Source organism: Mauremys reevesii, linkage group 12 (genome assembly GCF_016161935.1).
Source record: "Mauremys reevesii isolate NIE-2019 linkage group 12, ASM1616193v1, whole genome shotgun sequence".
NCBI lineage: Eukaryota > Metazoa > Chordata > Testudines > Geoemydidae > Mauremys > Mauremys reevesii.
This window is the reverse complement of record NC_052634.1, coordinates 20673188-20744300: the sequence shown is the minus strand read 5'-3', so window position 1 is coordinate 20744300 and position 71113 is coordinate 20673188. Positions and strand designations below refer to the sequence as shown.

At 49.2% G+C, this 71113-nt stretch overlaps 1 protein-coding gene and 5 non-coding genes across 6 annotated transcripts; all 6 read right to left on the bottom strand.

Annotated features, from left to right (window-relative positions):
- Window positions 1–14048: 14048 nt before the first annotated feature.
- TRNAK-CUU lies at window positions 14049–14121 on the bottom strand. Its single transcript has one exon. It is a non-coding gene; the product is annotated as a tRNA-Lys (tRNA).
- Window positions 14122–18003: 3882 nt separating this feature from the next.
- Window positions 18004–18085, bottom strand: TRNAS-UGA. Its single transcript has one exon. It is a non-coding gene; the product is annotated as a tRNA-Ser (tRNA).
- Window positions 18086–37631: 19546 nt separating this feature from the next.
- TRNAN-AUU lies at window positions 37632–37705 on the bottom strand. Its single transcript has one exon. It is a non-coding gene; the product is annotated as a tRNA-Asn (tRNA).
- Window positions 37706–38449: 744 nt separating this feature from the next.
- TRNAT-CGU lies at window positions 38450–38523 on the bottom strand. The gene has a single exon. It is a non-coding gene; the product is annotated as a tRNA-Thr (tRNA).
- Window positions 38524–45154: 6631 nt separating this feature from the next.
- Window positions 45155–45228, bottom strand: TRNAT-AGU. The gene has a single exon. It is a non-coding gene; the product is annotated as a tRNA-Thr (tRNA).
- Window positions 45229–59313: 14085 nt separating this feature from the next.
- LOC120375920 (zinc finger protein 271-like) lies at window positions 59314–61712 on the bottom strand. Its single transcript, XM_039496943.1, has 2 exons — window positions 61695–61712; window positions 59314–61015 (listed from the first exon to the last, which is right to left on the bottom strand). The coding sequence occupies exons 1-2, from the start codon at window positions 61710–61712 to the stop codon at window positions 59825–59827; spliced, it is 1209 nt and encodes a 402-aa protein (XP_039352877.1). The 3' UTR covers window positions 59314–59824.
- Window positions 61713–71113: the final 9401 nt, after the last annotated feature.

Sequence of the window (71113 nt, the reverse complement as noted above, 5' to 3'; positions counted from 1 at the left end):
GATCCTGCTTTCCCTCTCCCTCCACTTCTGCGCTTTTTGATTCTCTGTGAGAGGTTGGTGCATTACTTCGTGCAGCATGTCGTCTTTGCTTTTTCGCTGTCTCTGCCAGAGGTTTTGCAGTCTCTCAGCCAGTGATAACACAGAGAGCTGAGATCTCAAGGTTGCATCTGTAAAGGCAAAATGCAACACTTAACAGAGGCAGCATTGTTTATACCAGACAGAGTAATTCCCCTGCACTTAAGGAGGGCACATACAGTCTTCACAATAACGTAATTTTCCCATCCCAAAGAGAGCGCACATAACCCACGGGAGCCCCGAAAGGGTGAGTAAGGGGGACTAATTGTTTCAGGGCTGTACTGTCCTCTGGGTTTCTGTGCCTTGGGGAGAGCCAACAACTTCAGGGGGCACCTACACTGAACACTATCCCAACATTTTCCACAGGAGTGTATCCTGGAAGATATCTCGCTGCTGCGGGTCACCTGGGAAGAGTGGGAGGGTCTTCTACTGCAATGTGGATTCCGTCCTGGCCCCTATGCAGCTTGCCTGTGTGCAGCAATGGTCCCCCCACCCCTTGCGGACGCGTTAGCCTGACTGGGACAAGGACCACAGTGGCTCTCCTAATAAACGTGCACAAGCGCATTGCCCACGCTCTGGATGAGACTTTTGATGAGATTACTGAGGCCGATTACCGCGACGTGATAGACCACATCAGTGCGCTATTCTGCATCTAGGCATGCATGCATGCAGCCCTAACCCCCCTCCTCTCCCGAAAAATTTCCATCCTGAAAATAAAAGCCACTTACTGGGAACCTGCTCCTCTGTTTGTCCTCCACCAAGTACCGGGTGCTGCGACTGGCTACTTTCCTCTTGGCTTGAGAAGAACTCCTGGCTGCATGCCTCCTGGGACTCCGGGGTGTCTCCCCCCACCCCATTACCCTCACTCTGGCTTTCCCCCTCCTCCCCCTGCTCTGAAGTGTCCATCGTGGTTGTCGGATTGGCGGTGGGGTCACCCCCAAGTATTGTGTCCAGCTCCTTGTAAAATCGGCAGGTCGTGGGGGCAGCACCAGAGCGGCAGTTTCCATTGCAGGCTTTGCAGTAGGCACTCCGCAGCTCCTTCACTTTAACCCTGCACTGCAGCGCGTCCCGGTCATGGCCCCTTTCCAGCATGGCCCTTGATATCTGCCCAAAGGTATCGTAATTCCTACGGCTGGAGCACAGCTGGGACTGCACAGCTTCCTCCCCACAAACACTGATGAGGTCCAGCAACTCGCCATTCTCCATGCTGGGGCTCATTTGCCACGTGGATTCATGGTCATCTGGAAAGATTCACTGATTGCACTCCACACCTGGCTGAGCAAACAGGAAGGGGATTTTTTTAAATTTCCGGGGCATTAAAGAGCGGGTCTGACAGCTGGTCACCTGAGGCCAGGGCAGTAGAGTTCGAACTGGTGAGCAGAGTAGCTAGAACAGGCACTCTGGGATAGTGCTGAATACTTCTGAAGGCCAATAACAGCGCTTTTGGTGGCCACACTGGTGGGGCAGCACTGCATCAGCAGCGCTATAGTCTTTATTCCTCTTGTAGAAGTGGAGTACAACCAGTGCTGTAGCCAGGGAGATACAGCGCTGTATGCGCCTTGCCAGTGTGGATGGTGAGTGAGTTACAGCGCTGTAAAGCCACCACCAGCGCTGCAACTCCCAAGCTAGACAAGCCCGAAGACTAGATGCCTTTCTGGAATGTGTTTGCCCCAAAGTAGCGATTGTGTCATACAGGAGGCCTGTGATATAGAGGGGGTCAGATTAGATGCTCTAATGGTCTCTTCTGGCCATAAAGTCGACTAATTTCTGAAAAACTGAGTGTAGCATTGGGAGCAGCGTCTGTTGTTTCCCTGTCTAGCCGGCTTGCTTCCTAGAACGAACGCTCCTTGAGTGGGGTGATCCACAGGGAGTAGCTCAAACCTCCAAAGTGCCTGGCCAGGGGCAGGACATTAGCACAGCAAGGGAGGGGTGTGGCAGTGACATCACAAAGGCCTTTTGCAGGACCTCAGACTATTGGTCAAAGGTGGTGGGGAGGTGGTGACCTCACAGAGAGATGCTGACATCAGCCAGGCAGGACAGGGGCGAGGGGCCAGGGAAACCTCAGAGACCCCTGTGGCTTTGCTTCAGCAAGTCTCCTTCTCCAGGTCTCTCTTTGAGGACTGAGAGAGTATTTGGGTTCAGGTACGTGAGCGCCAGGAGGAACCTCTTTCGAGTTTTCCCCTTCCCTTTTCCTGATTTTACTAGAAAACAGCCGCCCCTGTTTGGAAGGTAAGAGCCTCCTCGAGGTTTGAAACCTGTTCAGTCTGATCCATCTGGTGATAGTTGAATTCTACGCATGGAAAACACGAGCTTAAGGAGGCCGAATTTTATTCTGCTCCTGGGATTTTGTCCCTTAGAATCACTGGGGACATTAGGGTTTGTCCTTTTTGTTTAATCTTTTCCTTCATCCCTCCCTCCCTCCTTTCTCTTTGTCTCTTGCTTCTTTTGTCCTTTCTCCTGTTCCCCTCCCAACACCAGGAGGTAGGTGTGTGTGTGTGTGTGTGTGTGTGTGTGTGTGTGTGTGTGTGTGTGTGTGTGTGTGTGTTGCGGGGGAGTGCTCGGCAGCTCCCACTGTGGGTGGTCCACCCAAAACTGTGGGGCTGAAATAGTGCTCGGGCAGTGATCCCCACCGGTGACCTGGGCCATCCTTTGGGCTCTCTGGTGAGAACCCACAGCCTCCCGTCCTCAGTCTCTACCCTGATTGGCTGAGCAGGAGGTTTTGACAGGGAGGAGACTCAGGTCCTTGTTCTTCTCTTTTAAAACAAAGTAAATAAGTCATAACCAGTTATATGTTTGACAAATTTTGCTGCTTCTCTGTATTAATTGTCTCTGAGCAGTTCATGATTCTCTCTAACATAGCATCAGAGGGGTAGCCGTGTTTGTCTGGTTCTGTAGAAGCAGCAAAGAATCCTGTGGCACCTTATAGACTAACAGAAGTTTTGCAGCATGAGCTTTCGTGGGTGAATACCCACTTCTTCGGATGCAAGCAGTGGAAATTTCCAGGGACAGGTGTGTATATATAAGCAAGCTTGCTTCTTGCTTGCTTATATATACACACCTGTCCCTGGAAATTTCCACTGCTTGCATCCGAAGAAGTGGGTATTCACCCACGAAAGCTCATGCTGCAAAACTTCTGTTAGTCTATAAGGTGCCACAGGATTCTTTGCTGCTTCTAACATAGCAGTTCTCGTCAAATACTTGCTGAATAATTACTGTGCACTGTTGTTGGTCTGGAGCTCATCTGAGAGCACTTTATTCAGGTCATTCAATGTCTGAAATTCAAGATCCGATGGTTAGTTTGAAAATCAGGGCTCTTGGGTCCTATTCCCAACTCTGCCACTGACTGGCTGTGTGACCTAAGACAAGTCAATTCTCCTTTCTCAGCCTTTGCTTCTCCCTCTTTCAAGTAGGGATAATAATGATCCGCTCCTACCTACGTCATGGTGGGTGGAGGACGGGGATCCATTGGAGAGTGTCAGTAGGAGTAGTGCATAATATAAGGTGTCCTATCACGTTTACTCAGAACAGATTATGACATAATAGAATAGCTGAAATAGTCTTTTTTGTTTGTATGTTTTTATTTTTAAATTAAGAGCAGCAACTACTTAGCTAAGACTGAAGCATCTTATATAATTTTTGAGATCTAAGTGTCTCCCCTTTGTGTGCGAAGAGACAATTTAACACACTGTGACAAACAGGAGATGCTTTTGTTTTTTTGTATTTTTTGTTTTTTGTATTTTTGCAAAGAACTTTCATCCCACTTCTTTTGATTTCGAGAAACAAACTGGTTTAGTCTGAAGGGGATTTTCTGACAGAAATGGTTTCAGTGAAATTTCCCCACCATCTCGATTCCTGGGCTCTATCCCTGCCTCTGGGGGGTTTTGCTGTTTGTTAGAACAGGAATCAAGACCGATGGCTTCTCTTTCTGGCTCTGCCACTGCCTTGCTGTGTAGGCCCTTGGGTAGGTCACTTCCCTTCTCTGGACCTCAGGCTCCTCCCCATCTGTCCAATGGTAATAGGGACAGTTCTCGAACTCTGGGCAGTTGTGAGACTGAGTGAGATAAGGGGCGTTAAAGCCCTCTGTGAAGGAGAAAGGGGAGTTTCTCAGTGTTTAGCACAAAGGAATTCTAAAGTTTGCTAAAATGTCTAGTCTATGGAAACAAGAAATAGTTGGGGCCAAACTTTTTAACCACTGCCTTTTTTAAAGCCCATTCAGGGATGTGAGTCCCTGTCTCTTAGGTACCTGGGGTTCTTTGCCAGCAGGAGAGAAGAGGTTCCTGCCTCTGTTTTTGTGGCCTTAACAAACCAGGTGTTGTGCCCCAGTTCTCGTCTGAGATCCCTGAAAAAGAACATCTTCCCATCCATGAACAAGACAGGACCTATCTTTAAGAGGGGAACAAAGAGACCCCTGGGACTTACAGACTAGCTAGCCTCACTTCCACAGCTGGAGAGATACTGGAATACATTCTTAAACACTCAGTTTGGCAGCAGCACCTACAGGACACTTTGGTTCTTAGGACTAGTGAGCATGGATTTGTCAAAAACAAATGATTTCAAACCAATCCTCTTGCCTTCTTTGGCAGGGTTCCGGGCCTAGTGGAGGTGGGTAAACAGTAGATGGGATCTATCTCGGTGTTACTGAGGCTTTTGACACAGTCCCGTAGGACATTCTCACAAGCAAACGAGGGAAATGTGGTCTAGATGCAATCAGTGACATGTGGGTGCAAAGCTGGTTGAAAGCCCAGACTCCAAGAGCCCGTCTCCATGTCTGGCTGTCCAAGGGAGAGGGTGCACCTAGTGGGTCCGGCAGGGATCAGTCCAGGGTCCGGTACTAGTCAATGTTTTCATGAATGATTTGGAAAATGGAGTAGAGAGCAGGCTTCTAAAATTTGCAGCTGACACAAGCACTTTGGAGCACAGGATTGGAATTCAAAACGCCCTTAACAAATTGGAGACTTGGTCTTCTTGAGCCAAACTCCATGGCTGGGCCCCTCTCTCTAGGCTGGGCTGAAGTGAAACCCCAGAGCCAAACACTCCTCCTCCTGGGCCGTGGGCTCCACCCTTGAATGGTCAGATGCTGCTTAGCACTGTCAGAGCAGCTGTGGCTGGGGGATTCTCCCAGCACTTTCCAATAGCGGGAAGGAGGAGAAGGAGGAAGGGTTGGGGGAAGGAGGAGGTCGGGGTCGGGGTGCTGAGGATGGGGGGGGAGGAGGAGGGCGGGGGGGCGAAGGGAAAGGCCATGCAGAGCAGACAGGATGGGGGAGGGGACACAGGGGGCGGTGCTGGCGGGAAGGTCACAACAGACGGGGGGGAACACTGCAGGGGTAGGTTGGGGGCGGGGTTGGAGGCCTCTGCCCTGTGCCCTCCCCCGGCCCAGATCCCACGTGGGATTCGAATCCCAACGGCCGCAGCGCACGCCCGGAGGGCGGGGGAGGGCAGCAAAGCCTTGGGGCGAGGGAACCGGGGCCTCCCCCCACGCGCCGAGTCTCTGTCCCGCGCTTTCTCCGCCAATCAGGGAGCGGGGAGCGGCACGGGGAAGTGACGACTACGGCCCCTCCTCCAATAGAGAGAGAGAACTACACTTCCCAGTGTGCACCGGGAGGGGGCGCGTTGTCTGAGGAAGTATCAGAGGGGTAGCCGTGTTAGTCTGGATCTGTAAAAGCAGCAAAGAGTCCTGTGGCATCTTATAGACTAACAGACGTATTGACATGCATCCGACGAAGTGGGTATTCACCCACGAAAGCTCATGCTACAAAACGTCTGTTAGTCTATAAGGTGCCACAGGATTCCTTGCTGCTTTTGTCTGAGGAACCGGCCCGTCACCTCCGCTCTGAGACGAGCCAGGAACTACAACTCCCAGCCTGCCCCGGGGCGCCTCCATCCTCTCCAGCCCAGGTGAGGGCGGGTCCCTGGGTCAACCTGACACCCCCCCCCCAAGGCAACTCCTCATCCCCACCCCGCCCCCCAGAGAGCCCCGGCCCCGCCTCCTCCCACTCATGACGCGAACTCGTGTGTCCCGGGGTCTCGGCCCGGCCCTGCCCCCCCCTTGCAGCGTCGCGCCCCCAGCGATTTCCCCCACCCCGCCTGCTTCTCCCTTGGCCTCGTCTCTCCCCACTCGTGCGGGGGGGGGGCTGTTGGATGGAGCCATATGGAAATGCCGGGGGCCAGGAGTCCTGGGTTCCCCCCAGCTCTGGGAGGGGAGTGGGGCTATGGGGTAGAGTGGGGGAGGGGCTGGGGTGCCTGCTGCCCTCGCGGTGACCAGCAGAGCCCCCCCTGCAGCTTGTCCCCCCCCCAACCACGCGCTGGGTGTGCTGGTGCCTGGAGCCGCCCCTGTTTCCAGCCCCTCTGCCCAGGCAGCTCCCCCAGCCTGACACAGACACACAGCCCCTGCACCCGCCCCACCCCAGGGCTCCTCAGCCCAGAGGAGAGCCCCCCGGCTGAGTGGGGAATCAGAACCCCCCGAAATTACCCTGGGACCAGCATGATCTGCCTCCGCCCTGCCCTGCTCTGCATGTATTCGGAGTGAGTCAGTTTCCCTGTCCCAACATGTGTCCTGCCCTGTGTCTCTTCTCCTCCCCAGCTCCCTCCAAACCAGCCCATTTCCCTGCACCCCGGGCTGGGTCTCTGCCAATCCCCCTTCTCCCCTCCTGCCCCCAATATCTGCCTGCCCCTACAGGTCTATAGGGCTGGATCCCTTCCTCCCCCCTTCTCCCCTCATTTCCTGCCTCTGGGGCTCTGTGGGGCTGAGGCTCTCTCCCTGCCCCTGTGCCCCCTCCTGCACAGCATGTCCTGGGAGTGACTAAGATTCCCTGGACCAACGTTTCACCCTCCCACCCCAAATGTCTCTTCTCTCCCCCAGCTCCCTCTACCCCACCCCATTTCGCCTGCACCCCAGGCTGGGTCTCTGCCAACCTCCTCTCCTCTCCTCCTGACCCCAATATCTCCCTGCCCCTATGGGGCTGGGTCTCTCCCTCTCCCCTTCTCCCCCCATCCCGTCATCCCTTCCCCCAATATCTCCCTGCCCCAGTCTGTCTATGGGGCTGGGTCTCTCCCTGAAGCCCCGCCCCCAGCGCGGGGCTCACAGACAATCCCCGCCCGGCGGCTGTGACGTCCGGTGACGTGCTCACTCCCCGCAGGCAACTCATTCCCCTGAGACCAAAACCACATGTCCATGGGCGGGGCTATGCAGATGAGCAGTGTCTGGCGGCAGGACGGAGAGCAGCGAGAGGAACCGAAGGAGCCCGGCGAAGAGAATTCTCTGCGTGTGGACAGAATCCGGTGTGGGGAGTTCGTGCTGTGGGTGCCTGCACCGGAGTCACTTCGGGGCAGTGATTGCCACTGAGCTACGTATTGACCAAAGGCGTGTGAATGGGGTGTGGTGCCTGGCCGGGAGCAGCTCATGGTGACAAGGAAAGAGGTGGGAGCAGCAGATCCTGTCCTAGCAGAGGGCAGTGTGGGGTTTCTTTGCAACCATGACTGGGCTTGTTGTGGGTGCAATTAGATCCCCCCCATCTTCTCTGGTGGGGCGGGGCTTCTACTGTCTGCCTTGGGGGGGGGTTCCATGATGTCACAACCCATGGCGGGAGGGGAGGTTGAATCATGTTTCTGAAGTGGGAGAGCAACTTCCCCCGCTCCCACTCACTCTGCACTAGGGGGCTGGGCTGGGCTGGGATCTCTAGGGAGGGAAGCACAGGAAAAAACAGTCTCCCCTATGGAACCCAGGAGACCTGGCTCCCAGTCCCCCTGCTCTAGACCCGTTCCACTCCCAGAGTCAGGGATAGAACCCAGGGGTCCGGGTGCACAGCGGTCTCCCTACTCTGACCACTAGACCCCACTCCTCTCCCAGGGTGGTGCAGGGGTCACTGGGTCTGTGTCCCAGCTCTGCTAAGGGCCGTGACTGATTTTCCCAAAGTGCTTCCTTCTGAATCCAGCACATCTGCCCCCCCTGCTCCGCCCGGTCGCTGCCCACCCCCGTGTGGGGGCACCAGCACTGTGCCGAGTCGTGATGGGAAATTGTCCAAGCTGGCCCAGGAGAGACGTGTGTGTCCCTGCTGCCCCCTGCTGGCGGGGCTGAGCCCCGCTCTGTGTGTGTGTGTGTGTGTGGTGGCGGTGGCTTTGCAGGATTTTGTATCCTGCAGCAAGTGACACACACACACACACACAGAGGGACTCACACAATCCTAAGAACACTCACACACAACACACCCAGAGGGGCATGCTAGCCCAACCCCCAAAGTGAGAAACAATCACACCCCCAGCCACACTCACAATCACACACACACACATCAGAATATTCACAATTGTGCTCAGAGACACAACCACACACAGTTCACTCCCACTACTCCCAACACAAGGACCTCCTGCCCCACACAGCGTGTGCCAAGGCCTGTGGAACTCACTGCCACTGGACAGCTACCAATGAGAATGGACCTTTCCAGGAGACCAATAGACATGGCTGTGGCGACAGAGGGGGCTGGGCTCCCAGGGTCTGACCCAGGCTGAGACTGGTTCTGACCTAGAGGGGTCTATCCAGCCGGGGGCAGCGTGACCCACACACAAACCCACCAGAAGCGCCTTTCTTAGCGGGTCTCCCAGGCCATCCCCCACCCTGCCCTGGGGTGAGTAACAAAGGGGCAGTATGAGACTCTGGGCCATGTCGCAACCCAGCCCCAGCCCCTCGCTCCCACATGCTGGTGAGTTGGGTAACTGCCGATGGTTTGCACAAGAGAGAGTCAGAGCCAGGGAGAGAACCCAGGAGTCCTGGCTCCCCCCCAACACACACTCTAACCACTGGACCCCACTCCCCTCCCAGGTCTGGAGATAGAACCCAGGAATTCTGACCACCAACCCCTCGCTCTGACCACTAGACCCCACACTCCCCTTTTAGATTTTAGTCTCTCTGCCTCTTCTATCCACCTACCACACCTGTCCATCCCTTTGCTGCAGGTTTCTGGGGTGTCACCCCTGCTCTGCACTCCCCCAGTACAGCCCAAGGCTTTTCCTCCCCCCAACCACACATCCTCTCCCCCTCGTGCTGGATCATCTGCTTGATCCCCTGCCCCCTCTCGGGGTGCGCTGTGCGGCGTGGCTGGGGATTGTGCAATGGCCCAGCACCAGGCAACACAGAACGGACACCACATGCCCTGCCCCACCTCACCTGAGCTGCTCTCCAGGTGCATCGGAGCCCAGTGCCCCACACCTGGGCCCTCCTGCCCCACAGGGGGTGAGCTGCTGCCCCCGCCACACTCCGCAGAGGGGAGAAGGGTCAGGCTAGCCAGCCCTTGTAAGATGGGGAAATCACCACTGGGGTCGACGGTATGGGGGCTGTGACATACAGAGAAATGGTTGTTGCGCCGAAAGAGGGCAGCAGAGCATGCACACACACACACTTGCTAATATACGCAAACACCCGCACAAATCCAGCCAACATCAACACAACTGCTAACAGATGCAAACACATGCACAAATCCAGCCACATGAACACACACACTTGCACAGCCACAAACACAACACCCACAGCTGTAATAACACCCGCCCCCCACACACAAAACCCTTACAGAAAACCACACATACACAAACACATGTAGAAATCAATCCATCCACCCACACACACACACACTCCATCCCCATTCTGTGCACACACCTTGGGTCACTGCAACACTGAATACTTCAACTGGATGGGGGGCCCAGCACCAGGGCTATTCCCTGCCCTCCAGGGCTCACAGGGGGTGGATTGGGGGGGCACTGGGGGCATGATCCAGTGCCAGCCAAGGGGGGGGGGTAGAGATGGGATGGGGGCCGTGGTTTCTGCACCACCTGGTTCCTGGCACAGGCTCCTTCCAGGATTTGCATTTCTTGGTAGTTTTCACCCCATCATCACTTCCTGCCCAGCCCCCTCCTGCTGTGCAAGATGGTTCGGGGGGGATGGGAAGAACCCAGGAGTCCTGGCTCCCAGCCCCACCTGTGCTAACGTACGAGACTGCACTCTAACCCCAGCGCTGGGACTGGAACCTAGGAGTCCTGACACCCATCTTCCTTTCCTCTAACCACTAGACTCCACTCCCACCCTTTTGGGGAGCCAGGACTCCTGGGTTCTGTCCCCAACTCTGGGAGCAGAGTGGGGTCTAGTGGTTAGAGCAGGAGGAGCCAGGACTCCTGGGTTCTACTCTCAGTGCTGCTGTGTGACACTGGGCCTCTGTTTCTCCTCCCACTTTTTGGGTGTGGAGCCTGTAAACTCTCTGGGGTGTGGCCTGTCTCTCGCTGTGTCTGGGCAGCGCCTGGCCCAGTGGGGTCTAATCTCAGCTGAGGCAGGGACTGTCTCTGTGTCTGTGCAGCCCCCGGCACAAGCAGGGTTTGATTCTGCCCCAGTCTCTGTAGGTGCTGCTGTTGTACAGATAAATAGTCGTGATACTCGACGCTGTGGCAGTGCGTGAGTGCACCACCATTGCCGTGCAAGGGCTAAATGTGATTCTTATCCTTGTGACACACACACCCCCGTGCACCCTTTCTACCCCCCGCCTCCCCCGGCTCCCTGATTCTCCACCCTGAGCCCGTTGTGCCGCTGCCCTTGTCAACAGCAGCTCAGAAAGCCCTAGTGCCAAAAGAAGATGAGGGGGGAAGCTTTGCAAAAATCGGTCACACCAATAGGAAACCAGCCCCAGCAGTTTGTGACTTCACTTCCCAAAATTAGATAGATACACACACACACACACACACACACACACACCTGTTCAAACCGCCCCCTTTGCCAATGCATCACCTCACCTCGTCCAGGGATGTCTAGGTGGGGAGCTCAGTGTGGGAGCGGCGATGGACGCACCATCAAGGTAGGTTCTGGAGATGGTCCTCCAGGTATGGGCGTCTCGGCTCCAACTGGCACTGGGCTCACACTGGGCTGTGTTCAGTTCCTCTCTCTGGTGTGCGCCCCGGCACCACAAATGCCCCCGCCCCCTGCTCTTTCCTTCTGGTACAAAAAATATCCTCTTCCTTCGCTCCAGAGAGAGACACCCACGGTGCTGCTCAGCACACGGCTTCTCCCCACCCTCCCCCCATTCCCAGGAGCGTGCAGGAAGGGAGTCATGATTGGGGAGAGCCCGTGTCCCGAGGGGAGGGTATGGGGGGGGGCTTGTCCCCTCCTCGGAGTATGGGGGTTCCAATAGGCACCTATGGATGGTCCCCCCAAGCAGGGCCAGGATGGAAATGGGAGGCCTGTGCCCCCAACATGGAGAATCTGGGGTGCAACCTTACTTAACGGGTCAGTCTGTCCTTTCTCTGACTCTCCCATTCCAGCTTCAACTAGCGCTTGTGGTTCATTCGTTCTTCTTCATTCCTTTCCTTCTCTATCTTGTATGTTCTTGCTTTCTTTTTTCCCCTCTGCCTTTTACGCTCTAGCTTTCTTTCCTTCTTTTTCTAATATTTTTTCTCTCCCTTTATTTCTTTGCCTTTCACGTTCTTTTCGCTTGTTCTCTCACAAGTTATTTTTTTCACCACTCTTTTTCCTCGCTCCTTCTGAGCCAAGTGTGTTCTCCTCGCACACAGGTTTTCCTCCTGATCAGCAAGTGGATTAAGCACTTCTTCAGTGGGGGTTTGGCATGGCAGGGATCAGGCTGGCCGGGTGTCTTTGTGGCCATCTGCTGTCCATGCATAGGCATGGTCCTGCCCTCCTCTGGCCCTGACCTCGGTTGCTCTGTAGCTTTTAAGCCTCCGCTTGGAGCTGTCAGCACCAGCCACCTCTGCTCTAGGTGCCCAGAGGAGGAGAGGTGTTTTGGGCTCCAGCCTGGGACTCTTCTTCCATCCTGGATGGCCCTGGCACTCCTTACTTCAAGTGCCATGTGGACAAGAGGTAACATGTAACTTGTGGGCATCAGGTGAAGCGGTGAAAATCCCAAGCATCTGGTCAAACCACAGGACTGCAGGCATCAGCAACCAGAGTAGCAAGTTTTAGAGCCTCAACCCATTGTGGCCATCATGACCTTGGTCCTAGTGGGCAAGTCACCCAGCAAGAGGAGGAAGATTTGCTCTTGCATAGCTGGAGACAGGGAAGTTGAGCACTGGGAGCTCCAGGGCTTTACCACAAGCCAACACAAGGTCTCACTGAGATTTGAACTCAGATTGCAGGACTCAGAGTCCTGAGTGCTGCCCATTACACCGTGGGACCAGCTCATGCTGCTGTTTCTGGACATCAGTGACCCTCATGGGGCCAGCTTGTGTAAGGGGGTTCTTGGCCCTTTACTAAAACTTAGTGGGGGGGGGGGTTGGTTGGCTAGTTCCCAGCACCAATAGAAGGGGGAAGGGCCACTGGGAAATCAGGCCCCTGAGACTGACAGTCCCCAGGGGCAATGGGGCGAGGCCAACGCTCCAAGTTAGCCGGACTGACAGGCCAGGCAGTGTAATGAGGGAGTCACCAGGCCAGGGGGTCCCATCCTCTGTGGGAGCTGGAACTGCCTGGGCCAGAGTGGGGCGGAGCTAAGGAGAGAGCAGGAGCCCGAGAAGAGCCGGGGAGCAGAGCTGCACCAGGCAGGGAGAACCAGAGCAGATCTGTGCTGGGAGCCGAGCCGCAGCAGCACGAGCCATAGAAGCTGCCCAGCGAGCAGATCTGTGCTGGGAGAAGAGCTGCAGCAAGCGGAGCCAGAGGAGCAGCCCAGGGAGCTGGAGGCAGAGCCGCAGCAGCACTGAGGCTGGAGGTGGGTGCAGTGAGCAGCGTGGGAGAGCGAGGGGGACCCTGGGCAGAAGGCCCAGCACAAGGAGATGCCACCAGTCAAGAGATCTTGCAGGCCAGACTTTTGGGGGTGGGGGGATCATATCCCCTACATGGGGGCTGACACTGGGAACAAGGGGCCTGTCACCTAGAGCATGTGGCCACTGAAAGAGCAAGTGTCCAGCCCGTGGTGTCCCTGCAGCACAGCCAGGGCCTGGGGAGGAGGCCTGGGACATGTGAGGGAGAGACTGTGACCTGCCCTGACCCTCCAGAGACGCTGGTTGTGATCTCCCTGCACCACAGAACAGGGTGACGTGTTTTCCTTTAATCTTTCCTTATGTTTTACATTGATTGCTGGAGCAGCAAAGAGTCTTGTGGCACCTTATAGACTAACAGACGTTTTGGGAGCATGAGCTTTCGTGGGTGAATACCCACTTCGTTGGATGCATGTAGTGGAAATTTCCAGGGGCAGGTATATATAAGCAAGCAAGAAGCAGGCTGGAGATAACGAGGTTAGTTCAATCAGGGAGGATGAGGCCCTGTTCTAGCAGCTGAGGTGTGAAAATCAAGAGAGGAAAAACTGGTTCTGTAGTTGGGAAGCCAGGCACAGTTTTTGTTTAATCCTGAGCTGATGGTGTCAAATTTGCAGATGAACTGAAGCTCATCTTAATTGCTGGGTAATAAATGATATTTGCTTCAAGCACATGCAATGCAATGAGGAGTGGGTCAGGGAAGTGCCCAGAGTGGGGACACCGTAGCCCCCGTTCAAGTGATCATGACAAGATTGGGGGTCATCAAACCCCCCAGGATTCCTGGGCCCAGCCTTGTTGGGGTTACGAGGTCTCTGCCACACAGGAGAATAGAACGAGCGTCCTTGGGGTCAGGCAGCCTCTGGGTAAGGGGGTGGGGACTCAGATCCTTTCTCTGGCCAATTGCACCAGGGTCATGTATAAACCAGAGAAGTTCCCCACCATAGCCAGACCTGAACGCCCTGTACACTTGTGCTCTGTCCCTCATTGCTTCTCTGTCTCTCTTCCCCTCATCTCTGCTGCTCCCCCTCTGGGCTTTCTCAGCACCTGGCCCCACAGCACTTCCTGCCAGCCAGAGACTGTGTGTTCCAGGCCTGCTCCTGTGCATGTGGCCTCTCTCCTGATTCCTGAGGGAAGGAACCTTTCCAGGCAATGGCCACGGCTTCTGGGAATCCGCACATGTTGCTGGTGGGGCAGCACCAGGAATCATTTGGCTCCTGGCACACAAGGTAACTTAAAAACCTCAGCACCCAGACAAGGGCTTGAACCTTGGACCCTCAGATTAAGAGCCTGATACTCTACCAACTGAGCTACCTGGGCTTGTTGAGACCATCTTCACCGTTCAGCACAAGAGCGAGCAGGCAGGCAAAAGAGAGGCAAAAAAACTCCCCAGAACCCCTCCTCTTTTTCTGCACAGCCACTGCCTGTCAGCAGGATTCCTCCTCCTCCTCAGGGAGACTAAATCTCTGTGCCTAGACAGCCGGTCCATCCGCTGCACCTCAATCCCCCATGCCCGAGCCTCCCTGCCAAAGTCCTGCACCTGGCTCCATACAATTAAGTCTCACTTGTCGCTGGGAACTTAACTTCTTGTGCCCAGAGCGTCTCGGCCCCCTCAGCAGATGACCTGAGAAACACAGTGTCCGGCTTTCCCAAAGAAGTGTTTAGACCCCCTCATCATGTGGCCTAAAGGATAAGGCATCTCCCTGTGGATCAGATGATTCAGGATTTGAGTCCCCTCATGGTTGTGCTCACTTTGTGCTGCAAGTCCTGCTTTCTTCACAGCTGGAACCTCTTCTTGGTCACTCAGGCCAATGCTCTGGCTTCAGCTAGAGCCCAGGGAAGGAGTTGGGGGTTGGGTGTCACAAAGGCTGGGCCTTTGAGCCCCAGGTGCTTCCAGTCTCGCCTTTGCCATTCCTGACTTGCCAAAGAAAATGGGTGGCTCCACTGCCAAAGTGAGCACCTGGAGTGGGAACGGTAAGAGGCCCCACCAGGGGGGCTGGCCCTGCTTTCCTACCCTCTTCTGATGTTGGCCACAGAGCATCAGCAGCCGCCCTGCATGCTGGTCTGATGGTGGCCTTCAGTGGGGTTCAGCACAGCAGGGAGCAGGCTGGCCCTGTGGCTGTCTGCTGGCCACACACAGGCATGGTCCTCTCCTCCTCTTGCCCTGACCTCCGCTGCTTTTAAGCCTTCCCTTGGAGCTGTCAGCACCAGCCCCCTCTGCTCTAGGTGCCCAGAGGAGGAGAGGTGCTGGGCTCCTGCCTGCCCAGCCCTGCTTCCTTCAAGCACAGTGGCAAGTGCCAGACTTGTGGGCATCAGGTGAAGCCATGAGAATCCCAACCCTCAGGTGTCAGTTCTAGAGCCCTGACCCATCCAGCAGGAGGGGAAAAAATGGCTCTTGCACAGCTGGAGACTCCTCCTCCTCCCTCCTGTGCCTCAGTGTCACTAAATCTCCACACCTAGACAGCCGGTCCGTCCGCTGCACCCCAATCCCCCAGGCCTGAGCCTCCCTGTCAAAACCCTGCACTTGGCTCCATAGAATTAAGTCTCACGTGTCGCTGGGAACTTGACTTCTTGTGCCCAGAGAGTCTCAGCCCCCCTCAGCAGATGACCTGAGAAACACAATGTCTCCTTTTCCAAAGAAGTGCTTGGAGTAGCTTTTGCTTATGTTAATATGTGGCCTAATGGATAAGGCATCTGAGTGTGGATCAGAAAACTGAGGATTTGAGTCCCTTGGTGGTTGTTTTTCTGCAGTTTTACTGTTGTGCTGAAAGTCCTGCTCCTTGCAGGGCTGGAACCTCTTCTTGGCCGCTCAGGCCAATGCTCTGGCTTCAGCTAGAGCCCCGGGAAGGAGTTGGGGGGTGGGTGTCACAAAGGCTGCGGCATGAGCCCCAGGTGCTTCCAGTCTCGCCTTTGCCCTTCCTGACTTGCCAAAGAAAATGGGCAGCTGCCCAGGCTAGCATGTGCGCCTGTCCCTGTGCTGGAGGGTACTTGCTACATAGCGTCTTCGGAGCCTGGGTGTTTCTCTGCTTCTAGCCAGCTGGGAAAAAGCCTCTTGGGGTAAAATCTCCTGCCCCACTGCCAAAGTGAGCACCTGGAGTGGGAACGGTAAGAGGCCCCACCAGGGGGGCTGGCCCTGCTTTCCTACCATCTTGTGATGTTGGCCACAGAGCATCAGCAGCTGCCCCACATGCTGGTGGCCTTCAGTGGGTGTTTGGCATGGCAGGGAGCAGCCTGGCTGGGTGTTTTTGTGCCTGTCTGAAGGCCACACATAGGCATGGTCCTGCCCTCCTCTAGCCCTGACCTCAGTTGCTCTGTGGCTTTGAAGCCTTCCCTTGAAGCTGTCAGCACCAGCCGCCTCTGCTCTAGGTGCCCAGAGGAGGAGAGTATCAGAGGGGTAGCCGTGTTAGTCTGGATCTGTAAAAGCAACAAAGAATCCTGTGGCACCTTATAGACTAACAGACGTTCTGCAGCATGAGCTTTCGTGGGTGAATACCCACTTCTTCTGACTTGCATCTGAAGAAGTGGGTATTCACCCACGAAAGCTCATGCTGCAGAATGTCTGTTAGTCTATAAGGTGCCACAGGATTCTTTGTTGCTTTTACAGAGGAGGAGAGGTGTTGCTGGGTCACTTTTACAGACGCCCCTTCCCTGGTACTGCCCTTGCTCAGCTGCGCAGAGGAGCTTCCATCCCCAATCCCTGCCTGTCACTGCCCAGCAGCCCTCTGGCACCATTCCTGAGGGTCACCCTGCCTGGCTCTCTCCCTGCCATGTTGGGAAAGACAGCTCCCATCTCTCCTTGTTAAAGGTCAAGTGGGCCAACTAGGGGCAGAAGCCCATTCTATGTTTTCCTACTGCAGAGCCAAAGCTCAGAGACTCACCTTGGGTGCAGGCAGTGCTGTGCTCCCAGAGGGCAAGCCACCGCTGCACAGAGAGGGATGACAGGGCCTGCCAAAGCCTGGGATTGAACCAGGGACCTTTAGAGCTTCAGTCTAACCCTCTCCCAACTGAGCTACTTCGGCAGCTGCATAGAAATATTTTGGCCTGTTGCTTCTCTGTCTGGGATGTTTTTGTCAGCCGTTGCACACAAAAAGGACAGGAAAACGAACGGCTGCTCCACACCCCCACCAGAGGAACCTGACGCCCTTAGCTGTGGGGAGTAAGAAGTGGCTGTTGGCTGACAGGGCCTGTCCCCGAGGAGCTGGAACAGCAGCTGCCACCTCCCCCTGGGCTCCAGGCTGTGGGAAATGCTCATTGCCTGGCTGCATGGGCGGCTGCTGCTCCGTGCTCTGGAGAGCGTCTGTATTGCTCTGTCGACCCCCCGTCTTCACTGAGCCAGTCTGGTAAGGTCCCAAGTGCCCCCTCCGGCCTGGCAGCTGAGAGTCTGTGCAGACATCGGCCCCCCTGCCAGCCCCACAGGCAGCAGCAGCACCAGCCCCCCAGCACCACTCAATGCACTTCCTGTGGGGAAATGGCTCCTTGGTGTCCAGCTGCTAGAGTGAGAGCCAGGAGAGAGCAGTGTCTGGCTCACCGTGGGGGAGAGAAGAGACCTAGTGGGTGAGGATCTTCCTCAGTCTCCCCCCCTCCCCTCGCAAGGCTGGTCAGTTGTATTGTCACTGTGATAGTCGGTGCTTCCCTTCAGGGCCGGCCCTAGAGGGATCCGGGGTCTGGGACAAATCCCCCCTTTCCTCCCCAGGCCCTTCCCCCAAGCCCCCACCCCTGTCCCATCTCTTCCAATCCTCTCCCACCCCCACCTCTTCCCGTCCCTGCCCAGTGCCTCCTGCACCCCACTGAACAGCTGATCACTGGCAAGTGGGAAGTGCTGAAGGGGAAGAGGAGGAGCTTGTCGGCAAGGCCTGTAGTGGGGGGGAGGAGGGGAGCTGGCTGCCAGTGGGCGCTGAGCACCTATTTTTCCTCTGTTGGTTCTGCAGCCCCATAGCGTCACTGACTCAGCTCCTTTCACACTCTAGAGAGAGGAGCAGAACCAGGGCTATGGCTGATCTATGGGGCACCAGGTGAGTGGCAGAGGCTTCAGGTGCTGAGAGTTTGCCTGACCCCTCAGGGACACAGTGTGAGGTGGTGTCCCAGGGATCTCTATGAAAGGAGCAGAACAGGATTTACTTGGGGTGGGGAGAGAATTGAGAGTGTCTCAGGGGGTTGTACAGAGGTATTCCCCGGGTGAGAGACTGGCTAAAACACAGGCCTTGCTGTGAGCAGGATTCAAACCTGCACAGGGGAACCCTATTGGATTTCAACTCCAATGCCTTAACCACTCAGCCATCACAGCTGTGAGCACAAAATTGCCCCAATGCCAGAGAAACTGTAAAAGAATCACCATGCCCAGGTGTGAAATCATCTGAACTACAGGATTCCCACCGCAAACCTGGCTCCCAAAGCACAGGGGGGATTTGGGGTTTGTTCTCTTTGCTTAGCCATGTGCAGTAGCTCATGCTCCAATACGTCTGTTAGTCTATAAGGTGCCACAGGACTCTTTGCTGCTTTTACAGATCCAGATTAACACGGCCCCTCTGATACTCCTAGTGACACTCTCCAATGTTATGGAATATTGGGTGGGCTATAAAGGCACCATTCCTCCTGCTTTCACCCTTCGAGACAACACGGCTACATGGCATGTGGCCAATGCTCGCCTTCCAGTCAACTGCTAGAGAAGACAACACAGGTAGGGATGGCAGCAGGGCAGACTAGAGCAGAAGTATCAGTGTCAGGATGCTACATTGTTAGTGCAGTAAATGAAGCTGCAAAATAAATGATGTTTAAATGACCTCACTCTATTTTTTACAATCCTGTATTAAGAGGCAATAGATACAGATGGACACCAGGCAGGGTCGTTTGGAGGATGAAGCCTTTATGCTTCCATCCCCCACCACTGTCAAGTTTTAGCCAATTAGGACAAGTCAGCAAATAAGAACAACCTCAGGTCTCAGTAACTGCTGCAGATAGCAAAGTCCTACAGGGAGCAGTTTCTGGCGCTACACCTGTGCGGCTCTGCTCCCCGGCTCTTCTCGGGCTCCTGCTCTCTCCTTAGCTCTGCCCCACTCTGGCCCAGGCAGTTCCAGCTCCCACGGAGGATGGGACCCCCTGGCCTGGTGACTCCCTCATTACACTGCCTGGCCTGTCAGTGCGGCTACCTTGGAGCTTTGTCCTCTCCCCATTGCCCCTGAGGACTGTCAGTCTCAGGGGCCTGATTTCCCATTGGTCCTTCCCCCTTCTATTGGTGCTGGGAACTAGCCAACCAACCCCCCCCACACACACACACACAGTAAGTTTTAGTAAAGGGCCAAGAGCCCCCTTACACAAACCAGCCCCGTGAGGGTCACTGATGTGCAGAGAAGGCAGCATGAGCTGGTCCCATGGTGTAACGGGCAGCACTCAGGACTCTGAATCTTGCAATCTGAGTTCAAATCTCAGTGGGACCTTGTGTTGGCTTGTGGTAAAGCCTTGGAGCTCACAGAGCTCAACTTCCCTGTCTCCTGGTGTGCAAGAGCCAGTCTCCCCTCTCCTGCTGGGTGACTCACACCTCCAAGAGCCAGGTCTTTGGCTGGGGTGGCCACAATGGGTTGGGGCTCTAGAACTTACTAACCTGATGGTTGGGATTCTTGCTGCTTCACCTGATGCCCACAAGTTTGGCCCTGGTGCTTCCTGCCACACTTTTCCTGGGGCCCACATGGCGCTTGAAGAAAGGAGGGTCAGGGCTGGGATTAATAGTTAGGGCTTGGCAGGAGGGAAGAAGATTCCCAGGCTGGAGTCTCACACACCTTCCCTCCTCCTCTGGGCACCTAGAGCAGAGGCGGCCCAGCTCTGTCTGCTGGACACCTCGGCAGAGTAGGTGAGTTGATGTAAATACACTGTAAATACAGTGGAAGTTAGCTAATGTAACGCCAATATTTAAAAAGGGCTCTAGGGGTGATCCCGGCAATTACAGACCGGTAAGTCTAACGTCGGTACCGGGCAAATTAGTTGAAACAATAGTAAAGAATAAAATTGTCAGACACATAGAAAAACATAAACTCTTGAGCAATAGTCAACATGGTTTCTGTAAAGGGAAATCGTGTCTTACTAATCTATTAGAGTTCTTTGAAGGGGTCATCAAACATGTGGACAAGGGGGATCCGGTGGACATAGTGTACTTAGATTTCCAGAAAGCCTTTGACAAGGTCCCTCACCAAAGGCTCTTACGTAAATTAAGCTGTCATGGGATAAAAGGAAAGGTCCTTTCATGGATCGAGAACTGGTTAAAGGACAGGGAACAAAGGGTAGGAATTAATGGTAAATTCTCAGAATGGAGAGGGGTAACTAGCGGTGTTCCCCAAGGGTCAGTCCTAGGACCAATCCTATTCAATTTATTCATAAATGATCTGGAGAAAGGGGTAAACAGTGAGGTGGCAAAGTTTGCAGATGATACTAAACTGCTCAAGATAGTTAAGACCAAAGCAGATTGTGAAGAACTTCAAAAAGATCTCACAAAACTAAGTGATTGGGCAACAAAATGGCAAATGAAATTTAATGTGGATAAATGTAAAGTAATGCACATTGGAAAAAATAACCCCAACTATACATACAACATGATGGGGGCTAATTTAGCTACAACGATTCAGGAAAAAGATCTTGGAGTTATTGTGGATAGTTCTCTAAAGATGTCCACACAGTGTGCAGAGGCGGTCAAAAAAGCAAACAGGATGTTAGGAATCATTAAAAAGGGGATAGAGAATAAGACTGAGAATATATTATTGCCCTTATATAAATCCATGGTACGCCCACATCTCGAATACTGTGTACAGATATGGTCTCCTCACCTCAAAAAAGATATTCTAGCACTAGAAAAGGTTCAGAAAAGAGCAACTAAAATGATTAGGGGTTTAGAGAGGGTCCCATATGAGGAAAGATTAAAGAGGCTAGGACTCTTCAGTTTGGAAAAGAGAAGACTAAGGGGGGACATGATAGAGGTATATAAAATCATGAGTGATGTTGAGAAAGTGGATAAGGAGAAGTTATTTACTTATTCCCATAATACAAGAACTAGGGGTCACCAAATGAAATTAATAGGCAGCAGGTTTAAAACAAATAAAAGGAAGTTCTTCTTCACACAGCGCACAGTCAACTTGTGGAACTCCTTACCTGAGGAGGTTGTGAAGGCTAGGACTATAACAATGTTTAAAAGGGGACTGGATAAATTCATGGTGGCTAAGTCCATAAATGGCTATTAGCCAGGATGGGTAAGAATGGTGTCCCTAGCCTCTGTTCGTCAGAGGATGGAGATGGATGGCAGGAGAGAGATCACTTGATCATTGCCTGTTAGGTTCACTCCCTCAGGGGCACCTGGCATTGGCCACTGTCGGTAGACAGATACTGGGCTAGATGGACCTTTGGGCTGACCCGGTACGGCCTTTCTTATGTTCTTATGTTATGTTCTTAGTCTGGTCCCAAAGCCTCCCCCAACCCTGGCTCGTCACTAGCTGTCAGGGCAGAGCTCATTCACACCTTGCCTCCAAATCATCATTTGAAATTCTGAGGTTGGCCAACATTGCCGAAGCCAATGCACCAACATTGTCAGCAAACACAACAGCTGGGTGAGGAAACCCGACTTTGTCCAGACTTTTCAAACCTATTTTACTTTCTCAGGTACAAGTATTTTTCATACATTGGAGCTGCTTTTAAACTGTGTGTTAACGTTTCAATTTCCATTCAGATTTGCAGCCAGTGACAACATTGGCAGCGCTGCATGTAACTACCTGACCACTGGGGGGTGTTGGGGAAATTCGGGGGAGGGGGTGCACAGCCCCCTGGCTGGGGGGCGTATAGGAAATGCCGGTTTCACTGAATTGAGTCTCCTACTGCAGCACCTCAGTAGGTCACATCAGAGAGGAGCTGCAGTGTCTAGGCAGTGGGATGCCCGTGCTGAGAGGTGCTGCCTGTGGGAGGGGAAATAGAAAAGCCCCTCTGCTCCCCGCACCCTGTTTTTGCAAACACTGGAGTCTCAGCCCCCGGGGTAACTGTTACCCCTCTGCCCCTGCCTGTGCCGGGGTTTAACCCTCTGGCAGCGCCTCCCCCTGGGCTTAACCCGGCTCCTTCCCCTCTCCCTGACTTTGCCCTTCAGCCCCTCTCCTAACTCTGCCTCCAGCTGCTTGACCCCCCCCGACCTGTCAATTTCCACCCCCTGCTCAGACCCTGGCCACCCCCCTCCTCTGATTTGCCCCCTTTTGCCCCTCTTTAATCCCTGTAAAAAGTAGGGGGGGGCTGGGTCCCATTCTCTGGGGGGGGGGAGGCTGGGCGCCTGGCCCCTGCCTGCCCAATGCTCAAAGCACCCCACGATCTTGCGGATGTTTGCCGAGTGCTGCAGGGTCACCTGCAGGGAGAGAGAGACGCGGTTAGGAGGTGATGCAGCCAAGGATGCCTCACCCAACACTGAGATGCAGCCACCTCTGGGGTGAGTTGCACAAGTCAGCAAATGAATCTGGAACAGGAAATGCACTGAAAGGACCAAGGCAGCTGCAGGAGGTGGAGAAAACCAGAAAAAGCAGGAGCCCTGGATCCCAGCCCTTCCCCTCCCTCACTCTACCCACTAACCCCCCTCCCATCCCAGATTTGGGGGGAGAACCCAGAAGTCCTGGTCCCCAGCCTTGTCCACCCCCATATTCCACCCAACAGCTGCCCCCGCAATTGCAGGGCAGCACCATGGGGCACACTAGGGCCTGCCTGTTTGCACAGGACGGGCAACACCAGTGCAGTGCCTCAGGGGAGAGCTGATGCTAAGGGAGAAGCAGGCAGCAGACACCCCCACAACAGAGAAAGAAGTGCTAGGGGGCCCCGTGCTGCAAGGAGTGAGGAGGGTTGTCAGGGAATGGGAGGATCTCCCCTCACAGTGGGTGCATCTGTCTCCCCCACAATTCCTCCCCAGCCCTACCCTGGCCCAGGCTAATCCCGGCCCAGCTACCAGGGTTAAATTTGGCCTGGATTCCCCAGCTGCTGGGGGAGGGGCATGGGGCTGGGGAGCATGAGCCTCTACTCCCCCTTCCCCCGACACAGCTGCATGGGAACTGACCAAAGGAGCCTGCAGCACTGCTGCCTAGAGGAAACTGAGGCACCAGCCAGTGACAGACACATCATGGCTCTCCTCAGCCTCATCCTCTTTTCCATATACAACCCGGGGTATGTGAGGAGGGTAAACTCAGGGCAGTTGCATAGTTAACCTGTGGAACTCCTTGCCACAGGATGTTGTGAAGGCCAAGAGTATAACAGGGTTCAAAAAAAAAGAACTGGCTAAATTAATAGAGGACAGGTCCATCAAGGGCTATTAGCCAGGGTGGGCAGAGATGGTGCCTGTAGCCTCTGTTTGCCAGAAGCTTGGAATGGGCGACAGGGGATGGATCACTTGCTGATTCCCGGGTCTGGTCATTCCCCTGGGGCCCCTGGCACTGGCCGCTGGCAGAAGACAGGAGGATACTGGGCTAGATGGACTTTGCGTCTGAACCAGTCTGGCTGTTCTTATGTCTCCCTTGGCGCAGCAGTGACACCCAGTGGCCAATCAGGGTATCACACAGAGCATGTTTCCCTTGGAGCAGCAGTGACACCTCGTGGTGATTCAGGGTAATGCACAGAAGGTGTTTCCCTTGATACAGCAGTGACACCCAGTGGCCAGGTGGCGTAATGCACAGCGTGTGTCTGCCTTCTAGGAGCAGTGACTCCCACGGACCAGTCACGGTAATGCACAGAGTGTGTTTCCCACCAATTGGGTAATGCACAGAGCATGTTTCCCATGGAGCAGCAGTGACACCCAGTGACCAGCAGGTGGCATCAGACTCTTCTCGGTTGGGTGGGGTCTGAGGGGGGCTAGAGAAAAAAATTGGGGGGCTGTGCCCGCCCACCACCTGCCCCACCCTTCACGGGGGCCATGCCTCCCATGCCTCTGCTCCTTCCCAGTTAAAGGCCAAGCTCATCGCCTCTCCCCCCAGCCAGGGGTTAGAGCAATAAAACCTTTATTAAAATAAAGTAGTAAACAGGGTTTACTTTAAATAATCTAAATCTGTCCAAATTTTAGTATTAAATTCAAAGTTCTTAAAGATCCCATCAATAACCAAAACCAACATGAAAAATTGAAACCAAAAACAATGCTTAATTTAAAACCCAAACATTAAGAAAAACTTTGTTTTTAAAAATAAAAACAAACAAATGCCTTAAATTAATAATTTCAACATTTTATCAAAAAGGTGTGCTACAGCAGGATGATAAAATAACATAAAATAAATAAGCCTGACCACTAAAACCTCCTATAAAGGAATCAAATCCTTGAATACTGGCCAAATCTGTATAAAATATGGAGAACTATGTCAAAACTGGTGTTGCAGGTCAGCCATTCGAATCCAGCAAATGTCAATTAAAGCTCCAGTCCAACTAAAAAAAAAAAACAACCCAATAAACCAAAATGGTCACAGCCTGAAACAAACCTACACAGAAGCAAAATTAAACCTGTGCCAACATTGGAACAAACGATGTAAATTTCTAATTCTAACTTCTTCTTTCTCCCAGGAGGAAAGTGTTTTGCACCCCAGTAACCAGGCTGTCACTGCAGCTTTCCTTTCACTAAATAAGATTTTTACCAAATGTAAATTGCCCTCAGATTTCTCTAAGAGATATTGAAATTGTATCTTTGCACTAATATCCCAAGTGTGCAAGTCCATCCCCTCAGAACAGCCCCACACTCTGAGCCCAGGGGAGACTCCCAACTGGTTTGTGCATTTATAACCCTGGGGCCTGAAGCTGATGAGAGAAAGGGAAGTGTGTGATCTTGGAGCTTTCCGATACCACCTGCTGGGAGCAGAGGGAATTGACTGAGTGACGTCCTGGCTAATTTTCACCTTGTTCTCTGCCAGCAGGCTCCACTGGAGAGCTCGGGAGTGACTTGACCATGGCAGCACCCTATTTACATATTAAAAGCCGGCATTTGGGGGCCATTGGGGTGAAATGTGAGTACTTTTGGGGTTGGGACCCACATGAGATGGGATGTGGACAAACTGGAGAGAGTCCAGCAGAGGGCAATAAAAATGATTAGGGGGCTGGGGCACATGACTTACGAGGACCTACAGGCCATATCCTGTATGTTAAGCTAAGGCAAAGTGAACATATCTGTATTGTGACCTTTTACTCAGAAAGGAAAATTGACCTTTATCTTGTTACTTAAATAGATAAGTACTGTGAAAGTAGAATGAATTATTGTAAAAATAAGAATGGATTAAAGAAATGTTGTATGTACCTTTAAGCAGAAATAAGAAATGTTGAAATACAGGTGCCAGGAAAAGAAACATTAGGCATAAACAATGGTGCTAATGGCAAAACATTAACAGAAGATGGGTAATAGTTAAGTAAGGAAATAAGATATGCATGCCTAGCCCAGGTAAACTTATCTGATTCTGCCTCCTTTGTTATCTTGTTAAGTTCTCACCCTTTTATCTGTATAAATAAGATAGTTTGTGTCTTGCATGGTGCTCACATTATCTGGGTGTTATTAGCAGAGCACTGTGCTAATAAAACAGAGTGGTCTGACAAACTGTGAGTCCTGAGTCTAACTTTGACAATTTGGAGGTTCCACCGAGATGGCAACCGTCTTCACTAGGGCTGTGTGATTCCTGACTGTTTTTGTAGGACGACCGTGGCAGCCGGCACCTGGGCATTTGGCCCGAGCGGTCCTCCACCAGAACAGAAAGGTGCACGACCACAGTGAAGTCTACGCCATTGAACCTGTTGGTTCCCACTCTGTTCTGGTAGGGATCCCGGGATCTGACATCAGGAATCTGGTCAGGTAATTATTTCTGTGTTTTGTCCGGACTGAGGACTGTTCTGTCTCTGTGTCTATCCGTCTTCCTGTGGAGTGTTTGAGTCTGGGTGCCATCTCCGTCCGGGGATCGGCCAACCAAGGGGTTCCTGTCCCTGCGGTCTGAGTGAGTGGAATCTGCACAATTGCAGCCGCACCACACTTTGGGTAAATCCCTGGGTGTGAAAGCAAGGGCAATTGAGGCAGTAGCCTGTGGGCTCCTTTTGTGTGTTGCACTGGGCATTGCTCTCACGAACCCGAATCTCCTTCTTGTGCGATTGGTGTGTGAAGTCCTCCTGTATGGGTAACCAGACGTCTAAGTCAGGACAGTTCCCTAAACGAATGCTGGCTCATTTTATATATTTAGGATGGGTCCAGACTCCTGTAAGAAGGGTCCGGACTCCTGTAAATTTCTGGAAAAATGGTCTAGGCTAACTCAGGGGGATCCCAAAACTCAGTGGCCACTGTTAAAATCTTGGAACAAGACCGAGTGGACGTCTTAAAGGACAAACTTGGCCAACCTAAAACTAAATTGGCTAAAGAAGAGGTTAATTGTTTCATTCAGTGGTGGGAAGAGGCAAATCGTAGCTGGACAAAATCAAAAACTCGCCTCTCTCAAATATTCAAATAATAAGTTGAAAGCTTTATTAAAAGCCTCCTCTCCCACCACCAGACCGAGCGCTCCCCTTTACCCCGTTCTCAAAAACCCACCCTGGATCGATCCAACCCCCTTAATACTCCCATCTCATTGTAAAAAGGACAAAAAGCTCCTTGTTCTGTTCCCCTTTGTTGTCTGCCTCAAAAACTGATTCTTTAGTGTTCCACTAGCAATTCAGCAAGGGTGGGGGGGCTCCTCAACTAGCCCCCACCCTTCCTGGTCCCTTTCCTTGAACATTTATTTCAAAATTGTGAAGTGACCACAATATCACTCACAAACGGTTCATTGGGAAAAAAAAGCAGGATCAGGCCCAGACAAGCAGGCAAGCAACAGATAAAGAAACTGAAAAACAGGTTGGAAGCCCTAAGGGCCTAATGTCAGGAGTAAGAAAAGCAGTAAGTGCAGGCATGAACCCCTGGAACAATACCTAAAATGGTGAAATCTGAGGTGATAAAGGTGTTATTTTGGGAGATAAACAAGTGATTTATGGAAAGAGAGTGAAAAGTTAACTCTACAAAGGCTGGAGATAATTAAGCAGTTAAACTTTGTGAAAATGTTAAAAAGGACCATGTTAAAGAGAGAATTCTTGGTTTCTTTGCAGCCATTCTGAAGGGAAAATGGGCCCTTTTCCAAAAGAATGCCTGTAAATAATCCAAATATATATAGAGCTATGTAAAAACAAAGCAGTGCAAAGGAATAGAAAATGTGTATGTATCTATTTGTCTGTCAAAATATGTAAAGTTCTAAGAAGCTAAACCAGCACATCTGGTTTGTAAAACTCCTGTTTTGTAGGTGTAAGATAAATTGGTTTTGTTTTTGTTTTTAATGCCACTAAAAATTCATTTGACTCTTAATTCAAAGTTGCAAAACTGACAGACCTTTTTGCAAGACACAGGTAATTAGTGTTGTTTGGCTTTGGGATTTAGCATTTAACCCTTAAGGGGTAACTTGATTCTTTATAAAATTTAAAATGTTTTTTAAATAAAAACCAAGTCATGGCTGCAATAGGGCAGTCAAAATCAGGAGAATAGGGAAAGATTCTGGAGTCTTTTTGTTTGGTTGGTTGTTGTTGTTTTTTTTGTAACAATAGGAGATAAGAGCTGTAGTAAAAGAATAAAAAAAAAATTTAACAGTGCCCCTCTGAAGCAACAGCAGAGGTAAGGTGCACAAAACAAAAAGAAGCAATGTTAAAAATACTGAGCCTTAAAATGGCTCTGTGTAATCAGACTGTCACTTTTGATAAGGGTACATAAAAAACTCTGTAAGAAAAAAAAGAAACAGTTACATCATATGTAACAATTGATATGGCTAATGTTTAAAAAAAAGTTGTAGTATAGAAGGAATGTGCTTTTTCCCTAGGACATGTGCAGTGTATATTGTAAAAAGGAGTAAAAGAAATACAAATGAAATATGCTACTGAATTAAAATCCTATTAGGGCTCCAAAAAGAGCCGCAATAGACTGTTTTCTTTTTCAGATCTCTGTGTGTTTTGTAAGCAGGAGTTGAAAGTGGAAACAAATGAAAACTCTGGTGAAAGTTGATTGTGTCCCTTTTAAGACAGAGTCTCTGAGCTCTGCTGATGGCTTTAAATCCAAAAGCCAAGCCTGTGTTGATGCAAATTACCTAACTGGATGGTGAAAACTGCCAGCACAAAAGAAATTGCCTAAAAAAAAAAAAAAAAACATGGTATAACAAGATATCTTTAATAGATTTGACGCTAATGTTATTGTTAATATTAAACATTGAAATAAATGTAATGTTAGTAAGTACCCCTGTAACAACGTATAGTATGTATGATTTTTGGGAAAATCCTTTAAGGTAATATGGTAATGATGCTTCTCAGCTATTACCTGTGAATAAACTTAAAGCTTAACACAGCAGGAAAAACATTACAAACTTGGTCTGCTATATAAGAAGAAAAACTTGAGGTACACCACCTCATGAATTTAATAACTAAACAGTGGAATAATTTCCCCATAACCCTTAAAAAGTAAAAGCCATTAAAACCTGGCCTGCCTATATTAAAAAAAAAAAAAAAACAGGAAAATATGGGGGTAATTCCTCTGTTTTGCCTGCAATCAGCAAAGGTATTTGTAAAAGAAAGGAATCTTTTAAGCGACAATCAATGCCACCCTGAAAGGGGTAGAAAAATGTTTTTTGTCTTTTAGAAAATCAGAAATGAAAGTTTAAAAAAAACATACTGCAATAGCTATGACATGTACTGAAATGCAGATATTTAGAACATAAAATGTTTTGGGTAATATAAAAAAAATTAAGGTTTTAATACATCTGTTAAAGCAAAGAAAAAAATAATTGTTTAATACCTATCAATATAACTGGATGCAGTATGTCTCCAGTACGGTAAGACAAAATTTGTTAAGTGAAGAAATTGTTAAAATTGCACACCAACAGGCTCTGGAAGCAAAGAGATGGAAAGTTAGCCCACTCCACAGATTGCACCTGGGATCCTTCTGGCTACCTCAAACCTCAAGCCAATTGGGCTGGGGAGGAAGGGAAACTATTGGACACTAGAGGTTGTACCAAGTGAACTCCTCAAAAGTGGGTATGCTTATCCATGCCTGTTGCTCCAAAGCCCTGTAGTAAAGACATCTCACTAGGATCCTGTATGTGGGATAAAATTAATAATTAGGCCAAAGTATTGTATAATGGGCAATGTGTGTGTTAATTATTGGAAAGAAGTGTTTTAAAAGGATAAAAGTGTTAGCAACCCACCAGTAGACAAATGTACATGTAATGTAAGTACTGTGTTTACCAATAATCACATTTACTATTTACCACAACCAAAAAGTCTCAGCTTACTGTAAGCACTGATTTAGCTGAGTTCTCTATCAGTCTTGGCATTGAATGGCAAACAGTTACCAATTATCTGTGTAAAAAGGTAACAGTTCCTAAAAACAAAAACAAACAAACAAAACAATGTGGGAAACAGAACCATTCATATTATCTGGATGGACTCCCACAACTACTGGCATACTAATGTTACTACCCCTAATTGTTTTTGGTTTTAAATTATATGTGTTTAACTGAAATGTTTAAAATATGCTGGTGAATAAAACAAATATATGCAAAGCTAGAGCCTCAGGCCCAAATCACCTCCCAGTATTTTTACTACATAAGAAGTGACACTGGCGATTGATAATCTTAGTGTCAAAAGGGGGATATGTAGGAGCTGGACTTTATAATGTATAATTTGATTTCATCCTACCAGCCACCCTTTTTGAATAGCAGAAAGAAATGACCCTCTGGGACTATAAGATTCTGTTTTCCCATATGCATTACAAATTGGGCCCTCTCTAAGTCTTTGTTTTAAGATTTAGGTAGTAAGAGACAGGATTCTCTATTGTGTCTATGTTAAGTAAATTAGAGAAACATTGAAGGCCTGGGTCTCAATGTAAATTGTCTTGGTTAATTGTAAAACTTAGCAAGGTTTAATTTGCAATGCCTTTTTGCTCGATATAAAATACTACTGTTTGTATTCTCAATCTGTTTGTGTGAATGAGGAATGAATGCATCAGGAAAAGATAAGGTGTGAAGGCCATTGTTATAGCCAGAGTCAAGGAAAGAAGCAAAAAGACTTAAAGAGTATCAAAGAATCATCAGGCACTGCTTACTAACCAGACGGCTGTTAAACTGTCTGGCATCCGCAGCATGAATACATGCTTTGCCGTGTAAGAATGCACCACCCTCAGCGAACCAATCATCACCTCAGGACCACGCAGAGTCAATTTTGACTCCAGAAGATGACGTAGAGGAACAGCCTGCAATACCTTACAATCTACGTTCTCGTAAGGGTTGCCAGAAGCAGACGACTACCTAAAGCAAGGCCCAAGAAAAAGCAGTAGTGAGCCTAGCGCCTGCTGCCTGGTGGACATAAAACTGTGACTACAGTTCCCTCAGTTGAGGTTGTCAGAACCAGAAGGGCCCTGCCTCCAACATGTGGTGCCTGTTCCTCGGCTGTTGGTGTCTGAAGGTCTGGGGAGTCCACAATGACAATTCTTTTATCCAGCAGCAAGTGTGGATAGCTCAGACCCTTAATATTTCTAAATGCTGGGTCTGCAGCCACATCCCAGCCCACTCTCAAACTGATGTTCCTGTCCTGGCTATCCCACTCAATTCCCCAGACCTCACTGGAGGTCCTTGTCCGTTTAACACAATATGGAACAGTAATGACACCTGGGAAGAGACTATTGGCAGTTCCTTTAACTCACTTGGGGGAGTAATACACCAGGAAAAAAAAAAGGCTCCTGAGGTTAAAAGAAGTAGTTAAAATAATGGCAAATAAAACTGGAGAAAGTTTGAGCCCTGGCCAAAGAAACAGGGGCAATCCGACAGGTGGCCTCCAAAACCGTCAGGCATTGTACATAGTGCTGGCGGCCAAAGGAGGGACCTGTGCTCTCATTGGAAAACAATGTTGTGTGTTTATACCTGACGATACCAATGAGGTAATAGATCACACTAGCCACTTAGAACAAATCGCATATCTTCCCCATGAAGAGCCGAGTTCTTTATGGAAGTGGCTAAGTAACCTGTTCAATTTCTCTGGCATAGGAAACTGGTTGTTTCAGGAAGCCCTGACTATCCTGTTTGGAATCCTAATAATTTTTGTATGTTTTCAGTTAGTCTCCTGTTGTACCCAAAATTGTGTAAGGCATGCCACTCAGGTGACTGCCCCAGAACAGAGTGCTAATATGATGATTTTGAATATTGCTGATGAACAAAGAGATAAAGCGGTTAATATGTGGAACCCCGTAAAATTTTGGTCATGGCGTGAGCTTGACCAAAAGGAGGGATTGTGAAAGTAGAATGAATTATTGTAAAAATAAGAATGGATTAAAGAAATGTTGTATGTACCTTTAAGCAGAAATAAGAAATGTTGAAATACAGGTGCCAGGAAAAGAAACATTAGGCATAAACAATGGTGCTAATGGCGAAACATTAACAGAAGATGAGTAATAGTTAAGTAAGGAAATAAGATATGCATGCCTAGCCCAGGTAAACTTATCTGATTCTGCCTCCTTTGTTATCTTGTTAAGTTCTCACCCTTTTATCTGTATAAATAAGATAGTTTGTGTCTTGCATGGTGCTCACATTATCTGGGTGTTATTAGCAGAGCACTGTGCTAATAAAACAGAGTGGTCTGACAAACTGTGAGTCCTGAGTCTAACTTTGACAGTACCCACGCCTGTCTAAGGTCTTTACCTAGACCAATCAACAATGGAGAATGGCATGGGGGGGGTGGTTTCAGTGTTGTACCCACAGACTTAACAGGTACACCACAGGGGAACTTATGTGCATATGTACATGTCATCAACACGCACAAACATCCTAGCCTATGAAGTAAGAGTACCCTAATGTTTTGTGGGTGAGGAATGAAATTTGGGCATAGGAGAAAGGATTTCCGGTGCTTGTGCCCTATAGAAGGGGTAACCCACCTCGCTGGAGCACTTCACTCTATCATTCTGACTTACTTCCTCCACTCTCTCTCTATCTACTATCAGTAGGCTATACTCAGGGCCGTCCTTAGCCATAGGCAGAACAGGCAGCCGCCTAGGGCACCGCTAGGTCTGGGGGCACCACTCTGCTGTGAGCCCGGACAGATGGGAAGCAGTGGAGCATGTAAGAGCAGGGCTGCTGGGTCCTAGAGAGAGCCGAATGCAGCACAGTCTGAGGGAGGGGATTGGCTGCTGGGGTCTCTGGGAAGGGATGAGGGAAGGAACTCACCTGTAGGGTGACCAGATGTCCCGATTTTATAGGGACAGTCCCAATTTTGGGGTCTTTTTCTTATATTGGCTCCTATTTCCCCCCCCCACCCCCGTCCCGATTTTTCACATTTGCTGTCTGGTCACCCTAGGTGGGGGTAATTGGTACCTATATAAGAAACAGCCCCAAATATTGGGACTGGCCCTAAAAAATTAGGACATCTGGATCTGGTCACCCTAGGTGGGGAGCGCGTCTCTCCCCCGGGCTGGCAGCGATCCAGCTCATCCAGGGGGAGCTGCACAGGGCAGGATGAGCTGATGTGGCTCCATGGGTGTCCCGTCCCTGAGATCAGATGCTGTGTTAACTTCACCATGGTCGTTGGGCTGGCGGTGGTGCCCATTGGCGTGTGATTGGAGATGATGGTTTGCTGCTGCTGTTGCCACTCTGCACCCCAAGAGGTGGATTTGGGGGTCCTGCAGTTTTCCACCTATCTCCTCCTCTACTGCAGCTGTTGGACCAGCAGGCTGGGGGGTGAGCCAAGCATGGAAGCAGTGCTGTGTTGCCATTTAGATTGTCATTTATCAAATTTGTTTGCCAAAAGAGCTTGCTAACAATCCTGAATTCAATTTCAATATATTTTTTTTAAAAATCAATCTCTTAGCCAAAAACAGAAAATTAAGTTGTTGACAATTATTTGTGACAAGTTTGGTATGGGGAAGGGAGTGGGCCAGTTTTCATCAGAGAAACAAAAAATGTCGACTGACTTTCCTATAGCTCTGTTGCTGCTAAATAGAGCCCTCCAACAACTGTAATACGCTCATCTCCTTACTAATGTATAGAGCAGGGGTCGGCAACCTACAGCACACGTGCCAAAGGTGGCACGCAAGCTGATTTTCTATGGCATGCAGCGGCGGGCTGAACAGCTCAGCCCGCCGCTGCTCTGGGATTATGGCTGCTGCCCCATTGCCACCCGGGGTCCTGGGCGCCGGCCCCACTCAGCACCCACTGGCCTGGGGATCCCCAAGGAATCCCAGGCTGGCAGCGGGCTGAGCAGGGTGGTGGCTGATACCCTGGCTGAGCCACTCAACCTGCTGTCAGCCTGAGTTCCATTCACTCAGCTGGCAGCGGGCTGAGCAGGACTAAATTCAATGAAATAGGAAAACAAGAGCAACTAATGACAAAGTGCACGAACCTAGAGCAGAGGTCCCCAACCGTTTACTGTGGCAGTGGATGAGCATCCGCCGAAATTCGGCGGCATTTCAGCGGTGACGCCTCTGAATGACGCTGCTTATCGGTGGCAAGCAGCATCATCCAGAGGCATCGCCGCCGAAATGCCGCCGAATTTTGGCGGCATTTCGGCGGATGCTCGTCCGCCAGCCAGTACGCAGGTGCACTGAGAGGCCTCTGCGGGCACCATGGCACCCGCAGGCACTGCATTGTGGACCCCTGACCCAGAGAGCCTCCTGAAGCACGGCGATCATTTTGATTTAAATGGACTTGAACTGTACGAAGAATTGAGTACACTGTCATCGGTGTTGCCACATGCAAAATAGATAATGGACATTGTACAGTTTACTCATACCAGCAAACTTGTTGACATATATCCTAATGTGCACATTGCCACTCGTATTCTACTGACAATTTCTGTAACAGCAGCATCAGGAGAACAGAGTTTCTCAAAACTAAAGCTCATTAAAAACTATCTCCGCTCTACAAGGAGTCAGGAACACTTGACTGGTCTTGCTATTCTTGCAATCAAACAAGACATCGCTTTGTCTTTGTCATACGATGACATTATTACTGATTTTGCAGCCAAAAAAGCCAGAAAGATTGCTTTTAATTAAAAACAAACCCTTGTTTCAATACCTCTTCATATACATTTCCAATAAAATGTTGACAAATTAAAAAAATTACATTATTTGCATCATTCTGTCACATCAGAATTTTTTCTATAGTGCTACTTCTTTAGTGCTAGTCCATCAGCATTACAGTGTGCTTCATTAAGTTAAACTGGTTTTAATAACATGCATGTGGCAAGTTTTCCAACAGTGTAAGCTTCTGTTTGTGTTGCTAAGAGCAAGACAGGCACAGGGGCACCAGTTTAATAATCCTGCCTAGGGCACCATAAATCCTAAGGCTGGCCCTGGCTATACTTGTTCTTAAACTTTAAGTTTCAAGGGAACTAGGCTAAGCTTGGTTTCCCTACGTTTTTATTCTTTGTTTATTAGGTTTTGATTTTAAGTTTAACTTAGTCAAGTAAACCCAAAGTAACATTAGCTTTTTCTAAGCACTGCATCTTTCACTCAAGAATTGAGAAACCTGAACTGCAAGGCGGGTCCTGTGTCTCTTACCACCAGGTTATCAAGGAAGGGTGTGAGCATATTAACCAAAACTTTGTTGCATATGTATATTTTGAATAGCAGTAATGCAACTGTAACTTTATAACTCAATTAAATTAAATAAAATGTAAGCTAATAAATTTTCATCATATTTTCCAAATTAATATTATTAGGGTATGGGAGCACTCTCCTACCAGGAAGTGGAAGTTAAATGTAAATCTGTGGCCTTTGCCAGCTGAGGACTGTCTGATAGCGAAACTCTCTATCCCACCCACCAGCTGCAGTTCTTGGCCTTGAAATGGGCCATCACTGAGAAATTTGGAGGCTACTTCTCTGGTGCTCAGTTTCAAATATGGACAGAGAACAATCCACTGACTTATGTGTTAACAAGGGATAAGCTGGATGCTACAGGGCAGAGATGGGTGGCTACATTTGCTAGCCATAACTTCAGCATTCAATACCAATGAGTTGGTATAATAGGGAGTATGATTTATCAGGACCACCAATTCTTGGCTGGCAGGAGGATGTAAGCAGGGTCAGAATGAACTCTACTCTGCCATCTGTTGGTGAGGTGTTGTAAAGGCCTTTTGTTGCTGATGTACATGGTCACACTCACCCCACATTGAATGATGGGCGTGTTTGTCCAAATGGTGATTTTTGGCTGCTGTGGGATCCCCAAACTCTTTCTTATTAGGGCAAGAGTGTAGTTATCCTGGTGATATGAATCAAGGACAGTAGAACAGTACATAGCAGTTCTTGATTTTGGGACTCACCCGAACCTACATAAAACTCGTTATACAAGGGACATGGGTTCCAAAGCAAAGTGAATTAAGAGAAATTGAAACCATTATTTGTAATTGTTACTATGAAATTCTTTTTTAAATCTCTAAAGGAAGATGTTATGATCCTTTTCTCTCCTTAGTTTAAAATAAAGTTATTTATGATCCCATTACACAAAATGTTCTATAAAACACCCATAGAATCACTGATGCTTAGATATAAATTTTAGATATAATTAAGCTGCTACTATCTGATCTCACTTAAAAGCGGAATGAGGCAGAACAGTTTAGCTAGAAAAATTAGCAGAGCAAGATTGTTAATCACAGGTCAGTGGGTGGGTTTATGCAAATACTGGACTCTTGGACAGGAGCAGCAGCAGGGGCACATGATTTCTGGGGCACATGCACCGCCTCTGCAACCAATGTTTGCTCCCTCACTCCATAACACCACACAGAGCAGCCTTTTACTTCTCAGGACCAAAACAAACCGTGAAAGAGATCTAACTGTATAAGCTTAAGGTAAGCCCCTGGCCAGTTAATAACAGTTTTAAGAGATTCAAAACCATCTCTGTCTTTCCACACCAGGACCAGCACTAACAAAACACCAACAAACATCCATTCTTACCTACCACCCCATTTTGCCCTTTGGAACCCATGCCCCTTAATGGTGAGTACTTTTCAGACCAGGGTGACGCTCTCAGGCCTCAAATGCAAGGTACAGTTGCTCTGTCCTGGATCCAAAATCAACAGGAAAATACACTGGATTACTCCTGCCCCAATAAGAAAGAGACTGGGGATCCCGCAGCACCTGAAATGACCGTTTGGACAAGCACTCCCATCATGCTATCCAGGGTGGGTGTAACCATGCAAATGACATCAGCCCCAAAAGGCCTTGACAACACATCACCAACAGATGGCAGGGGAGAGTTCATACCGACCCTGCTTCAACTAGATTGTGGCAAAGATTCCAAAACACCGAATGTTAAACCTCACCAAACGCAGGTCAATCCATCCTCATCGTCAAATCCGCTTGTTATACTCCACACCTGAACGTAGCCCTCCTATGGACAACATACCCTCCTAACTCAGTGTCTGTACATTAACCTTTTACCCCCAGTCGGGGCTATGGCAGATTATGTATTCCTTACGCCACCCGATCTTAAACCGAACTTCGCACCCCTTGGGTAAGCTGTACGTTGTTCCCTGAGCACCAGAAACTTGTACGCCTAAACTCTGTACTGTACACTTTTTTTTTTCTTTGAATGTCATCTTAATAAAATGTTGACTTTTGTTCGAGATCCCGGCTCCTGTTCCTTTGCAAGGCATGTGCGTTTGCTCCGGGTTTTAGTCTGCTAATACAGCGGCGGGGGGGATTGAGCCAGACGCACTTGCCTGCTGCAGCCACGGATCCAAGGCTGAACCTCGTCCCCCACAAGCTGAAGGCTTAACTGAAAACAGTTTAAGAAGTGCTCCCGTCTGCGGCACTCAGCTACCCAGCTCCCAGTGGGGTCCAAACCCCAAACAGATCCCTTTTACCCTGCAGAAGCTGTAAAATCCTGTGACCAGGGCAGCTGCCTAGCAGCCTGCACATCTGCCTGCCAGCGTGAGAGCATGTAAGGCACTAATCCGGATAGTGGCGGCTGGGTGGCAAGGGGAGGGTGTGAAAAACCAGCAGAGTGGCGCAGCGGGAGCGTGCTGGGCCCATAACCCAGAGGTCAATGGATCGAAATGGTCCTCTGCTAGGCATGCGCTTGTTTCTTTTTCCCTCTGGGCCTTCAAGCAAGCTGGTGACCAGCAGAGCCCCAAGAGCCTAGGCCATGAGGCAAGAGTTGGCTGAGGCGAAGCGGCGGCCTGCCAGGGAGCTCCCTGGCACCTCTGGCTGCCTGGGCTGAAGGCAAGAGGCAGGCCTGGGCGTGGCGAGGGCCTCCTGTCCTGGAATGAGGCTGCAGTGCTTCCTGGTCCCCTTTTCCCACCCACACCGGCAGGCGGCTGCTGCAGGAGAACACGAGGGAGGCTCTCGGGGCGCTAGGCAGCGCTGTGTGGCTGTCAGGGGAAAGAGCCGAGGCTCCCGACTCAACCCGCCATTGACTCGCGTGGCTCTGCGCACCGTCAGCCGGGGCGGGGCGGGCCAGGCTGCGGACGTGACTCAGGCTTGGGCCGCATGGCCACGCTTTCCTGACGAGGCATGAGGCAGGCCAAGAGCTTTGCACAGCGTACAGGGAAGTGGGAGGGAGGCGTCTTTGAGCCGGTGTGTCTCGTCCGCTTCTCCCTTGCCGCTTGGGTGGAGGCGGGAAGGGAGAGAAATGTTCCCGGCTGAAAGTTTTTGTGCTCAGCCTTGAGGATTAAGCCTGAGCCTCCGGCGCGGCTGCTGGCAGATGGGTTTCTGAATGGCATCCAGCCCGCTCTTTGGATCAGGAGCTGGAAGCACTGAGGCCAAGAGGCAGCAAAATGGGACCTTTGAGGCTCCCCACAAGCCTCGAGGAAGCAAGGAAGTAGCACGGGCTTAGCGCTGTCCCTGGGTGGGCTCAAACCACCATCTTTGCGGTTAATAGCCGAACACGCTGACCCATTGCGCCACAGAGACACAGACAGGCCAGGCTGTCTTGAGCACAAAAGTCAGGAATCAGCTCAGGGTACGGTATAGCACATGCATACAATGGTTAGACAAGCAACAGCAAGGAACTGGACTGGTATGGAGCGAAAGTTCTGTGGGAAGGAACCGAAAAGAGCACCGGGGCTGTGGTACAGCGCTTGCATACACTTTCTTTGGCCTGTTTTGCTGGAAGAGTTAGCAGGGCGAGATTGTTAGTCACTGGTCAGTGGGTGGGTTTATGCAAATCATGGACTCTGGGACCAGATCAGGGGAGGGAAGGGGGGAACGATTTTTGTGGCACACGCACCACCTCTGCAATCAACGTTTGCTACCTCACTCCATAACACCACATAAAGAGCAGCCTTTTACCTCCCAGGGTCAAAATATACTGCGAAAGAGATGGCATGGCATAAAGTTAGTGAGAGTGATTTCAGCACTGCAGCACTAACAACAATTCTAAGAGATTCAAAAATGCCTCTGTCTTTACACACCAGGAACAGCACATGCAAAAACAAAACATACATCCATTTCTATTTCCCACAAGGTTTTTGCATTTGGAATCCAGACCCGTTAATGGTGGGTACTTTTCAGGCAAGGGTGAAGCTCTCAGGCCTCAAATGCCAGGTACAGTTATTCTGTCCTTGATGCAAACTGGGCTAGACCAAAAGCCTACCGAGCTCTGAACCTTGTCTTTGGACAGCAGTTAATAACAGGTGCTCCAACAACCAGTCAACAAGGCACCACTGGGAGTTGAACCCAGGATCTTCTGTTTACGAAACAGATGCTTTAACCAGCTAAGCCATGGTGCCTGTATGTGGTTAAAACACACTGTCTGCACACACCTGACTCCCTGCCATCGCCACCAGGGCCTGACAAGCTTTGGTTGTGTTTGGATTCTGCAAAGCAGAGGAGCAGGTGATGTTTTCCTTGCAAGCTGTGTGTGAGTGAATCTTTGGCCAGGTCTGCACTACAAAGTTGTTTCAGCAGAATTATATTGCTCAGGTGTGTGAAAAACACACAACGCTCCCTTGGTCGGCAGCTTGTGGCTGGTGTACACACTGCAATGCCACGTCTGGCGACAAAACTGCCCTGTTTTGCTGACAAAATAAAACGACTTCGATGAGAGGTCTAGAGCTTTTTGCAGCAAACTTAAAGTGACAGAGTAAACACTGCTGTTCATTATATCACCATAACTCGCCTTCCCCAGTATCCCACAATGCCTGCCGTGAACTCGCCTGCCCTGCATTCCTGCTACAGAGCCATGGGCCCCTCCCTTTCATAGCTCTGGGAAGTTCTGACAGCTGAGCCTGCTGCTCTGCTCCGGCAGCCAGGAGCAAATCACTGCCGTGGATGCTGCTCTCTCCCGCACAGCGAACACAGAGCAGGGTGGTGGGAACTTCCTTACATGGGGGGGCACCGGCATCTGAACTGTGATACCCCCATGACACCCCTTCCCTCGAGGAGGCTCTTAATTTCTAAACAGGGATGGCTGTTTTCTCGTAAAATCACTAAAAGGGAAGGAGAAAACTCGGAAGAGGTTCCTCCTGGCACTCACGTCCGTGAACCCGAATACTCTCTCAGTCCTCAAAGAGAGACCTGGAGAAGGAGACTTGCTGAAGCAAAGCCACAGGGGTCTCTGAGGTTTCCCTGGCCCCTCGCCCTCTCCTGCCTGCCTGATGTCAGCATCTCTCTGTGAGGTCACCACCTCCCCACCACCTTTGACCAATAGTCTGAGGTCCTGTAAAAGGCCTTTGTGATGTCACTGCCACACCCCTCCCTTGCTGTGCTAATGTCCTGCCCCTGGCCAGGCACTTTGGAGGTTTGAGCTACTCCCTGTGGATCACCCCACTCAAGGAGCGTTCATTCTAGGAAGCAAGCCGGCTAGACAGGAAAACATCAGACGCTGCTCCCAATGCTACACTCAGTTTTTCAGAAATTAGTCGACTTTATTGCCAGAAGAGACCATTAGAGCATCTTATTTGACCCCCTGCATATCACAGGCCTCCTGTATGACACAATAGCTACTTTTGGGCAAACACATCCCAGAAAGGCATCTAGTCTTCATTAAAGGACATCAGGAGATGGAGAATCCACCACTTTCCTTGGTAGCTTGTTCCTGTGATGAAACATCCTCGCTGTTGAATATTTGTGCCTTAGTTGTAATATGAATTTGTCTCTTCACCTTGCAGCCATTGGGTCTTGTTATGACTTTCTCTGCTAGATTCAAGAGCCCTTTAATACCCAATATTTTCTCTCCATTAAGGCCCTTCTAAACTTCAGTGAAGTCACCTTTCAATCTTCTTTTGATAAGCTAAACAGGGTGAGGTGTTTCAATAGCTCCCTAGAAGACATTTTTCTCCAGCCCTCAGAACATTTGGCAGCTCTTTGGTGCCCCAGCTCCAATTTCACAACATCTTTTTCAAATGAGGACACCAAAACTGGAGGCAGTATTCCAGTATCAGTCTAACTGATGCCGTGTCACCTCCTGTGACGTTATTGACATAATCTGTAACTCTATAGATCACCATTGGGACCACTATTCTATATTTGCAGCCAATATGGTAGAAAGGTTGTCGTGTAAGGGATCTACGGAGAGGTTCTGATTGGCTGATTATAATGATGCTATCTCTAGATGTGTATGATTTTTGTAGTTGACGTTATGAATATTGGGTCTATGCTGCCCGTATTTCAAACTTGTGCTATGCTTCCGGGGAACACCCCAGCCAGACAAATTGGTGTCCGTTCTGCCTAGCCTGCTTGACGGCCCATTAAGGACCATCAGCTATACAATCGACCCATTGAGAGAAGGCAGATATCCCTTGTCACTCAGCAAGGTATGCAGGGAACTGCCTATGGACAGAACTCTAAGGTTTTTCTATGCCTTGTGCTGGATAGAGTGTCCTTGGGACAAAGAAAGCAAAGACCACATGGCAAGAGACTATACAAGGCTGATGCCTCGTCTCCATCTTGTCTTCAATCCTGCTCCATACCTCTGGAAGGACTTTGCTACAAACTGAAGCTCTAGACAAAGGACTGAATGACCCATCTCAGCTGTGGATGGACTCCAGAGACTTGATTTGAACCTGCAGTTTCTTCCATCACTGCTAGAAGCCTGAACCAAGAACTTTGCCCTTACTGAATGTGGAGGGTTAAAATCCATGTGCATTTTATATAACAACCTGGTCTATGGATTGTGCCAGCTCTTTTCCAGACCCAAAGTCCAGAGTATGGTCAAGGGACCAGAGGCCTAGCAAATTGTGATCAGCTAAGAGAAAGCTGGGTAAACAGAAAGCCTTGCTTGCTAAGATAGGCCTGGTCAGCAAATTGCCAGGTGTTGGAGCTGAGAACTAAATAATTGTGTTTTATTCAGAGTTGCAGATTGAACAAAGAATCCCTGTTCCTATTGTGTTAGTCTCTTCTGTAGGGAGACGTTCTTCCCACAGATCCAACCTTGAGTTTATGAGAAGTTGGCACATGTCAGTATAAGATATGGCATCCTTCTACCTCCCTTCCCAGGGACCACGTAATAAGTTTTTTTGGCAGAAGCGGGTTGTAGTGAAAGGAAGTTTGAGAAACTCTGGCACAGAGCATCTCTGTTAATTGAGTGACATAGACTCAATGTTTGAAATGTTGACTTGTCCTTAGCCGCTGAATACGTTTAGACTTGGTGCACTGTGGGTGATCTGACACTGAAAGTACAACCATGAAGATACCACACACCAGCCTTGCCTTGCTGGCAAGAATCAAGCCTCCACAGAAAGACACCCATGGTTTCCTAACCCACTCCCTAAGCCCTCAGTCACAACCACTTAACACAGGGGCCTTTCTACACTATGGTTCTGTTCTCACTGAAAGGTCATTTCCAATTGTTTGCTCAGACCAGCTTCCCCAGCACACTCACTGCTGTGCAGCTCTGTATGTGTGGCCATGGCTGAACAGCAAGAATTCCTGCCCATTTCCCTACTGGCTGGAGCATGATTAGAGTGTGTCTGTGGTTAATGATGTAGATTGTAGATTGTTCATTTCCTGCCTTGACAATTCAGACAGTCCCTTTTCCTGTCATATCGCCAGCACCTCTGTGATTCCAATAGCAGGGGCAGGTTTTCTCTGGGCACTGATATTTTTCAGGGAGTTGGTGGCTCCTTTCTTTCCTCACCCTGGAGTAAACTCAGCTTTTTATTCTATCCTTGATGACTCATGGAATAACAGCAGCAGCATGAAGAGGAGAGGGAATATCTCACTGCCAGGGGGGAGGGGGGAAGGTGGACGCATCCCCTCTGTCTGACCATTGCCATTGCAGGAGAGAAGGTTTCAATGGAATCGAATGCCCTGGCTCAGACAAGAGACACAGGGAGGTTTTGCTGTTCACGGATCCATGCAAAGGAAATTGTGTTTCTGTGTGAAAATGGGGAGGGAAATGAAACACCCACAAGGTGGTGCCTAAGGCAGAAGGGACCCCTAATGGATTAGAACAGGACACGTTCTCAAGCAGCGTGTTTCTTACTTTGCCCATCTGTCAATTCTGATTATTATTGATGGAAATATTTTGCCATTGGGTCGTGTGTTTACACAGAAATTGACATTTACCAACAAACACGTAATTCTTCCAGTCCTGCCGAGTCTGCCACTGGTGAGTTTAGAGAGACACACTCACTCTTCCCACTCCCCATGCCAGGCCTGTGCTCTCCAGAGTGTCAACTTCCCACACAGCTGGGATTCTTCCCTGATCTCCCCTCAGACCTCTGCCCCCCACCCAGTGGTGTAGCCAGGTTTTCAGCATAGGGGGAGCAAAAAACATAAAAAAGGCGCCCCCGCCCTTGGCTCCCCCTCTGGCCATACCCCCTTGGCTCCCCCTCTGGCCACGCCCTCAGACCAGACCCTCCCTGGCTCACCTTCCCTCCTGCACTGCCGCCTGTCCCCGGCTCCTGTCCCAGGGCTTGGGTGTGCCTGCACCGGGCCAGCAGGCGCCGCTTCCACGCCGGCCTGCCGCCCCGCGGCTCCTCCGGTTGTGTGGTGGGCAGTGCCGGCTGGCAGGCGCCACTTCCGTGCCTGCCTGCCAGCCTGATGGGAAGTGGCTGCTTCTGCTGAATCCTACCAGCTATGCTACTACCCCCACCCCCACTTCTGGAATCCCCTCTGAACACTGTCCAACTCCCCTGCTGGCAGGATCCCTTCCCATTCCTTTCATTTCCTGCCTCCCTTCTGAGCAAAAGCTCTGGACTGTTCCCACACTGGGAATTGAACCCAGGCCACCTGGCTGAAAATGAGGAATCCTGACCACTGGACCATATGGGACTTGAACAGTCACTTGTCCAATTACACATTCACACATTCACATTTAAAAGTAGCCGTTCAAAAAACTTCAAAAACACTTCAAAGAGAATCTGCAGAGTTATAATTTATTTGCAAACTTAACACCATTAATTTGAGCTTGAATAGGGACTGGGAGTGGCTGGCTCACCACAAAAGCAATTTTCCCTCTCTTGGTATTGACACCTCCCCATCAATTATTGGGAGTGAACCACATCCACCCTGACTGTATTGGCCTTCAACACTGGTTCTCCCCTTGTAAGGTAACTCCCTTCATGTCATGTTCCAATATATATTTATGCCTGTATCTGCAATTTTCACTCCATGCATCTGAAGAAGTGGGTTTTTGACCCACGAACGCTTATGCCCAAATAAATCTCTTAGTTCTTACGGTGCCACCAGACTCCTCGCTGTTTTCGTGAAATAAAAGCAAAACGCATTCTAAGCTGATCTTAACCCTTTCAGTGCCCTTACAAACTTAGATGCTTCTCACCACAGGCTGGCTGGTTGCTTTTCAGCCGGGGCTCCCCTTTGATTAGCTCTTCAGTCGCTTAGTGTGGTGATGGCTGTAGGTGGAGGTGGAAGAGAGAGATAAAGCTTGGCGAATGTCTCCTTTTATCATGTCTTTCTTCCCCATTGGCTTTGTGGCCCTCTTCAGAGTCAGGTGAGCATCACTGCATCTCTCCAAGCAAGGCTGAACAATTCCCCTCGTGTGGCCTCATGCAGGTGATGGCTGATTCCCCCAACTTACAGCATAGTGACAACCATACTGCACAATCAATGGTATACATCTATGGGTAGAGAAATGTCTTTCAGCAGACCATATCCTTTCCCCTGGTACCTTACAAGTCATGCTCTATATGTAAGATCACGATTATATGAAAATGAGGAATATGGGGATTACAGCCCGCTCCCCCAAAGGTCTAGAATGTCACACTGAGATTCTATTTTCATTTATGTAACCAACTTTGACCTCTCTGCCTAACACTTATAATCACTTACAATCTATCTTTCTGTAGTTAATAAACTTATTTTAATGTTTTATACTTACTTGTGAAATTGTCCAAAGTGCTTGGGAAAGCTGTTCAGATTAAAAAGGCTGGTGCATGTTCACATTCTTTTTGAGGAAGTGATGAATTAATTAATGAGCTTGCACTTTTCAAGAGGTTTTGAGCAGTGTAAGACGGTACATTTCTGAGGTGCAAGGCTGAGGGCTGGGGAGATATGCTGGTGTCTCTCTATGTGTAATTGAGGAGTGGCTTATAGAGCATTCATGCCACTTAGTTGGGTGCATTGCTGCATGTTGTTGGTTGAGTGATCACAGCACATGGAGGGGGTTTTGCTGCTTGTCACTAGTGCAGCATTGTAAGACACAGCCCAGGCTGGAGAGATAAGAGGACAGAGCAGTTCCACAGTTTGGGATTGTACCCCGCGGATCCCACCACACAGAGACCCTGCTGTGACCAGCCGTGGTAATACTGTGCTTAGTGCTCTGCCTTGTAGCTTCAACAACTGCACATGCAAGATGAGTTTCAGTGACCTTGACCTTGTTTCCATGTTTATCCAAAGCCTCCTTTTGACACATGTCAGCAAAAAGACCTGTTTCTTTTGCAAGCATTTGTATAGCTAGCCAGAGTCGGGCTTCTCTGTTAACAAAAAAGATTGACCAAAAGGGGACAAGAGGAGGCACGTTCAGCAATGCAGCACTGGATGCTGGATCCTGAATCTGCTCTTTATCCAGCAGCTCTCTTGGCAAGCTCTGCCATGGTGCCACGCTCTGGGACTTCTCCCCTAACTGCTCCATTTTTCATCAACAATAACATGAAAAGTGAAATGACAGTAATTCTCCATTTCCTCTAGAAGGGGCTCTGTGCACAGATAGCCTCAGCGAATTGCATGGGTGCCCAACACAGGCTCTCCTGTCACAGCAAATTGCAGCCGGAGCAACCTCCTTGCCAATGCCAATAGCCTTTTGATCAACTCCAGACTGAGGATTTGATTCTCTCCAACGCTCCGCTGGAAAGAAGTCTTTTCCTTCACAAGCAATTACTTGGATTGTCAAGGGAGGTCTCTTCTGTTTCCTAGAAGGACACAGGAAAATGTGAGCAAAGAGATGAAAGCTATAGAACAAGGCACCACTGGGAGTTAAACCCAGGATCTCCTGTTTACTAGGCAGGTGCTTTAGCCAGTTAAGCCATGGTGCCTTCCCCGAGAGGGCATTTGCAACCACTACACTTGATAGTCCAAGACTACACCTTAAAATTCCAAAGTACAGACATTCCCCATTTCCTTCAAGACTTGCAGACTTTTTGCTGTCTGGCTCTCTGTGCACAGAAAGCCACAGCTGAGTTGATAGAGGGCTTCTAACATGCACTTCTCCCACAAGCTGCTGTGATCAGATACTGATTAGTGCTCTGTGTTTCAGTCACAGCAGCTTCAGCTCAACTTGAGTCATGGTAACCTTTCCATCAGCTCCAGACTTACCATTTAACACTTTCCAAGACTTAGCTGCAAGGAAGGGTCTCTGTGTCTTGAACAAGCTCTTACAAGGATTGTGCAGTGAGGTCTTTTCTTTTTATGAGAAGAAATAAAAGAAAGGAGCCTGACACAAAAGCCAGGTTCTGCAAGGAGGAAATGTCAGGTCAAGCCAGAATCTCCTGGTGAGTAGGAAGGTTCTTCAGCCAGCTCTGCCCAAAGATTGCTATCTAGAGGCCACTTCCCACAGAGACTGACTATGGTTACAGACCCATCCTGAAATTAGAGCAGGATATTTTAAAGCTTATTCTCACAATAAAGTAACACAATTTTCAACCATGTCGGCACAGAGGACAAAGCACTCCGTCATTTCACAGTTATTGCTACTGATCTCACTGACAAACTTCCTTTTCTCGGGGCTGCTCCCAGCACTTAAGGGAGTTTTTCCTCTTCTCCCTTCCAGCTGTGGTTACGGGACTGCAGCAGCTCCCCAGGGCTGGCTTTGCTCTTTCACTTACATCCTTCTCTTCTTTGGCTGAAGTTGTGTTTGCCACCAGTTTAATCCATAGCTGAGACCTCAGGTACCAGCAGCTAGTTACAAAGGCTCAATTCCCATTGTCATCAGTGGCAGGTTATCCTGGGCTGTCAGGGCTGCAGGATTTGGCTCATGGTCAGTCAAGGTGCTACAGCAGCTACATTCTTACGTGGTGAGTCCTGCAGCCTATTACCAAACTGCTCTGCCATAGTCTGCAGGGGGCCTGACTTGCTGAGAATCTGGCAGAGGAGAGACCCTGGAGCAGAGAAGGAAAATGTCCTCAGCAGTCACAGCCGGCAGGCGCAGCAAAGACTGAGTATCAGACACACTTTTTCACCAGGACAGTAAATGTGCACAACCCTCTGATATATTCTCAGTTCACGCCCCCTCCCAAGGAAGCCCTATTCTGCTCTCTTACATTCTCATGGGAGGAGAGGGAAGATCCTCTCATGGGTAAATAACTGGTTACAAGGTAGGAATAAATGGTCAGTTTTCAAAATGGAGAGAGGTGCCCCCCAGGGAGGCTGGGACAAGTGCTATTCAACATATTCATAAATGATCTGGAAAAAGGGGTAAACAGCGAGGTGGCAAAATTTGCAGATGATCCAAAACTACTCAGGAAAGTTAAGTCCAAAGTAGCCTGCGAAGAGTTGCAAAAAGAGCTCACAAAACTGGGTGAAAGGGCAACAAAATGGCAGATTTGTTGATAAATGCAAAGTGATGCACATTGGAAAACATAATCCCAACTCTACATATAAAATGAGAGTTGGTTGCCACTCAAGAGAGGGATCTTGGAGCCACTGTGGATAGTTCTCTTAAAACATCCACTCAGTGTGCAACGATGGTCAAAAAAGCAAAGAGAATCTTGGGAATCATTGAAAAAGGGATAGAGAATAAGACAGAAAATATCTTATTGCTTATGGACCCCCACATGCATTGGCCTCCCCTCAGGCAGGGGGCTTATAGGCCCTTCTGCCAGTTGGTGTTGGCAGCAGCAAGGGCTGAGTTCAATGTCTAGGAGAGGAGAGCAGCGGAGACGCAGGAGGAGAGAGAGTCCTGAGAAGGAAGCAATGAGAGCAGAGTGCAAACCAACCAGCTTAGGGTCTCACAGGAGTCCTGAAATAACAGTAGCTCCAGGTCCCATCAGGGCTGCCCAGCGGGGTAAGAGGGGCAATTTGCCCTGGGCCCTGCAGGGGCCCCCACAAGAGTTTTTCGGGGCTCCTGGAGCGGGGTCCTTCACTAACTCCGGGGGCTCTGGAAAACTCTCGTGGGGCCTGGGCCCCCGGAGATTCTTCCTCTCCGGGTCTTCGGCGGCAATTCGGCGGCGGGGGGTCCTTCATGAATGAAAGGTGACTTCATTGAAGTGTTGAAGGGCCTTAATGGAGAGAAAAGATTGGGTATTAAAGGGCTCTTAAATCTAGCAGAGAAAGGCATAACAAGACCCAATGCCTGGAAGGTGAAAAGAGACAAATTCATATTACAACTAAGGCACAAATATTCAACAGCGAGGATGATTCACCACAGGAACAAGCTACCAAGGAGAGTGGTGGATCCTCCATCTCTTGATGTCATTCAATGAAGACTAGATGCCTTTCTGGGATGTGTTTGCTCCAAAAGTAGCTATTGTGTAATAAAGGAGGCCTGTGATATGCAGGGGGTCAGATTAGATGCTCTAATGGTCTCTTCTGGCCATAAAGTTGACTAATTTCTGAAAAACTGAGTGTAGCATTGGGAGCAGCGTCTGATGTTTTCCTGTCTAGCCGGCTTGCTGCCTAGAACGAACGCTCCTTGAGTGGGGTGATCCACACGGAGTAGCTCAAACCTCCAAAGTGCCTGGCCAGGGGCAGGACATTAGCACAGCAAGGGAGGGGTGTGGCAGTGACATCACAAAGGCCTTTTGCAGGACCTCAGACTATTGGTCAAAGGTGGTGGGGAGGTGGTGACCTCACAGAGAGATGCTGACATCAGGCAGGCAGGAGAGGGCGAGGGGCCAGGGAAACCTCAGAGACCCCTGTGGCTTTGCTTCAGCAAGTCTCCTTCTCCAGGTCTCTCTTTGAGGACTGAGAGAGTATTTGGGTTCACGGACGTGAGTGCCAGGAAGAACCTCTTCCGAGTTTTCTCCTTCCCTTTTAGTGATTTTACGAGAAAACTGCCATCCCTGTTTAGAAAGTAAGAGCCTCCTCGAGGGAAGAGGTGTCATGGGGGTATCACAGTTCAGATGCCGGTGCCCTCCCCCCACCATGTAAGGAAGTTCCCACCACCCTGCTCTGTGTTCGCTGTGCGGGAGAGAGCAGCATCCACGGCAGTGATTTGCTCCTGGCTGCCGGAGCAGAGCAGCAGGCTCAGCTGTCAGAACTTCCCAGAGCTATGAAAGGGAGGGACCCATGGCTCTGTAGCAGGAATGCAGGGCAGGCGAGTTCACAGCGGGCATTGTGGGATACTGGAGGAGGCCAGTTATGGTGATATAATGAACAGCAGCGTCTACAGTGACACTCTCTCACTTTAAGTTTGCTGCAAAAAGCTCCAGACTGCTCATCAAAGTCGTTTTATTTTGTCACCTAAACAGGGCAGTGTTGTCACCAGACGTGGCATTGCAGTGTGTACACCAGCCACAAGTCGCTGACCGAGGGAGCGCTGTGTGTTTTTCACACACCTGAGCAATATAATTCTGCTGAAATAACTTTGTAGTGCAGACCTGGCCAAAGATTCACTCACATACAACTTGTAAGGGAAACAGCACCTGCTCCTCTGCTTTGCAGAATCCAAACACAAGCAAAGCTTGTCAGGCGCTGGTGGAGATGGCAGGTAGTCAGATGTGGGCAGACAGTGTGTTTTAGCTACCAGCAGGCACTATGGTTTAGCTGGCTAAAGCATCTGTTTTGTAAATAACAGATCCTGGGTTCAACTCCCAGTGGTGCCTTCTTGACTGGTTGTTGGGGCACCTGCTATTGGCTACTGTCAGAAGACAAGATTCAGAGCTAGATGGACCTTTGGTCTGGCCCAGTGTGGTTTTTCTTATGGTTTAAATAACACTCACAGGCACTGATAATAGAGTTACTGAAAGTTTGGGAGTTAAGAGCGGGTAGGTCAGTGGTCCAGTCCCCACACAGATGACCCCCTTCCTCTGGGACAGGGGCAGGTCTGAGCTCTCACCCAAATGCTCATTGTGGCTGCTAGAATCTGTGGGCAGCTCGTTTAGTTTACGCCAAAGGTTGAGTCCTGCTTTGTGCACCGTGTGTGAGAATGAAAATCCTAAACCGCCCTTTGAAATAACGAATGCAGCAGGACGTGTTATTGTCCCTGCCCCAAAGCAGACAGACCAATGGAGAAATGCTGTCGAGTCCAGGGTAATACTCCCCTGCCATTTTACCTTTTTTGCTGGCTAAACTCCTTCTTCTCTGCGCGGCCCAGGCTGTCCTCTGCCTCAGCTGCTGCTCCCGGCCTGCTCTAGAGTCAAACACGCAGGGCCCCCAGGGGAACAGAGGCTGGGACAGGGCAGCAGCCTGGGCTGGGCTGGGAAGATGCTGGGAGTTCTCATTCCCTGAAAACTGGCCTGGCTCCCTTCTCAACAGCAAACAAATCAATTCCACGTCCCCTCCCCAGAAAAACCAGCCTGGAGCCAAGGGCAGCAGGGGATGATTCCCTGCAGTTCCCACCAAGGCAGGAGAGAACCCAGGGTGTTTCTAGCAGAGTTTATGGAACTGACATGGGGAAACCAGCCTTTAAGAACAGGCAGTTCCAGTTTAAGCTCAGTGTTTTTAACAATTTCTACAACATTAAATAACCCTTCAATCGTAGTGTCACCTTCCATAAAATTGCTTCAGCCTCCTAAGTGCCCAACTAAACATCTCTTCAAATCCAAGGAAGTGGAGATCAGTCAATGTTCAGAGTCATCCCACAGAAAAGAACCATGTTGTGGTACTTACTGGCCCCATCATGTGGCCATGGCCTTTCCCTCCTCCTCCAGAGTCAGAATGTGATCAGCTCACACTGAGGGGGTGCAACACCCCTCCCTTGGTCTCTATGCCAGAGCTCCTATCAGCTCAGCGTCCTTCCCGCAAGAGTTGGCTGCTGAGAGGGTTGCAATGGGGTAAATGAAGGCAGAGGAGGATTGTTCCCGATGGGTTTTCTTTGTGTTGCTCTGTGATCCTACTGGAGGAAGCATCATTTATGTTTGTTTCAGTGGCTTGGGTTGGTCTCAGGTTGTGACCCTGAGTACAGGGATTCCTGCACTTTCTGCTCTTAGCCCCTCAGGGAGTGGACAATGGAGCAGCTTCAGAAATTGGATAGAAAGAAGCCTAAGAAAGTGTAACATAAGTGAAAAGAAAAACAGTATCATCACCTCCCTAGTGGTCTAGTGGTTAGGATTTGGCACTTTTACTGCCAAGGCCTGGGTTCAATTCCCAGTCAGGGAAAAGTGACTTTAAACCAAAAATACTCCAGTTATTCTTCACTTGCAGTGTAAACAAATCCGTAGTATTTTCCTGATTCCCCCCATCTTCCCAGTGTCTCCATGGCAGGGCTGGCTCCAGGCACCAGCACAGCAAGCAGGTCCCTGGGGCTGTCAATGGAAAGGGGAGGCTTCAGCCTTCTCAGTCCCTCTTGGAGGGAAGGACTTGCTGCCAAAAGTGGCAGAGGTAGAGCTGCCGCTGACTGCAGCTTTTTTATTTTTTTCCGCTTGGGGTGGCAAAAACACTGGAACTGGCCCTGCTCCATGGAAGACAATTTGTTAAATCCCAGATGAGTGGAGTTAAATCAGTTCTCAGCCTGAGTCCTTAGGTCTTAATCCTGAGGATATTGTCCCACCATGGGGCCATTTCCCTCCTCTCTTTCCTAGGGAAGCACAATTTTCCTTGCACAGACACAGGAACAGCAAGATCTTTCTCTGTCCCTTGTGCAAAGCAGGGGGCCAAATTCCATGGAAACAATGGACAAGCAGGGGGCCCTGGGCACATCCAGCCCTGGCCGTGAGATGTTCCCTCCCCTCTTTCTTTATGCCCCTGTTGTTATTTCATGGATTGTCTGGGATGGGGGAAAAGCTGAGTTCACTCCAGGTGGAGGGGAAAAAGGACCCTGAAAAATCTCAGGCCCCAACCCCTGCTACCAGGATCACTGAGGTGCTGGGAATCTGCATGGGAAAGGGACTGGTTGAATTATCAAGGTGGGGAATGAATAACAATCTACAACTAGATCCACCTCATTAACCACTGACACAGGCTAATCCTGCCGCAGATAGAAGGGAAACTGGGAGTGATTCTTTGCTGTTCAGCCATGGAAACAGTGACCCAATTGCACCGCAGTGAATGTGCTGAGGAAAGCTGGACTTCACAGGCAGGTGGAAAGAGCAGATCCTAGAAACACCTAGAGCTCCCCACAGCACTTCTGCCACCAGGGTCAGGTGCTGAGTGACTCACAGTGCCCCCCTCCCCCCAACACATTACCTTCCAGTAGGGGGTGGCAGCACCCCCCACCCAATGCAGGGGAGAGGGCTGAGTGTATCTCTGCACCCTGAGTCCAGGGCACCCACTCTCTCTGCCCCACACATAGAATCTGGCCCTGCTGCAAAGTGACCCTAAGAAGCAGCAGCCTCCAGGACAGCAGGTTTGGCCCTCAGATCAGGGAATGTGTCCCCCATGCTGCTTTTAGGCTACTAGGTGCTCTGGAAACAGGAGAGCTCTGAGTGCAACTTATAGCACACATGACCCATCTGAAGATGTAGCTCAGTGGTAGAGCGTATGTTTTACATGTATAAGGTCCTATGTTCAGTCCCCAGCATCTCCAGGTTCTTTTCATGCTGCTGCTTTGCTCATGCCCAGCTGGGATGTGGCCCAGCAGTCTCCCTGCAGGAGTTTTAATCCTGCTCAGTGAGGGGCAAGTGCCAATTGCATGGAAGGTCTGGGGGGGGTTCTGCTCCTAAGTCACCTCGGTACATGTAAGATTCCCACCCGCTGTGCTGCTTGGGACAAGGGTAGATGAGAAGGGCGAATCCTCCAGCACTGGAGGGAAAGGTCCCATCTGCACAGACTGAGAGGCAAGGAAACAGAGGGGCAGTCAGTGCTCAGAGAGGAGAGAGGTCAGTGATTTACACCCAACAGGGGACACTGTCTTTTTGAGTATCACAGGGGTAGCTGTGTTAGTCTGGATCTGTAAAAAGCAACAAAGAGTCCTGTGGCACCTTATAGACTAACTGACGTACAGAAGCATAAGCTTTCGTGGGTGAATCCCCACTTCGTCAGATGAATGGAGTGGGAATTCTGTGCCTGGCTAGCCAACTACAAAAGCAATTTCTCCTCCCTTGATGCTCACACCTCAACTGCTAGAAGAGGACCTCATCCTCCCTGATTGAACTAACCTCCTTATCTCTAGACTGATTCTTGCCTGCATATTTATACCTGCCCCTGCAAATTTCCATGACATTCATCTGATGAAGTGGGGATTCACCCATGAAAGCTTATGCTCCAATACGTCTGTTTCTCTGTAAGGTGCCACAGGACTCTTTGTCTTTTTGAGGCGAGTGCAGCTTGCTTGGGATGGTGTTGACGATGGATAGAAAAAAGGCCGGAGTCAATGACAGCCGAGACCACAGAAGGGGAAGGGGAATGGCAGCCCCACAGAAGGTCCTGGGTGCACAGATGCCCCAGTTATTGCACCCTGGCCTGTCATAGAGAGAGAAAAGACAGCGAGGGACCCTGCCCCCTGCAGTGATCCCATGGACAAGAACCTGGCTGGGAGTGGGGTGAAGGTTCCCTCTGGGCAAAGGGGAGCTGAAATCCCCCAGTGTCCTGGAATTTAAGCAATGGAAGCTTCAAACCCTGCAGGGGTGTGGGCTGAGGTGCATCAGCAGAAGGTTGGGCTGGACAGGGGTGGCAGGTTTGTATAATTTTTGGTGGTGCCCAGAATGGGACCAAGTCCTGCCCCCCCCACACACCTGCCTAAGGCTCTGGGGGGGAGTTTGGGTGAGGGAGGGAGAGGGGCTGGGCTCTGGGAGAGAGTTTGGGTGCAGGGTCTGGGCTCAGTCAGGGGTTGTGGTGCAGGAGGGTGTGTGGGGGGACAGGGTCTTGGAAGAGGTTTGGGTGTGAGGTCTGGGTTGGGACAGGGGGTTGGGGGTGCAGGAGATGGTGAGGGGTGCAGCATTTACCTCGGGCATCTCCCAAAAGCAACCTGCACCCCACCCCACCCCGGCAGCAGCCCCTAAGCGGGAAGGCCGGGGGTGTGTCTGTGCACCGCTGCCCGCAGACTCCACCCCCGCAGCTCCCATTGCCACAGTTGACAGAGTTGGCACTCAAGGAGGGAGCAGCGCATAGAGACCCCCCACCCCGAGCCCAGGGATCACAGGGATGTGCCAGGCGTTTCTGGGAGTGGCGTGCCACACGGAGCGAGGGCGGGCAGGAAAGTGCCTTAGTCCCCTTGTGCTGCTGGCGGTGGTGGCGGGGGTCCCCAGGCCCTTTTAAATTGCCCATGGGGGACAGGCAGGACCAGGGAGCGGGACACTCCCAAGGGCGTAACATTGCTTTGCACAAGGATAAATCTTGGAACAGGAAACAAATGAAATGGCGGCAGAACCTAAGGAATTAAAAGCCTCTGGATTCTTGTGTGTGCACTGACTCCGAACGGAAACTGTAATTTGAATCGCTTTGTGTCTGCGGCTGCTAAAATATCAAGGCAAAATCATTCCAATGATTGTGACCCTGGGTTTGAGAAGGCTTTGGTCTTATTAAAATGTAACTAGCATGTTACACTTGTGTTTTTAAAGGTGACTTCCCCAAGCAATATCGAGTTGTTCTTCCCACAGCTGGCTGATGGGGGGCAGCAGGGGATCGCCTCAATCTGAGGGAATCTCTCTGGGTCCCACTGTTAGTTCTCCATCCTGTCTCCCCCTAACCACACACACCCCTCCCCACCCCATTATCAGTGTTTTGGAGCGACCCCTCCCTCCCTTGATGGGATACAGACTCTGTGACAGAGATTGACTGGGGCTCCTCTCTGCACGGCCCCAATGGGGAAGGAAAGAGACTGGCGGGGGCGGGGGAGCGCGGAGAAGATGGGCAGAAGGAGTCAAATGGGGCTAAACAAGAATCAAGGAGATTTTCTTCCTGTTAAAATGTCCTGGAGTCTTATGGCTGAAAAACCGCATCTTGAGTTAGGTTTGATGGATCAGCCTGACAATCGCCAGGCAAAGGTGTGAACCACAGAGACTGATAACTGCCTGCTTCCCAGCTTTGTCTAAGAAGCACCTGCAGTGGTGCAACTGGTTAGTGCAAATGGGGATACTGCTGGGGTTATGAGTTCAACCCTTATCTGGCGCCCCGGTTTCTATTACCTGTGTAGTTTCCCCAACTTGCTTTGCTTAATTCACATGGAAAGTGCCCTACTAGGAAAAGGAGAGTAAGTTCTAAAAGGTGGAAGTAGGTGCACAGCTTGGAAACATCCCCCCTGTGCTGCCATTAGTTCCAGTAGATTGTTCACTGGCAGCCTGAATTGATTTATTTGCTGCTGTGAAAGCTGCCAGGAAAAGTCTCTGGTCACCAGAGCTCCCTGCTTCTTCCAGCACATCCCTGGCTCCTTCCCTGCCCCAGTCACTGCTGTAGAAGAGTCCTATATGCACTGAGCCTAAAGTTTTTCCAAGCCTTCTTAGCGCAGTTGGCAGCGTGTCAGTCTCATAATCTGAAGGGCCTGAGGTCAAACGTCAGAGAAGATGGAGGTTTTTTGCTCCCTGCTTCAGATTTTCTACAGGAAACCAGAGAAAAGAAACTATAGGAGAGTGGTTTCTAGACACCCTCCCACCCATCTCACACACACAGAGAGACTTTTCTAGGACATTAACTTTTTCTTCTATGTGGAGTTTTTATTCTCCATAGAGCAAAATAAAACAAAAACATGCAAGTCTAAGCCTAATACAGATAAAAATCTCATCCTCAGAGATCTTCCAATAAGCTTCTTTTGCAGACTAGACTTATTTCTAGTCTGGGCCCAATCTTTTCACCTGGTATAGTCCGTGTTCCAGCTCAGGTGGTAGCTAAGGGATTTCTCATGACTGCAGACACCTTTCTTCTGTTTCTCCCCCTTATACAGCTTTGGTACAAGGCAGGAATCTTTCATCTCTCTCCTGGGGAAAAGCCCCAGGTTTAAGATGGATTCCTGTACCGGGGGACATGGTCATATGTCCTGTGAGACCCCAAGCCTTCATTCTTCCTGGCCTGACTCACAGATGGTGCAGGACAGAGCCATCTCTGGTCAATTGTCCTAGTTAATGGGAGCATTCAAGAGTCCAAACCACTATTAATGGCCCACACTTTGCATCATTACAACAGGACCTCAGAGTTATAGTTCACATTTCTAGTTTCAGATACAAGAATGATCGGTTCATACAAATAGGATGAACACACACAGTAGATTATAAGCTTTTTAATGATACTGTACAAGAGACCTTTTGCATGAAGCATATTCCAGTTACATTATAGTCACACTCATTAGCATATTTTCATAAAAATCACATGGAGTGCAACGTCACAGCAGGGAAAGGGTTTTCCTGCGGCACCTGGGAGCAGTTGAGTTTCAGTTCAGGCTGTGGTATGAGTTCCTCCAGGTTTCTCGTAAGCACACAGGGACCTTAGCGGGTGCTCTCGATACAGGAATGGCCCAGACATGATAAAGTGATGGGAATTGCATTTCCCTTTTTTATATTTGTATTTCCAATGACATTTCTGTTTGTGATTCGTTTTGCTTTGTATAATTGTGTTTTCTCCTTATTTTGATATTTAACAGGCTAACTCTAACAGCTAATAACGCGAGACTTCCAAGCAGGGCCTGGGCGAGTGGAAAAGAACTGTAAGAGATGCTGGTTTTCGACCTTGTGTTAGATAAGAATAGAATGCAGACTGTAGCAGAAATTGCTGAGAGAAGTAAGAGATCAGAAAGGAATATGTACAAACAAAATACAGTAATGAGCAACAACTGCATGACACAAAAGGTATAAATGCTTGCCTTAACTGTTTATCTAACCAAGACCTACCTCGGGAGGGGAAACTCTGACCGTGTGTACTCTCCCGACTAACTGCAGTTGCTCAAAATAAACTGCATAATATAATAACATTTAACATCCCTGTGGTGGGAAGAACATCTCAATAGCCCAACACTGTGGCATTTAATTTCAAAAAGGGGAACTATGCAAAAATGAGGGGGTTAGTTAAACAGAAATTAAAAGGTACAGTGACTAAAGTGAAATCCCTGCAAGCTGCATGGACGCTTTTTAAAGACACCATAATAGAGGACTGTAACGGGTTGGGACTCACCACCTGGCCCCTCCCACTGGTGACTCCGGGAATTAGCTCTGTCCAGTGGAGCGCCCCCTCCTGGTGGTGTCCCGTCCGTCGTTCTGCCCTCTGTTGCTGTCTTTGGACCCGCGTTGCTGCCTGCTCTTCGAGGCCACTGCTCTCTGGCAGTGCCCCTTAGTCCATCTGCATCCCCTTCCGGGGGTCGGTGATCAGCAGTCCTACACCCCAGCCACTCTGTCCAACCGCCCTCTGAGTCCAATCCCTCTTGTCAGGGATCTGGGGTAGTACAATGGCCACTCCCTATGGTCATTGGCTGGGTGTACTACAAGGAGGAAGGGGGGGGCAGGCCCGCCCTCTACTCTGAGTCCCGGCCCAGGGACCCTCTGGCCTCAGCCTCGCTGTCCTTCTCTCCCCTCCGCTGTCTGTTTCCCTGGGCCACTTCCCCTATGGCCCCTTGCACCCGCTAGGCCCTTCCCTTCAGGGCCTGCAGCCTGGCAGGCTACGGGCTCAAGCTCTCTAGCCTCCCCGAGCCCAGGCCAGGCCAGGCCAGCACTGCGCTGTCCGCGGTGCTAGTCTCCACCCTTGGAGACTGACCTTCCCCTCCCAAAGGCCAGGGACAGACTGACTGCTCACTTTCTGCGCAGCCTTTATATACGTCTGAGCCTGGCACGGATTGGCTGTCTCCAAACTGGGCCCTGATTGGCTCACAATAAGCTCTTTTCTGATTGGCTCCCTGTCTGCGCAGGCACCCTGGCCTGCCGCAGCCCACTCTCACAGGGAGTGGAACAGTACGCCCCACTACACAGACCAACTTAAATGTATCCTCCAAATTAAAAAACATAGTAAAAGAACTAAAAATGAGCCACCGGGGCTTAGCAACCATGTAAAAGAAGCAATGAGAGATAAAAAGGCATCTTTTAAAAAGTGGAAGTCAAACCCTAGTGAGGTAAATAGAAAGGAGCATAAGCACTGCCAAATTAAGTGAAAAATTTAATAAGAAAAGCCAAAGAGGAGTTTGAAGAACGGCTAGCCAAAAATTCACAAGGTAATAAAATGTTTTTTAAGTATATCAGAAGCAGAAAGCCTGCTAAACAACCAGTGGGGCCCCTTGATGATCGAGGTACAAAAGGAGCGCTTAAAGATGATAAAGCCATTGAGGAGAAACTAAATGGATTCTGTGTGTCAGTCTTCACGGCTGAGGATGTTAGGGAGATTCCCAAACCTGAGCTGGCTTTTGTAGGTGACAAATCTGAGGAACTGTCACAGACTGAAGTGTCACTAGAGGAGGTTTTGGAATTCATTGATAAACTCAACATTAACAAGTCACCGGGACCAGATGGCATTCACCCAAGAGTTCTGAAAAAACTCAAATGTGAAGTTGCAGAACTATTAACTATGGTTTGTAACCTGTCCTTTAAATCGGCTTCTGTACCCAATGACTGGAAGATAGCTAATGTAACGTCAATATTTAGAAAGCGCTCTAGAGGTGATCCCGGCAATTACAGACCAGTAAGTCTAACGTCAGTACTGGGGAAATTAGTTGAAACAATAAATAGAATAAAATTGTCAGACACATAGAAGAACATAAATTGTTGGGCAAAAGTCAACATGGTTTCTGTAAAGGGAAATTGTATCTTACTAATCTATTAGAATTCTTTGAAGGGATCAACAAACATGTGGACAAGGGAGATCCAGTGGACATAGTGTACTTAGATTTCCAGAAAGCCTTTGACAAGGTCCCTCACCAAAGGCTGTTACGTAGATTAAGTTGTCATGGGATAAAAGGGAAGGTCCTTTCATGGATTGAGAACTGGTTAAAAGACAGGGAACAAAGGGTAGGAATAATTGGTAAATTCTCAGAATGGAGAGGGATAACTAGTAGTGTTCCCCAAGGGTCAGTCCGAGGACCAATCCTATTCAATTTATTCATAAATGATCTGGAGAAAGGGATAAACAGTGAGGTGGCAAAGTTTGCAGATGACACAAAATTGCTCAAGATAGTTAAGACCAAACGAGACTGTGAAGAACTTCAAAAAGAGCTCACAAAACTAAGTGATTGAACAACAAAATGGCAAATGAAATTTAATGTGGATAAATGTAATGTAATGCACATTGGAAAAAATAACCCCAATTATACATACAATATAATGGGGGCTAATTTAGCTACAACAAATCAGGAAAAAGATCTTGGAGTCATCATGGATAGTTCTCTGAAGATGTCCACGCAGTGTGCAGAGGCAATCAAAAAAGCAATCAGGATGTTAGGAATCATTAAAAAGGGGATAGAGAATAAGACGGAGGATATATTATTGCCCTTACATAACTCCATGGTACACCAACATCTTGAATACTACTTATAGATGTGGTCTCCTCATCTCAAAAAGATATACTGGCATTAGAAAAGGTTCAGAGAAGGGCAATTAAAATGATTAGGGGTTTGGAATCATATGAGGAGAGATTAAAGAGGCTAGGACTTTTCAGCTTGGAAAAGAGGAGACTAAGGGAGAATACGATAGAGGTATATAAAATCATGAGTGATGTGGAGAAAGTAGATAAGGAAAAGCTATTTACTTACTCCCATAATACAAGAACTAGGGGTCACCAAATGAAATTAATAGGCAGCAGGTTTAAAATAAATAAAAGGAAGTAGTTCTTCACACAGCGCACAGTCAACTTGTGGAACTGCTTGCCTGAGGAGGTTGTGAAGGCTAGGACTATAACAGGGTTTAAAAGAGAACTGGATACATTCATGGAGGTTAAATCCATTAATGGCTATTAGCCAGGATGGGTAAGGAATGGTGTCCCTAGCCTCTGTTTGTCAGAGGGTGGAGATGGATGGCAGGAGAGAGATCACTTGATCGTTACCTGTTAGGTTCACTCCCTGGGCTGCTTCTGCTCTACAACTATAATTGTCTTTTTACACCAAGATCACTAACTTGCGCAGCCAATTCCATGTACAGTCCTAGTGGATGTAAGACACAGGTAGCTTTTGCCTCAGGGTAGCTTGTTGGCATCAACCCTCTCTCCCCGACCTGGAGCTGATGAACATTCCTGGCTGGAGGGACACATGCTCCTGCGAGTCAAAAGGAAAGGAGCTGATAGAAAAGATCACAGGACTGACCCCCAAAGAAGGATGAGCTGTAAAAGGCAGAAGGAGGCAACTCATCTGGGGGAGCTGAGAGACCACGGTGAAGATGGTGCAAAGATCACTATATTGGAATTAGCAAATGTGATTTTTTTAAAAACAAATCTTTGGCCAGCCCTAATCAAGGCATTTCTCACAGTTCTCTCCCATTTGGATTTTCTGATATCTAATAGGGAATGACCTCTGATTGAAGCTTTTCCCAAATGCAGAGCATGTGCAGAATCTCTCTCCACTGTGGATTCTACGACGTATGACAAGGTCTGAGCACTCAATGAAGTTTTTCCCGCACTCAGAGGATGTGTAGGGTCTCTCTTGTGTGTATTTTACGATGTGAGATAAGGTGTGAGTTTTGACTGAAGCTTTTCCCACACTCAGAGCACGTGCAGGGTGTCTCTCGTGTGGATTCTCTGATGTACGATAAGATTTGAGCTCTGATTGAAGCTTTTCCCGCACTCAGAGCATGTGTAGGGTTTCTCTCCGGTGTGGATTCTCTGATGTACGATAAGATCTGAGCTCTGATTGAAGCGTTTCCCGCACTCAGAGCATGTGTAGGGCGTCTCTCCAGTGTGGATTCTCTGATGTCTGATAAGGTCTGAGCGCTGATTGAAGCTTTTCCCGCACTCAGCGCATGTGTAGGGCGTCTCTCCGGTGTGGATTCTATGATGTTTAATAAGGTCTGAGCTCCGATTGAAGCTTTTCCCGCACTCAGAGCATGTGTAGCGCATCTCTCTCATGTGGATTCTCTGATGTACGATAAGATTTGAGCTCTGATTGAAGCTTTTCCCGCACTCAGAGCATGTGTAGGGTGTCTCTCCGGTGTGGATTCTCTGATGTACGATAAGCTCTGAGCTCCGATTGAAGCGTTTCCCGCACTCAGAGCATGCGTAGGGCGTCTCTCCAGTGTGGATTCTCTGATGTCTGATAAGGTCTGAGCTCTGCTTGAAGCTTTTCCCGCACTCAGCGCATGTGTAGAGCGTCTCTCCTGTGTGGATTCTACGATGTGCGATAAGGTTTGAGCTCCGATTGAAGCTTTTCCCACACTCAGAGCATGTGTAAGGCGTCTCTCCGGTGTGGATTCTCCTGTGTGCGATAAGGTGTGAGCTCTGATTGAAGCTTTTCCCGCACTCAGAGCATGTGTAGGGCGTCTCTCCTGTGTGGATTCTACGATGTTTGATAAGGTCTGAGCTCCGATTGAAGCTTTTCCCGCACTCAGAGCATGTGTATGGCATCTCTCCTGTGTGGATTCTCCTGTGTGCGATAAGGGTAGAGCTCCAACTGAAGCCTTTCCCACACTCAGAGCACATGTAGGGTCTCTCTCCTCTGTGGATTCCCTGATGTGTGAAAAGGTCTGAGCTCTCATTGAAGCTTTTCCCACACTCAGAGCATGTGTACGGCGTCTCTCCGGTGTGGATTCTCCTGTGTGTGATAAGGGTAGAGCTCTGACTGAAGCTTTTCCCGCACTCAGCGCATGTGTAGGGCGTCTCTCCAGTGTGGATTCTACGATGTTTGATAAGGTCTGAGCTCCGACTGAAGCCTTTCCCACACTCAGAGCATGTGTATGGCTTCTCTCCTGTGTGGATTATCTGATGTCTGATAAGGTGTGAGCTCCAACTGAAGCCTTTCCCACACTCAGAGCACATGTAGGGTCTCTCTCCTCTGTGGATTCCCTGATGTGTGAAAAGGTCTGAGCTCTCATTGAAGCTTTTCCCACACTCATGCCATGTGTAACGTGTCTCTTCCAAGTTGATTCTCTCGTGTGTAATAAGGTCTGAGAGGCTACTTAAGTTTTCCTCTGGACTCTGCTGAGTTTCACAGGCTTTTGCTTTTTCTGGGAGTGCACAACTCCCAGAAACATTCCCTTTGGGTCTTCCTGATAACATCCCATGTGGTTCTACTTGCTCAGCATCTTCCTGCTGGGGATTCTCCTCGTTCTCACTCGCCATCCCAACACCTGATGGGAGACAGAGAGAATCCAGACACAGGTCACTCCCTGTGCCTGAGAAAAAGGAAATCTCAGAGACAGGAATTTAAAAAGGGATGAACAAACCAAAATATGTGCGGGAGAGATCAAACCTATCAGGAGCTCGTTTTGGTCTGCATCTCACCAGAACATGCAGGGGAAAGCGGGATCAGGTAGGGATCTGCTGCCAGTTGTTAGTCAGGATAGGTGGGAAGCCATGAGTGACATCTGCCTAATGATTCCACATTTGAAGGGAACAATCCTGAACTTGGCGAGCTCACAAAGTCTTTGTAGGGCATCCCAAATGTTTCCTGTATTCATGGAGAGTTTCTGAGTTGGTTTAACCAAGCCCTCACCTGTGCAGGCAGCTCTTGGGAGCATTTCTTTCTCAGAGCCCTGGAGGTCTGGGACCCACAGCTCTTCCCCTCGTTCCAGCTGCGAGATCACATCAGGTTTGGAATTTAGAAACCCTACGCCAAGCAAAGAAAACAAGGGAGGTCAGTGGAATTTGTGGGATACTTGTCACAAAGAATAGTCCACGGTTTTAACCCCAGCTCATTTTTAAGCAGTAACGTCCCAAGGCCGGCTTCCTTGGCTCAAAGTGGCAGGAGAGTTATTATTATAAATCATATGCATTACCTTAGTGCCTAAGGACCAGCTAACAGTGGGTCCCCATTGTGCTAGGCAAAGTACAAACACAGAATAGTAGATGGCCCATGCCCTAAACGATTTACAATCTAACTAGACAAGACAAGCACAGGATGGGGGAAGGGGTAGAACCACCAGATAAAGAAACAGATCTTAAGATGCTTAAAGAAAATTTAATTTGATAGCATCCTGTCTGGCAAGAAATCACTTATCAATGGTTGTGGTACCCTCATTTCTGTATTGTTTTATCTTTATGTCCACCACTTTTCTGGTTCTCTAATTGTTTCTGCCTGCGGTATAATTAATTTTGCTGGGTGTAAGTTAATTAGGGTAGTAGGATATAATTGGTTAGGTAATTATGTTACAGTATGTTAGGACTGGTTAGTTACATTTCAGTAAAATGATTGGTTGAGGTGTAGCTGGGAATATGACTATATAAACTGGGGTCAAACAGGAGGGGGAAGGGAAATTGGAATCAGGTTTATTAATGAGGGGATTGGGAACAGGGACACAGGCAAGGCTCTGCGGCCTCAGAGCTGGGAACGGGACACTGGGGAAACAGACTCTCTGGGCGTATAGCGATAAGCCCGACTGGTGGGAAGGGCTTCGGAATCTGCTTGCTTGGAAATAACCCCAATAAACATTGCACTATCTGCCCTTCGGACTCCTGGTCTTTTGCTGCTTGCTGTCTGCGGGACACGAGCCAGGGAAGTGGGCGGGGGAAGGGAAAGCCCTCTAACAAAACTGACACGACCGGATAACCCAGAGGTGAGCCTTAGAGGAAGGTTTTAATGCACTTTGTAACTGATGAGGGATTCCCACGAGGACTGAGGAGGGTGCGATGGTCAATACACATTTAGATCCTTTTCTTGTTTTATATCTTTTTCCCATAAGGCTGAACCTCTGGCGCAGTGTCATGGATGCACAGGATCTGTGCGATGCCCTGGCTTTTAAACAGTCCTTGGGAGGTGCCCCTGGAGTGCGCTGGACCCCCAAGGGGTCCCACTCTTCCACAAGGAGAGACCATGTCGCTTCAACACTTGAGACTGAGCCTCTGGATTCAACACTCCTATTTCAACCTGTGAGCTCTGCCAGCAGGTCCAGCTGAACGACCCTCCTGTTCAGAGACTGCTCCTCAGTCATGCTTCAATGCACCTCAGCAAGTTTTTGCTGTGACACTGGGCAGACTGTTAAAATATAGCAGGGTTTATTAGTCAACTGAAACACAGCATTAGAAAGGCTTTAGATTAGGACAGAGAAGCAAAGACGACAATATAGTCCATATTGGCCAAAGCTCTTGAGCCACGCTGCTGTTAAAAAGAGTTTTGTTTCCTTTCACTTTGCCTGTCCGTTTGTCTGCGCTCCGGTAGAGCTCCCTGTGTCTGCAAACCCAGTTCTTCCTGCTCCCAAGCACATCATGAGTCCATGTGTGCTTCACTCAGCGAAGGGGAGATCCTGCCATGGACAGGGGACAATTATTCCCTTGTCTCTGTCGGGTATTCCATTGATGTAGGTTGGTCCCAGCCTGTCCTTAATGACCCATTCATATCACCCCGTGACAGCTCCGTGACAAAACACTTCATGTCTCCTCCTCTTTCTAATCATGGCAACACCAACCCCAGAGGGAAACTGAGGTGTGTATTGGCATCACCAAAACTCCCACCTCTCTCACACACACGCTGCTCACAGCCCCTGGAGAGAAAGCAAACCACGGGAACTGGAGGTCAGTCCAGTGAACACAGTGGAGGACAAGCTGCAACCCTCACACCCTGGTCAAACAGGAGAGGCAGGTGGGTTCCCACCCACAGAGAGGGGCTGGCTAGAGGCCTGATACCTGAGAGGCCATTGCTTGAGCAGACCATGGAGGCAGGTCAAAGGCTTCGCTACCCCAGAACTGTGACATCGCAAAAGCAGATTTGGGGGAATTAGGAAACCGAGTGACTCAGGTGTAATGGGAGGGAGAATTAAACTCCCCCAGTGTGCGGAGAAGGCTGGGGAATTAAACACTAAAATTCAGGAGCAACAGCCCCTAATTCTTCCAGAAAAGGAGACTGTAAGAAACAAGAACTGGGCCACGCAAGCTCCGGAGGGACAGGCTCAGAGATCCAAGGAGGGAAGCCAACTTGAGGCTGCTGCAGATGGTGAGAGGGGGGACAAGACTCTCCAGACTTTCACTCCTGTTGACCCCGACCTGATTTTATCATCTATGACCACCATGTCTTGGGGGCAATTTTATACTCGCTAGAGGGAAAATGTCATGATCAGAGTATTGCTTATTAGCTTGGAACATGCGTGGAGGGGCAAGGAGGCGATGCAGGTCTACACTACAGCCGGGATCGACGCTCTGAGATCGATCCACCCATGGTCGATTTAGCGGGTGTAGTAAACACTCGCTAAATCGAATGCAGATCACTCTCCAGTCGCCCCCTGTACTCTATCCAGATTAGAAGAGTAAAGTAAGTTGACCTCCTGCAGCGTACGCCCTGTGGTAACGCGATCTAAGGTACGCTGACTCCAGCTACTTTATTCATGTAGCTGGAGTTGCGCAGCGTAGGTCAACTGACTGCAGTAGTATAAACATAGCCAAAGCTTGCTACAGTTAAGGGCCATATATTAGGTGGAGGCTTTGTGGGAGTAGCTATGCTGAAGTCTGGGATTTATCTGAATAGGCCTAAGGAGAGAATCCCAAGTCAGATATTTTGCACCCTGATTTTGAAAGACTAACGAGTAACCACAAACAGGTGCAATACGCCACAGGATTCTGAAAGCGGAGGTGGGCTTTAACAATTAGGTTGCTATGCAGTATCTCAGCAGTTGGACGCATTCATATATTGGAATTATTAATAAGTAAGTGATGTAAATCATAAGAACATAAGAACATAAGAAAGGCCGTACCGGGTCAGACCAAAGGTCCATCTAGCCCAGTATCTGTCTACCAACAGTGGCCAATGCCAGGTGCCCCTGAGGGAGTGAACCTAACAGGCAATGATCAAATGATCTCTCTCCTGCCATCCATCTCCATCCTCTGACGAACAGAGGCTAGGGACACCATTCTTACCCATCCTGGCTAATAGCCATTTATGGACTTAGCCACCATGAATTTATCCAGTCCCCTTTTAAACATTGTTATAGTCCTAGCCTTCACAACCTCCTCAGGTAAGGAGTTCCACAAGTTGACTGTGCGCTGCGTGAAGAAGAACTTCCTTTTATTTGTTTTAAACCTGCTGCCTATTAATTTCATTTGGTGACCCCTAGTTCTTGTATTATGTGAATAAGTAAATAACTTTTCCTTATCCACTTTCTCAACATCACTCATGATTTTATATACCTCTATCATGTCCCCCCTTAGTCTTCTCTTTTCCAAACTGAAGAGTCCTAGCCTCTTTAATCTTTCCTCATATGGGACCTTCTCTAAACCCCTAATCATTTTAGTTGCTCTTTTCTGAACCTTTTCTAGTGCTAGAATATCTTTTTGAGGTGAGGAGACCACATCTGTACACAGTATTCGAGATGCGGCGTACCATGGATTTATATAAGGGCAATAATATATTCTCAGTCTTATTCTCTATCCCCTTTTTAATGATTCCTAACATCCTGTTTGCTTTTTGACCGCCTCTGCACACTGCGTGGACATCTTCAGAGAACTATCCACGATAACTCCAAGATCTTTTTCCTGACTCGTTGTAGCTAAATTAGCCCCCATCATGTTGTATGTATAGTTGGGGTTATTTTTTCCAATGTGCATTACTTTACATTTATCCACATTAAATTTCATTTGCCATTTTGTTGCCCAATCACTTAGTTTTGTGAGATCTTTTTGAAGTTCTTCACAATCTGCTTTGGTCTTAACTATCTTGAGTAGTTTAGTATCATCTGCAAACTTTGCCACCTCACTGTTTACCCCTTTCTCCAGATCATTTATGAATAAATTGAATAGGATTGGTCCTAGGACTGACCCTTGGGGAACACCACTAGTTACCCCTCTCCATTCTGAGAATTTACCATTAATTCCTACCCTTTGTTCCCTGTCCTTTAACCAGTTCTCAATCCATGAAAGGACCTTTCCTTTTATCCCATGACAGCTTAATTTACGTAAAATCGTGAGTATTAATGCTTGATGCCTGGGTAGCGGCCCTGCAATGGGAGGGAGGAATGCAGCAAGGACTCAGAATCAGTGGTCAGGGTCGCTGTGCATAGAGATGGGGAGGTTATATGAGGAGAGGGGTAATAAGTGGGAGAGGGAGGTTAAAAGTTAAAATAATATTTGGGGGAAAATGCGTAATGAAGCAAAACTGAACAGAAATAAAACCGGAGTGTAGGCTCTAAAGCTTGGGTACATAAGAACATAAGAACGGCCGTACCAGGTCAGACCAAAGGTCCATCTAGCCCAGTATCTGTCTACCGACAGTGGCCAATGCCAGGTGCCCCAGAGGGAGTGAACCTAACAGGCAATGATCAAGTGATCTTCCTCCTGCCATCCATCTCCATCCTCTGACGAACAGAAGCTAGGGACACCATTCTTACCCATCCTGGCTAATAGCCATTTATGGACTTAGCCACCATGAATTTATCCAGTTCCCTTTTAAACATTGTTATAGTCCTAGCCTTCACAACCTCCTCAGGTAAGGAGTTCCACAAGTTGACTGTGCGCTGCGTGAAGAAGAACTTCCTTTTATTTGTTTTAAACCTGCTGCCTATTAATTTCATTTGGTGACCCCTAGTTCTCGTATTATGGGAATAAGTAAATAACTTCTCCTTATTCACTTTCTCAACATCACTCATGATTTTATATACCTCTATCATATCCCCCCTTAGTCTCTCTTTTCCAAGCTGAAGAGTCCTAGCCTCTTTAATCTTTCCTCGTATGGGACCCTCTCCAAACCCCTAATCATTTTAGTTGCCCTTTTCTGAACCTTTTCTAGTGCTAGAATATCTTTTTTGAGGTGAGGAGACCACATCTGTACACAGTATTCGAGATGTGGGTGTACCATGGATTTATATAAGGGCAATACTATATTCTCCGTCTTGTTCTCTATCCCCTTTTTAATGATTCCTAACATCCTGTTTGCTTTTTTGATCGCCTCTGCACACTGCGTGGACATCTTCAGAGAACTATCCACAATGACTCCAAGATCTTTTTCCTGACTCGTTGTAGCTAAATTAGCCCCCATCATATTGTATGTATAGTTGGGGTTATTTTTTCCAATGTGCATTACTTTAAATTTATCCACATTAAATTTCATTTGCCATTTTGTTGCCCAATCACTTAGTTTTGTGAGATCTTTTTGAAGTTCTTTACAATTTGCTTTGGTCTTAACTATCTTGAGCAGTTTAGTATCATCTGCAAACTTTGCCACCTCACTGTTTACCCCTTCCTCCAGATCATTTATGAATAAATTGAATAGGATTGGTCCTAGGACTGACCCTTGGGGAACACCACTAGTTACCCCTCTCCATTCTGAGAATTTACCATTAATTCCTACCCTTTGTTCCCTGTTTTTTAACCAGTTCTCAATCCATGAAAGGGTAGGGATTCGGGGTTAAAGATCTGGGATTCCTCACAGCTCCAGATCCCTAAACCTCTCCTCCCCTCCACTGACCCATCCAGCCCACTTCCTGGTTGCCCTTCCTCCACACTCCTCTCCCCTTCATCCCATTACTCTCAGCCGACACCACCTCCCAGCACCTTGGGAACATCTTGTGTTCCCTCCTCATCTCTCACTACCTCATCCCTCCCTGCTGCTTCTTAGCTCTAATCCTGCACACACTCTCCCCATGTCCTGGCACCCCAGAATTATCTACTCCCCCCTTCTTTTCCTCTCCCACAACTCTGTTCTCCCTTCACCCGTGGGGTCCTGAATGACAACATTATACGCTCTCCTCATCTGCCTGTCACACAAGCCAGGCATGAGTCATACACCTATTTACTTTAGAATTCTACAGTCAGCATATTTTCCTATTAAAATGAGGAAAAGGCATGAAAGCTACAGTAATTAATGTAGTTGCTAATGTAGCCAATAAGGATGCATTCAATGCAATTTTAAAATGACTAACGGCACCAAAAAGGCACATGTCCAAAAATGATACTTATGTATGGGAAATAAGGCAAAAAACGGGGGCAAGGAAACTTGTATGACAAATAAAGGTATAAAGTTATTACTACTCGGGTTCTTTAGACCCCCCACAGCTTCTAATAACCCAGGGGACAAGACTCCTCACCCAGCGAGGTCACGTTCTCATAGTTCTCCTGCATGACGTCTCTGCAGAGAGCTCTCTGAGTGGGGTCCAGCAGAGCCCCCTCTTCCCTGGTGAAACACACAGCCACCTCCTCGAAGGTCACCGGCCCCTGAAAGAGCAAGAGTCCAACACTCAGTACCTGCTGCCCCACTCACAGTCCCATTACTCACAGAACAGCAGCACCAGGTAAATGGAAGCTCCGCGAGGCACATGTTAACAGAGTCCCACCCCACCTTGTCTAGAGCATCCAGGAGGCATCAGAGGGTAGAAAGAGAGAACCTTTGTGTCTCCCAGCTGACAGACGGAGGCAGGGTCTTCACATTTATCACATACCTACTAGCCAGAGCTTGATATAGGGGATGGGGCTGTCTCTGGATCCTGCTGGTGTCTCCCTGGTAGGAATCCCAACACTCTCCAAATAAAATATATGGAAGAAAGGGGAAGTCAATAGTAAAGAATATAAGTTAGAAAGTGAGAATTGTAGAAAGTTGGTAAGGGAAGCTATCGGAAATCAATGATCAACCAATGAAAAGAAGAAGGAAGTTTTAAAAAGTATATTAAGTACAAAATTAATCCTAACAATGGTAATGGTAAATTACTAGACGGAAATGGCAGAATTATCAACAATCATGCAGAACAGGTAAAGTGTTCAATAAATATTTCTCTCCTGGATTTGGAGAAAAACAGATGATGTAACTCATATCATAAGGTGTTGATGCTGACAGTCTTTCCATTCCAACAGTAACTCACGAGGACATTACACAGCAGCTGTTAAAGTTAGATGTGTTTAAATCAGTGGGTCCAGATAACTAGTGTTTTGAAAGACCTGGTGGAGGAACGTGGTGGACTGTTAATGTTGATTTTAATTAGGACTTGGAACACTGGGGAAATTCCATAAGACTGGAATAAAGCTCATGCTGTGCCAATATTTAAAAACTATTAAAAGAGATGATGCAGTTAATTACAAGAGTGTTAGTCTGAAATCGATACTGGGCAAGAGAATGGAGCAGCCAATACTGGATTTCATTAATAAAGAATTAAAGAAGGGTAATATAATTAGTACCCATTAGAAAGGTTTAGACACAATAGATCAGTGATCCCCAACGTGGTTCCCGTGGGCACCATGGTGCCCGCCAGGGCATTTATGTGTGCCCGCCTAGTGCCCAGCAGGGGAGAAAAGCCTCCTGGAGACAGAGTACTCCAGGGCTGCAGGCACCAGTGTTCTCTGTTCTCCCGGCTTCTCTCTGCACTGCCCAGAACTAGCACCAAAAAAACCCAAAACACATCATGCAGAACAGGTAAAGTGTTCAATAAATATTTCTCTCCTGGATTTGGAGAAAAACAGATGATGTAACTCATATCATAAGATGTTGATGCTGACAGTCTTTCCATTCCAACAGTAACCCAAATCACTCCGACTCTGCAGAATGGACGCCCCGTAGCATGTGCTGCTCCAGGCACGTGCTTGTTCCACTGGTGCCTGGAGCCGGCCCTGTATGTGAGTAATTGTTGGCGCCCGCCACACTCTTCTGAAAACATGAATGTGCTACTGGCCACAAAAAGGTTGGGGATCACTGCAATAGATCCTATCAACCTAACTGGATATTCTTATTGGATGAGATCAAAAGTTTGGTTGCAGCTAATAGTACTGATGTAATATACCTAGACTTCTGTAAGGGATATGGGTTGGTTCAGCACGATATTTTGACTAGAAAAATACAAAATACACACAGCATACATTAAATAGCTTAAAAGCAGGGATTTTAAATAGGGAACCATGGTCGAGTGGATTTCTTTCTAGCGGGTTCCCGCAAGGATTGTTCTTGGTCCTGTGCTATTTGACATTCTTATCAATGACCTAGAAGAAAATATAAAATCATCACTGATAAAGTTTGCAGTTGCCACAGATTGGGGGTGGTGGTAACTACTGAAGTGTCAGTAGATTCAGGTTCCGGCAGTAGGAGTCTGGGAAGTTTTCCCAGTCCTGGCTGGAGGGTTATTTCCTGTTCCACAAAGAGAAGAAGTTCCATTTCCAACACCTGTGCCTTGAAATTAGGACCTACCTGACACTACACCCCATATTCAACATTGTGGTAGGATTATAATATGATTAGGACATAATTATGAGGCATTTTCTACAAGATGAGTCATATGAAGTTGTCACGGAGTGTGGGGGAGCCCAGCCCTGCACCCCTCTTCCTGGGACTCACAGCGACTCTCAGCCAGCCAGTAAAACAGAAGGTTTATTGGACAACATGAACACAGGATACAGCAGAGCTCGTGTTCAGCGCCAAGACCCCTCAATCTGGCCCTTCTGGGGGTTCAGGGTGTCTGGAATCCAGCATGGGTTCCCCTGTAAACCCCCTCACCCAGCTCCTAAACCGAAACTGACTCCACTCAACCCCTTCCCTTTGTCTAGCCCCAGCCAGAGGTGACGACCTCCCCTCCCCCCAGGCCAGGTTCATATTACAGCTGAATACCTGGCTCTCACCTATCAACCACACAAACAGTCCCTACTCCATCACACCTCTCCCCCCTCCGAGACTAACTGAGTGGGGTCACTTTGCCCAGTGACCTGGGGAAGTTCAAGGCCTCCTCTCCGGGACAGCGCATCAGCTATCAGGTTGGCACTTCCCTTCACGTGGACCACGTCCGTGTCATAGTCCTGCAGGAGCAGGCTCCACCTCAGGAGCTTGGCGTTGGCTCCTTTCATCTGGTGCAGCCAGGTCAGGGGAAAGTGGTCGGTGTACACGGTGAAGTGGCGCCCAAAGAGATATGGCTCCAGTTTCTTCAGGGCCCACACCATGGCCAGGCA